This window comes from Crotalus tigris, unplaced genomic scaffold (assembly GCF_016545835.1).
Source record: "Crotalus tigris isolate CLP2741 ecotype Arizona unplaced genomic scaffold, ASM1654583v1 scf7180000019267.1258330, whole genome shotgun sequence".
NCBI lineage: Eukaryota > Metazoa > Chordata > Lepidosauria > Squamata > Viperidae > Crotalus > Crotalus tigris.
In genome coordinates, this window is record NW_024097462.1 from 746,484 (window position 1) to 818,572 (window position 72,089).

Sequence of the window (72,089 nt, forward strand, 5' to 3'; positions counted from 1 at the left end):
TCATCAAATAATCTACAGCAAGATAATTGTTTATAGGACAGTAGGATAATTGTTTATAGCTAAGTTAATGACATGTGGGGATGACCTGGGAGACAGAAAGAAGAGCTTCAGACAAGGCAACAGTCTGATAAATGAAATTCCAGCCCAAAGGAAGAAAAGTGGAGAAAATTACTCAGAAGAGACCCTTCCTACTTTTGGGGAGAGTAAAAATAAGGGATGGAGGAGGTATTTTCCAGCTTGCAAGATTCTGTTAATGCAACCTCACAATAAAAATAGAGCTAGTATTGATTGTTATACTTCTTGCCTGGCCTACCGCAAAGGGGCTAACATTGAGTGCCCTTGTGAAGGATGGATGAAAAGGTAATAGTAATAATAGTAGTAGTAGTAGTAGTAGTAGTAGTAGTAGTAGCAGTAGTAAAGTTGGAAAGGACCTTGAAGGTCATCTAGTCCAACCCCCTGCTCAGGCAGGAAACTCTATACCATTTCGGACAAATGGCTGTCCAGTCTTCTTAAAAACCTCCAGTGTTGGACCATTCACCATTTCTGGAGGCAGGTTGTTCCACTGGTTAATTGTTATAACTGTCTGGAAGTTTCTCCTTAGTTCTAGATTGCTTCTCTCCTTGATTAGTTTCCACCCGTTGCTTCTTGTCCTGCCTTTAGGCGCCTTGGAAAATAGCTTGACACCCTCTTCTTTGAGGCAGCCCCTGAGATATTGGAACACTGCTATCATGTCCTCCCTCGTCCTTCTCTTCATTAAAGTAGACATACCCAATTCCAGCAGCCGTTCCTTATATGCTTTAGCCTCCAGTCCCCTAATCATCTTTGTTGCTCTTCTCTGTACTCTTTCTAGAGTCTAAACATCTTTTTTACAGCTCTCAAGATTTCTTCTCTCTCTCTCTCTCTCTCTCTCTCTCTCTCTCTCTCTCTCTCTCTCTCTCTGTGTGTGTGTGTGTGTGTGTGTACTGTAAAGAAAATAACAGAAACAAAACTATTGCATCTGACATATTAAACCATAAAATAATTTCAATGCAAGTGTGAATACATCAGTCTTCACTTGCTTCCAAAAAGACGATCTCACGTTAATTGCTCCTTGGCAACGCTCTAAAACAGGGGTCTTCAAACTTGGCCCTTTTATGACTTGTGAACTTCAACTCCCAGAATTCCTCAGCCAGGCACACTGGCTGAGGAATTCTGGGAGTTGAAGTCCACAAGTCATAAAAGGGCCAAGTTTGAAGACCCAAGCTCTAAAAGTATTTCAAGCAGGACAAAATTCTGAAAGGAGTTAGAAATTTTCTTACTTCCCACAGGTCAAAATATTTCTCCAAGCTTCTTCATGTGAAGACATTGAATATATACATGCCGGGTAATATGGCCCAAAATGTTATCTAAAATTTTTTGAAAGTTTTCATTGCAGGCTTCTTTTTCAATCATGGTCTCAGTATCCTCTCAGTATTTGTCAATTTTATTTGGAGACATTTTATTTTTGCAAGATGGCATGACTTACCTGGTTATTACCTCAGAACATCCGATGAATGATTAGGGAGTCTTATTAGCATTTTTAAAAAAGAACATATATAGCAAAAACATGTGGAAGAATACAGTGGCATTCTGCTTTTAGAAGTCCCAAACTTCCATAATCTTTATATTTCAGAGACAACTAGCCAAGAAGAGTCCTCATTAAGTTAGAACGTCTATTTACAGAGCAACTAAGCAATTATGAATTAAGTAAAAAACTGGAAAAATGGTTATGAGAGAAAACCTCAGAAATAATAAACTAGCAGGGTAAAGCTGGCAGTGAAACTTCATGGAAAACCATCAGTATTTTTTCTGGCTTCAGCTCTTACCAAATTTTATGCAGTGTGTAGGCTGGGAGGCAAAAACAAAATCTACATCTGAGAACAAAAAATAACTTGGGAAGACACCACAAATCAAGGGAATACAGAATGTACAAGCATGAGGTAATTAAATGCCCAGGAACCACCAGCTCTATGCCTATAATTTCAAATGTAAAAAATTGTCATGGGCAAGGGAATATTTTCACAAGAATTTGCAGATTAGATTATGAAAGAGCTGGTGTAGATACTAGAATAGTTAAGATGTCTGTTGCAGTAGTCACTTCTGAAACATCAAAGAAGAATTCCCCTTTATCCTCTCTCCCCTAAACCACACATTTCCATCTTTTTCAGCCATTTCTCATAGACTTGGTTGCCAACTTTACACACATTCTGATCAAATTTCTCAGAGCTCACTCCTGATTGCAATTTTTAAAAACGTGTTGTCCAGAATAGGATGCAATACTCCAAAGGGTGGTCTGACTAATGCAGAATTATTAATTATTTTGGCGTGAATGGTAAGTTTCTCTGAATGCTCCTTAAGATTGCACCTATCTTCAAAACTCCCAGCTTGATATATCAACAAAAAAATGTTAATGAATCTCAGAAAGAAATTCTTTCTATGTTGAAATCAATCCAAGAAACAATTGTTTTATTTCAGGATGAGACTAAAAATAATGAGATAAAAGAATAATTTTCTAAATTTACAAATTCAGACAATGACTGTAAAGAAGGAACTAATAACTCAGAAAACAGAAGGAAAATTAGAAGAAACAGATCCAAAGATGTGGGACCTAAAGGAAAGAATTAACAGACAGATACAGACAAATGAAAAATTAGATGGTGCAGTGATAACACCAGAAATGGAAAAGATATCATACTTGTCAAGATCTCAGAATACAACAAGAAGAGCTAATCCAAGGATGATAAAGCTGTTAAGAGAAATGCTGAATATTGATAAACATGAAATGAAAACAAAAACTGAAGGAGAAGAATGGAGGCTGTTTAATGACTATAAATGAATTGAGCATTCTTCCAAAAACACTTCAATCAAATTCTTTTCCTCATTCCAAACAATATATACAAAAACAGAGGAAGAATTACTTGATGATTTAAATGTACTGACTTGGAAAGTTATTTGGCAAAGGAAGAAAGCTAGAACAAGACTGAAGAAAATAGAGGTTTTGACCTATTAGATGGGATATTATACCACTAAACAGATATTTGAATATGGCTAAGACAATAGATAACTGTTAGAAATAAAAGTATTATTATAATTAGAAGGATAGGATTTGTAACTAGAATATTATACTTTGTTATGAGGTTGGAAATATGAAAATTCTAAAAGGGTTTGAATAAGGGAAGCTTTTGGTTATCCTAATATCATTTATTATGAGAAAATTATAAGTGATAGAGATATTTTGAACATTGATGGGAAATTATTTTTTTAAAAAAGTGGGAAAAACAGGATATTGATTGAATAAATGGATTTTAAGTGCAAGTGCAATTGAGACTAGAAAAGATATTATAAATTGATACTATTGATATTATGTATAATACCAGAAAAATGTGATGAAGGTGTCTATATTTAATTGTATATGTATTAACAGTAACAAGAATTGTATTTGCCCAATATGGAAAAATGTATACTACCGGAAGAAGAGAGGACCAAGGAAGCACTGGATGGTGTAGTTTTGGACTAGACCAGTGATGGCGAACCTTTTAGAGACCAAGTGCCCAAAGTCAACCCCAAACCCACTTATGCATTGTTGGCTGCTGAGTGGGTGTGGCCCATTGGGTGGGTGTGGCCAATTGGGTGGGCGTGGCTGCAGTGGTAACGGCAGACTGGGTGGGACTAAAAAGTTCAATCAATCAATTCCAACTTTGCAAGATCTTTTTTTTTCCTGCGAGAAGTTGAAATTGACTCATTGATTGAATCTTTTTTTTTTTTTGCACACTGCAGCGGGGGCCTAAAGCAAAAAGGTTTTATAAAACCCAGCTGAAGGCCTAGGACTGGGGCGATGGCACGCATGCCCACAGAAAGGGCTCTGAGTGCCACCTCTGGCACCTGTGCCATAGGTTCACCACCACTGGATTAGACTGAGAAAGTTAATATGTACCACTGAATTAATAATAGACCCAGACAACACATTGCTTATTAAGTACTTACGATTGTAAAATTAGAAAATTAATAAAATACTTATAAAGACAAAAAGATTGCATAAATGTTTTTAGTAACTGTATCACACAGTTGGCTTAGATTCAATCCATTCTCATATGTGCTTAGCAGTAAATCTTTCCCAATACATTAGATTTTTTTAAAACAAAACTGTGCGTAAAAATAATATATTCTCACAAAGCTTGCATTTCTAAATATATTTTATTTAAATGGTCACTTTATCATAAGATATGCATTTTGAAATATGCTTAAGATCAAGGGCTTAGCATAGAGCTCCCAAGATGTTCCAATCCTCAGATTGGTCCAGATGTGCACTTCAGTATAATTGACATAATATATCACTAAATATAATGCTCATACAGTAGATTGTCCAGCACGGAAACCATGTGCTAAATGCCAACAGACTCATAGCGAGATATTCTTTAATGTTACAGTTGAAAATATTTGAAAAAGAAATACAACATGTCTCCTTCAAAATTAAATGACAATTGGCTTTTTGTTTGTTTTAAATATATTGAGCATACTGATAAAATAATATTGATTTATTTCTTTTATTGGGCTTAAAATTCACATTTACATCAACAAAATGGCATTCAGTGAATCTGACATCCCCAAAATGTGTGTAATAATACCACATAGAAAGAAAGTTAATGGCATCTCATGCCTTTGCAGCTCTTCCAGTCACCTTGCAGATGTGCATTTACATATTAAGTATGGGAATATTAATATAAAGATTATTGTGTTCCTACTTTTCTCTCCATGTTCCATGGATATCATTAGAAAATGCTACTTAAAAACATACATGAATTCGAGGATGATTGATTCATCATGGAAAAGTATTAAAGTCACTTCTCTGCTCATGAAGCAGAGCAGATAACATTCAAATTTTCCTTCTTTCTATACAGCTTCGAGGGATAGGAGGTCAGTTGCTTTGATTTAACTTGGAGAGAGAATGAAACCGCTACTGTTTCAGTTATCTGCTTCATTAAGTTTAGACTCTATTTGTGTCTGTTTGCTTTTCTACTTGTGCTTGGAAGTGTGTCTATCTGTGCTCTGTTTCATAAGGTCTGGAGTTTATTTGCCTGCATTTGCTTTCCACTCCCTTTGGACTATGTTTGCTCTGTGCTCTGTTTGATTGAGTCTGGACTTTATGGGTCTGAGCTTCTTCCAGAGGCCTTGTTTGTTTTGCTTTCCAAAGCCTGGGAATGTGGTAGTATGTGGCTTGCTCATTGCCTTGAAGAGTGACTGAGATGCCTTGCGGTAAGTATGAGAGCATTTCTATATACAGCTGACCCTTCGCCTAATTCTTCTATCTTCCTCAGACAGTTTTAATTATCCTTTCTTTCAGATCTATTCAGCCATGCTATCTGAGAACTATGAAGTAGAACCTAATACATGTGGTGGGTACCTGGTCACAGAAGGCTGATCAAGCTATCCAGTAGCAACTGTACCCGATATGGGGAAAAGGGATTTGCCCTAGAAACCTGGGTTTTCAGCAAAGGGAGCCTGAGGAAGAGAGAAACAATTAGACTGCCCATGCACATGCTGAGCAGACTCATCCAGAAGGTTTCCATCTCAGCAAAGTATCATCTGAAATCCAGGAAAGTGAAGAGAGAGAGCTTAAACTATTGCCCAATTTATTGGTGGGTTATCACAGAGCTCATGTCTTTAACGCTGGTACGACACTAACACACTAATGAGAGAAGTTATCCTTTGGCTTTGTGTATGAAATCATGCAGTTTGGAGGTTCTTTGGATTAACTATTACCACTTTGCGAAGGTACTGGTCCAGATAATCTTTTATTCAGCTTCAACTTTTGCTCCAATTGCAGCCATATTAGCAGCAGGAGTCATTGGCTATGATGACTCATACTCTTATTACCTTGATGTTGAACTACTGCAACATGCTCTATATATCCCAGCAATTGGTGTAGAAACTGGTTGCCCATGTGTTGGCAGGAAACCGCCACAATATTAACAAGACACTAGTCCTGTGAGCACTGCATTGTCTCCCAATAGATTCACAAACACAATTTAAAATATTGGTTTTAATCTACGTAGTTTTCTATGACTTGGCTCCAAACAACTTAAGGTGTTGCTTTTAAATGGAATCATTTATCCTGTGCCTTCAACCCAGGAGGACTGACTTATTTCCTTACAGATTTTGATGGATCCCAAGCCTTCCCAGTAGCTAGTCCTGTCCAGTGAAATAACCTTCATCCATTTAAAAAGAAACTAATTTTTTTTCCATTCCACAGGGCCTTTGGATCTTACCAATCTGTTCAGGTTGCCATTACTAAGGATCTTGTTTTACATTATATTTTTGTACTTTTATGGTATTGTTATGATGATTTTATGAAGTTATGGTGTGAGCCTCCCATATCATATATAAATACACAAAATGACTATTCTTCCTCAAATTCTATTCTTGTTTTAAGCACTTCAATCCTTCTGTCTATTATTTAGTTTCCATACAGCAAATAATTATATCTTCATTTATAAACTCTACTACATAGTTCATGGATACAAGTACATGATACCACATGGATACAAATAGAAATACTACTGGACCTTCAAGGCTGTTAGGGTAGTACCTATTGTTAAGAAATTAGTTAATTACTATTAATTATATATATCAGAAAACTTCCCTTAGAAGTTTTGGAATTCATGGAAATAATGTCTGACCCTTGATTCCTCCCCTTGATAACGAAGGTTTTAAAAACATGATTCAGTAGAATCAACTCAAAGACTACGAGATAGAATTTCATGGATTAGATATTTCATTACTGGTGGGAAACTTCTCTGTCCTGAATATGTTGCAAAAGAAATGGCCGCACACATTAATTTGGTTTCAAGTGAAATCAGTGCAATGATTTCTTAGACTCAGGAGAGCTCATCAATCAAGGGCGTTTATCATCAGATTGGGCAAGGTAGCTTTGATTTACCTCCACAAAGTGTATTGGGTTGCCTTGCATCTTCCTCTTAGCTTTTTCTGGCACTTGCAAGAGCTGAGTGAGCTGAGTGAAAATGTTGAAAGAAGCTTATGTGATGCACAGTGACTTCTTCTAGCATTTTCATGCAGGAGAAGACTGAAGATGAGGCTGGAAAGGGCTGAGAAGGAAAGTGAAGCAAATTGATGTAATTGTTCTGTTCATAGAAGCAAGGGCACCATGTTGTTTCATGAAGCAATCATTAAAACTTTGATCCTTGTAAAGAACAAAATTGACATATATAGTCCTAATTAACAATGTTTGAATTCTAATGTATACTCCATTATTTATAATAGAAAGAAAAAGCCTCTCATGAAAGCTTTTTAAATGAATTAAACAATAATACAATAGCTGGTCTTGATAAATGGTCCTAGGGCATTTGTGTTACAAAACTCCCTTCAAATGTACATCTAAAAATGAGCACAAATGAGCATTAAAATGTTCATTTTTAAGGTTGCTACTTTAGGTTGGTACATTATATTAATCAAAGTCTTTTTAATTAGGATCAGTGAGGTTGTAATCCAGATGAATTACATGATTACTTATGATGACCTATAAAGTCCTATATGGCATTGGGCTGGAGGGACTGCCTGACCTCATTCATATCTACCCATCCCATGAGATATGACTAGAGATGGGGTAGCTCTGTGTCTTAATGATGCTGGAGACTGTTTTTGCTCCAGCAGTTCAAATCCTAGCACTATGTGGCAGGATGAACTCCCTTCACTCACCTCAGCTTCTGCCACCTAAGAGTTGGAAAACATTTTATATGCAAGTAGATAAATAGGTACCACTTCAGAGGGAGGAAGATCTAGAGCCTCATGTAGATGGTCAGAAACCTGAAGGCACTGAACTTTCCCAGTTGCAACACCCATTTGCGAGGTGGATTTGATGGAGGAAGAGGGCCATGGATGACACAATCTTTTTTTTCTGTTGCGAAAGCTTTCTGGGTTTTTAACTTAGTAAACTACCCAAAGTAGTGAGTAGTGAGATGGCTGGCTGTATGTATTTATTATACAAATAAACAATGGTCTCTGTAAGAATTTTATTGTTGTAAATTATTTCAAGCCAAATGAAAAAGATGCACCTTTATAAGAAACATTTTTTATTGTTAAGAAATTAGAGAAACTGCCTATGAACTTATTTCAGATGCATTTAACTTATCCCACAAATCTTGCTTTATAAAATGTAGATAATCATGGCAAGAGTCTTCTGCTTTTTCCCAGTTTATTTGATTATTCTATTCTATGCTAACACTGTATTTTCTGGATACAAATCCTTAATATTGCAGAAATCATTTTCTTCTGAAGCAGTTTGGAGGGATTTTTTTATTTTGTTTTTTTGCATAAAACGTAACTCACCCTCCCACTCTTGTCTGGTATCCAACCAAAGGAAGTTGAGGGAGTAAAATTTTGGCAAAATATTACCCAAAATATTCCAGAATTCCTAGGGTAGCCTTGATTAAAGTCATTCCATAGTGTGTGTTAAGACCACACTTGGATGTGAGTGGGAGCAAGTTTAAATCAACGACTATAGGAAAGTTGTTTCAAGTCTAAAAAAAAAAAAAAAAGAGGGCCTTAGTGCTACAGTGTCTACAAAGTGAAAAAAAATATCTTTGCACTAAATGCCACTGAGAACATTTAGTATAATGGAGCAGTATAATTCAGCATAAAGGCCATGGGTTGAATTCACATTTGGATCCCTTCCCTATGCAGGGCCGACACCAACCTAAGGTCGGGACTTCTCTTCCTTTTGTATCCCCATTCCTATCATCTTGGAGTTTGTGTCGGCCTTGGGAAGCTAAGCCAATTAATTATTGGCTTGGCTCCCTGCTCCATAAGAAATGCTGTGGAGGCAGTTTTGCAAAGCTTCCTTTGGAGCTGTGAGGTGGCCAATTGTCCATTGGCAAGAATTCTTTTGGAGAACAAATGATGTTTCTAGCTAAATAAAATCAGCTAGTTCTTAACTAGTCTTTAGTTGACCCTCATGCCAATGATTTCAGTAACAGACAAAAAAAAAAATCACACTCACTGTGTTCTATATAGTAGTCCTTGAATTACGACCATAAGTGAGCCCAAAATTTCTGTTGCTAAATGAGACAGTTGTTAAGTGAGTTTTGCCCTGTCTTGCCACAGTTGTTAAGTGAATCATTGCAGTTGTTAATTTAGTAACACTGTTGTTAAGTGAATCTGGCTTCCCCATTGACTTTGCTTGTCAGAGGGTCACAAAAGGGGATCACATGATTCTGGGACATTGCAACAGTCATAAATATGAGTCAGTGGCCAATCACTTGAATTTTGACCACAGGGCTGCTACAATGGTGAAAATGGTCATTGTTACTTTTTTCAGTGCTATTATAACTTTGAACAGTTACTAAATGAACTGTTGTAAGTTGAGGACTACCTGTATACCTGCAGTGCACATGGGTGATTTGAATAGACAAGGAATAGTTTGTTGAGAAGCAGCCAATATTGTCTAAGGGCTTATCGCAGTTGGGTAATATGAAGGCATTTCTATGGATTTTTGTTCATGTATCCAGAAGGACCATCTGCTGGAACTTCTGGGGAAGCATCTGGATGGAAGAAATCATCTCCATCTTTCATTTGGAGGCACCAATGTGGAGGGGTTTTTTTTCCAGCCAAGAAATATCTTCAAATTAGATTGTTCCAATAGTGGAGTCAAGGTCTGTGAAGCCTTTTTGGCAACACAATGGAGTGAATAAGTGAGTGGATGAACTAATGAATGAAAAATCGGATCCAGCTTGTCAGTTTCTCTACCATGTGACCATCATTACACTTTGGCACAGTTTAGTCATAACATTCAAAGATTGAATAAATGCCTGAGCTAGGAGTGAAGCTGTTTTAAGTTGCTTCTCTCTGCCATGCACACCGGCTTAACTCACCCCCTGATGTCCACACAGGCAGCATAGTGTGCAGTGAGGAAGCCTCCACACATGAGGCTGAATAGTGCTTTTGTGGGCATTTCTTCTTCCCCATCACTAGCCAGAACAACACAAACTATTACACAGTTTCCCTTTAGATTTCAGGCAAGCCTTTTGAAATGTGGGAACTGGAGTGCAACAGCCGTGTCAATATTTGTTTTCCAAATGAGAATTGGTCCCTGCTTGCGGATTTTTAAACAGAACACAAGTGCTGACTAATGGTTTCGTATCTTGTGGTGTACATTTTCATTTCTCTTATAATGCCCTGATCTTGCTTCAATTCTAGGGAACAGGATGACTGGTGGATGGTAAGGTAAGGGAACAAATTACATCCACTGCAATGTGCTGCTTTTTAAAAAAAATGTATTTGTAATGCCCAGAAAGAGCAAGTTACATGAGAATTGCCATGGCAGACCTTTTATTTTAAGCAAATAAATTGGGAATTTCCATTTATTTCCAAGATAATGCAACTGATCCTGTTCCCAGGCCTAGAGCTGAGTTGTGTGCAGGACCTACTTCTTGGTTGTATGAGTGACTTGGGTTGCTATTTTGTGGCTGCCTTTATTTTAATCTTCATAATGATAAAGTTGGAAGGGACCTTGGAGGTCATCGAGTCCAACCCCCTTCTCAGGCAGGAAACCCTATAACATTTCAGACAAATGGCTGTCCAGTCTCTTCTTAAAGACCTCCAGTGTTGGAGCATTCACTGCTTCTGGAGGCAGGTTCTTCCACTGATTAATTGTTCTAACTGTCAGGAAGTTTCTCCTTAGTTCTAGGTTGCTTCTCTCCTTGATTAGTTTCCATCCGTTGCTTCTTCTCCTGCCTTCAGGCGCTTTGGAGAATAGCTTGACTTCCTCTTTTTTGTGGCAGCCCCTGAGATATTCGAACACTGCTATCATGTCACCCCTCGTCCTTCTCTTCGTTAAACTAGACATACCCAATTCCAGCAACCGTTCCTTATATGTTTTAGCCTCCAGTCCCCTAATCATCTTTGTTGCTCTTCTCTGTACTAGAGTCTCAGCATCTTTTTTACATCATGGTGACCAAAACTGGATGCAGTATTCCAAGTGTGGCCTTATCAAGGCTTTGTAAAGTGGTATTAATATTTCATGTGATCTTGATTCTATCCCTCTTCATAATGTTTGTTATTGTTTTTATTCTATTTTAATTCTGTTTGCCACCAAGTCATTCACTGAGATGGGGGGGGGAGGAATATAAGGTGGATGGATAAATAAATAAACTATATGAAAGAGTAGATTCTTTAAGCTAGTCATGGAATCTTTGCAGGATCAAAATGATTATTACTGAAGAATATGGCTCAGATATACACATTTAATAACAGTTGTGCCATTGGATCATCCTGTACTTTCTTAAATAAGTTAGGAACATTTGCTGTTTTAGATGTGTATTAGATCTACATTATACCTAGTAGCTTAAGCTCCCCTTTCCTTTATGAAATTTCTTTTGTGCAAGAAAGGAAGTAATTTGGTCAGTGTTGCATATGCAAGGAGGAAGGAGGACAGTTCCTGATTCCTACTTCTGGAATATTTGACTAGCTGAATGAATTTTAAGCTGGGGTGGCTATTTTTGTACACAACATCTGTGAATCATTTATTTTAGTATGATGTAACAGTATCATCCTAAGGCATGCTCAGTGAGAAGTCCTTCTCTGAGTGACATTTACTCCTGTGTAACAATGTTATATTTATCTAGATAAATAGGTTCTTAAAATATTTGATCACAACTTACCTTCCCATCTTCTATCTTTTGGGGGGGGGCTACTAGAAGTATTACTTATATTAAATGTTCCCAATCCTTCATAGGATAGAAAATGCACTTTATGTAATAAACTGTTTCAATCTGTGGTCTATATAATGATCTGTTTATCCTATGGAGAAAAAAACCTGCAGTTTTCATTGACCTAAAAGGGAGGAAGCAGGATAAATAAGCAAACTTAACATTTGTAAAAATTAAGGAGAAAGGGAGAAAATGTAACTTTTAATGGATAGTTTCTTTTCTTTCTTTTTTAAAAAAATGTCTCCAGTTTCTAAAGATAGGAGTGATATGGTCTTATGAAATTACATGAAGGTAGACAGGCCAAAAAAACAAAACAAAGTGAGAACTATCATGTACTTATGAAGCCATATTAATCCCTGTGTAATATATATAGGGGAATGGGGTAGAAACCAGTACTGACTAGCACCCATACCTTTCTACAGAGAGCAGTTTATGACTTCCCAATGACTGTATTTATTCTGAGCAAAGCTGTCTCTACTACTTAGTCTCCATTTCAAGGTGAGTCCAAGTAGAAAAGTACATTGAATTAACAGACACAGGATTAGAAAGACAAGCTAGTTCTACCAATAGCCAAAGGATGTTTCAGCTGGAAGATTCTGGAAATGCCAGTAAAAGCTAGAGACACAAGTTTCAGATTGTGCTGTTCAGTTTGTGTCTCCTAAATTAGTTGTTGGATTCAGAGATAATAGCTTCAACTAACACTACGGTTTGCATTTTTTTTAAAAAAAAAAGCACCACAAAACTTAAACAGACACCTAAACATATGATGAAGAGGCTTTCTGTATAAAATGATTCTGATTCACCTGATTTTCATTCATTTCAGTTGCTCCTGATATGATTAGTAAAATGCTTCCTCTGTGGTTAGCAAATTGCTCTTTGATCATAAGCCCATCTTATGTCCCTCACACAAACTCACACACTACCACAGGCATAACTGAGATGGTAAACACCCTTATAATCATGCTTTTGTATATTTAAGCAAAGCTTTGTAAGAACCTAGTGCATGGGAGGAGAAAAATAATATGATGCTTGTCTCTTGGCTGTTTTAGAGACTAAGGAGCAGGCAGTTTGGGAGGAAGTGTTGGATAAATTTTCATAGCTTTCAACCCTGCATATAATAAACAATCCTACTGGAAACAACTCACTTTGTAGAGTTCCTTTAAAGGACAATAGCCTTTAAAGTAGTTTAGAAAGAATTTGTTCATCCTAAATCAAAGAATATCTTTGTTGAAAACTGCAATCATGCCAAAGTAGATGTTTTAATACGAGTAGGCATTATGGTTTGGATGGTGGGTTGTTTATGCTTCTATGGAACCATTTACTAAATTCTACAATAGCTGGTAAATATCTGAGGAATGGTTATAGTGCTCATTAATAATTGATTTTGAATACATTTCTGTCACTTGGAGCACTTCTGCTTCCTATAAGTACAAGGAACATCCTGTCTTCCGGTTCTGTAGAAAGTGTTAGTGTAATGAGTTTTCTTCTGAAGGAAATGTTCATGTTGTACTGTTATTTTGGTAACTTCTGTTAGGTCAGCTTTTCCCAGACGGATGTCTTCCAGATGTGTTAGACTTCGATCTCACTATCACTCAGAGATAGATCTGGACAGTATCATCCAGTATTATCATACTATTCTGATGATATTTTAATCCCCTTTAATCCACTGCAACTAAGTCAACCTGCCTCATTAAGAAGAAAAGCTTCCTTGTTTATCCATAACTAGCCATTTTTTCAACTCATGTTTTGCATAAGAAAAAGATGCTGAGGATGGATGACAATTTACTAACTGATGATTCTTGTGACATGCTATTCACAGAGAGTATTTGTCAAAGACATTTTACAGTACAAATGATAAAACTAATGTATGAATGGCATAATTCTATCTGCATAATTTGCAAAGGCAAAGTCCAATTCTAGAGATTCAAAAATCAGCAAAATTTTCCTGCCAAGTTGATGCCTGCCACCATTCCTGTTGCTTGTCCCATTTTTTTTTGTTTCTTTGTTCATCAGAGGCAAAGCAGAGGAGGCAGAAATCTTATTCAATGAGAGCCCATCACAATCAGAGCTGAGGCTGGTTCTTTTCACCCTGGATATGGGGCAATGGCGATCAGCTCTTATTTTGGTCTAATTTCTTCTGTGAGGAGGAATACACACACTTCCCTCCCCCCAACACAGCATTCATTGAACCATCTGCCCAGTCTAGATTACCTGCTACTATTTTTATAGATGAATGAATCAATTAACTGACAAAAAATAGATCAGTCACTTTTTATTCATAAGGCCACCAAGGACATATACAAATAAGGTATTAAAAACTCTGTATCATGACAAGGGATAAAATGGAACAATCCAAAAATGCTACAAATGAAAATATAAAACTAACTAATAATTGCTTGGATATGACAACATTTGCTGATCAGAAATGACTCCTTTCCCCTCTAGAAACAGAATGAGACAGAATTAAGAGGGAGTTCCATAATCAAAGGCTGCCTTGATGCCTAGCAATTAACCTAATTTTGTGCATTTTTGTACTGTGTACAAATTACTAAGAACAGGCATGTTAATTTTCGGGAGTACTGCTATCACTAGGTAAAAATGAGGCAGTTGTCTTAAACAGCAAATTTTGAACAACAAAATGATAGCAAGTCATTATTTATTATTCCGATAAACTGTATTTTTAGAACCAAGGATGGAAAAAGGTGCTTGTGAAATTTTCTGTGCCATGCGCCTAAAATACTGCTGGGTTAGGGGAGCAACAATATAACTTAGCAGCTCTGTCAGCCTTAAACTGTTTCACATTGAACTCAACTGAATGTGGCATCTACCTGTGGGGCCAAGGAGGGTCAAGGAAACAACAGGAACTAAAGAAATAACAGCAACAACAAAAAAAACTTTGTTTCTCCACGCTTGAATCATACTGGTTCAGAATAAATGAATTCAGTAACAAGCCTCTGTGATATATGTTAGATTTATATCTAACATATATCACAGAGGCTTGTTACTGAATTCATTTATTCAGTTATAATTATTATTATTAATATCCCACACCTCTAGAGCTTACCAGAGATGCACACAGAAATTTGTTGAATATCTTTATTGCTCTGTTGTTGTTCTTCCTCTTCTTTTTCTTGTTTTTCAACGATAGGCACAGGAAAAGCAAGTCCCAGATTTTATTTCAGCCTACCAGGTTGTCCAGTGCAACAATATCTGTCTTGACCACAGTGTACCCTTGCATTATTTCCTTTTCCTGCTCTTAGTCCCTTCTCATGTTTCTCCATCAGTTTAGGCCCCTAATAGGGAAAGGATGAGCCCATTGATGTTGGCGCATGGAGGCCTGCTCGTGACATGCCTTTGGGTTGAGTCGCCTAGCAGCAGCCATTCGTGTTATGTGGGCTTTCTTTTTGGGGGGCATTGCCCACCCCTGAAACTGACTTCAGGCATTTTTCACTGCCGGTTCTGCATGAATAGCCACAGGCCTCTTGCCAATTGTCCCCCCAGCTTGAAAGCCAGCCTCAGCCAAAGACCTTTTCAAGTGTGATCCCAAAGTGCCACACAGGCTTTCAGGGCATTGTTGTCAAGATGAGGGCCCTGCACTGGAAAGTGGGGTCAGAAGAGAAAGGACAATGAAGGGTGATGGAGGCTTCATGCAGTCCTCAGATGCCCGGCTGTTTATTAATTTACAAAACTAATGTCACTATCTTTAGAGGAGAGATGGAGTGAAAAAGCTGCCCTTTGAAAAAGGTCACCCTATGATGCTGATTTTTATAGAAAAAAAAAAGAAGGCAAATAGAACTAAAATCTAAAAAATAAAAAAGCAATGAAATCCTGATAAAATATTGAAGGGCTGGATGCTATTCAGAATATAGTAGTTTCGTAAATATTGTTTTCAGTCTCTTTGCAGAATAATTCCACCTTTATGAGAAGTGTTTAATCCAAAACCCAGCTAACTGCTTTGTGTAATTACAATAGATCCTCCCTTGTCCAGGAGGCATATAGTCAGAAGAGTACAGAGTGAAATTTCTCATTGTAGAGGAAATTTGCCAACTGCTGAGCAGAATCTGTTGGTTTATACTTTTTTTTTTTTTTTTAAAAAAAATTCACCCTGGACACATCAGTAACAAATAAAGATGGATTTTAAAAACAGATTTCCCCCCACCCTCAAAAGTTACAGCTATGGAACATGGTGTGTGGACTTTCTGTAATTAACAGAACTCTTACATACTAAGAAAGCAGAGCAAGCAAAAGCCATGTCAATACTGTGGTAAATTTTTGGTTGATGCATTTTTTTTATATTGTGGCCAATCTGATCCCCTCCACAACGATGGACTGCAAAGTCTATCATCCTCAGACAGACTTTAAACTGAGAAAGGCTGAAATGTCTTCTTTCTAAATCTATGTAAAAAGCTGCTTATCAAGGTATCTAGTTTAATTTGCTGCGTGTGTCACAAACCCTTTGCTTTATTGTTTATCCTGATTCTGAACTTTTGCCTTCTTCTCCGGCTGAGATAGGTCCATGGAATTTAAGAACATAAAACCTGAAGGGTCAGGCCAAAACCCATCTGGCCCAGCCTTCTGTATTATGCTGTGGCCAATAGAGGCATCTGGGAATCTGGGAAAGTAGGATATGAAGGCTTTTTCGACTATTGCTCCCTAGCAACTGGTATTTAGGACAGGCTGCCTTTGACTCTGGAGATAGTTTACAGCAATCAAGACTTATAGCTAATGACAACCCAATCCCCAAACATTTGCCCTGTCCTCCTTTGAAAACTATCTAAATTGGAGGCTATCGCCATATCAGGTGGAAGTGAATTATGCAGTTTAATTACTCATGGTGTAAAGAAACACTTCCTTTTATCAGTCCTAAATTTCTGTAGTCCTGAAACCAACATATTTTCTTTGTTTACTCTTTTACCGTCTCCTCCAATTCAAGTATTTAACATGCAATGGGATTTGCCTCAGCTCTCCCACATACCACACAAAATCTCCAGAAGAGATTCATGCCATGTGTAACGATACTAGAAGAGAAGCCATCTATTACATTGGCAGATAATGCTCTGTTAGATTTTCTAGAGGATTATACAATCTTTTGCAGGAGGGGGAAGGTGCAAAACTATTCTCAGTTTTTGCACTGTGCCCCTAAGACATTTCTCCGAAGAAATGAAAAGGGCAAGACCATCACAAAAATAAATGCTCTCCTGTGAAATAATCTCTTCTGTTTCATTAAAAAATATAATTTGATGGCATTTTGGACAAAATATATGCCGGACATTCTTGTCATGTACTGTATGTAATGAACTTATTCTCTAAGTATGAATTATAGCCAAAGGTCACCAATCCCATGAGAGATACATAGATCAGTAAGCTTAGAGGAACCTGCTAGTAGAGTAATTCTAACTCAGCTATTTTTTTTTTAAGGACGAAATACAAAACAGAAACAAACAAAAAAAAACAACCCAAAAGACAAAAACAAAAGGAAAAAAAAAAACAATCACCACTCTACAGCATCAATATAGTAGAAAACATTGCCCATAATATGTATTTTTTTCCTTTACCTTGCTACTTAAAAGTCTGGGCATAATAATAACGTTTTGCTTCTTGTCCAGCTTTCACTCAGTTATGAGTATAATTGTGCCTGGAACTATAAATTCCAAATAAAGGTAGTTTTCAACTTATGACCACAATTGAGCCCAAAATTTCTGTTGCTATGTTAGACAACTGTAAGTAAGTTTTGCTTCATTTTATCACCTTACTTGCCACCGTTGCTAAGTTAATCACTGCAGTTGTAACATGGTTGTTAGGTGAATCTGGCTTCCCCATTGACTTTGCTTGTCAGAAGGTTGCAAAAGATGACTAAACGACACAGCGACACAGCAACCGTCATACATATGAGTCAGTTGCCAAGCATCTGGATTTTGATCACATGACCATTGGGATGATGCGAAAGCTGTAAGTGTAAAAAAGGTCATAAGGCCCCTTTGTCAGTACTGTTGTAATTTCGAACTGTCACTAAACAAATTGTTATAAGTTGAAGATTACCTGTATTAAAGAGTGAATGGTGGAGCCTTTTCCCTGGTGGGTTTCATGTAGGGAATCCTCAGACATCTCTAAGGATGGATGGTAAATTTGTCACATGCCCATTTTTATACTGGAAAAATAAGTTTCAGTCCTTCATAAGATATAGCTGAATCTGAAAAAGCCAAACCTGATGGTTTTCAGAATGTTGTAATGTGGTTCAAAGCTCTGAAAAATATGATGAAAATTGCAAACATTATGAGAAATATCTAGCAAAAAATGTGCATTCTAGAAAAAAAGGGGGTGTATCTAATTGCAGTTTCCAATGAAAAAAAAATTCATGCAAAATATGCCAAGCACCCAAAGTGTGGTCACATAACTGTGAGAGCTGCCACTGTCAGAACTTCAAATCTGGACCAGAAGTACCCCCAAATAGATCCATTGGAATTTTCAGTCATAAGTTGAGAACTACCTATGTTAGACTATTGGATTATATGTCACATGAAATGAGAATTAAATCTTTGGTTCTGTTGATTTTCACCTTTTATCTTACGCTTGTAGAGTCAAGGGCTGCCTGCTTCTCACTGATTTAACTTCTTTATTCAGCATACTTCTATGGAAAATTGCATAATAAGAACTTCTACCAGCATGATATTTTCCCATTTGCTTATATTCACCCCAATCTGCTTTGCAGGATCTTCCAACTCTTCAAAGCAATTGTTATGTGGATGTACAGAAAAGCATAAAGAGGAAGACATCTAATCTGCTTGTGGAAGCTGTTATGTCAAAGAGCAGACACACTTTGACATTCAACCCATTATTGCTAGATAAAGCAGTTCTTGGTTGCATATTTAAAAGTCTATCTCACTGAAGATTTACAGGATTGCATATAGGATTGCAATATGCTCCCAATGCAACTGGATTCTTAATTTCTATAAATGAAAATTATTATTACACAATCAGAACCTTCTCCACAGTAAGTCATTTTGGGAATTCGTTCTGAGAAATGTTGAAGAAACAACTGATATAAATATCCAGTTGAGCGCATGCTATGACTTAGAGGGATATTTGAAGTGTTCTATGAATGTAACTTGGAACTTGTTAAGAATTTTTTGATTGTAGCAAAAATAACTATTGGATTTACTCCAAAGAACATGAGCAGAGAGAAAATGCATTTGTGTGGTTTTATGAATTCTTGTGCAAGAATTTTCAGATGATTTCTTGTAATTACAGTGCCACAATATATTAGCTGTTGTGTTACGTTTTTTTACAATATCAAAGGAAACGTCTTCAATGTTGAAGTATTCCCAAGTAGATATTAGTGAACAAGGACTGCAGATTCTGCTTGGATACTTAAGATTATTTCCTGGATTCAATTCTATTTTTTTTACATTGTTTTGAAATTTAACCTAATATTGAAATCAGGGAATACGTTAATTCTTCTTGTAGTCTACTGCATACATTTTAAACTTACAGAGCTCAAGTATAGAACATCTTACACCCTACTTTTTTTGTTAGAGAATTTAAAAAGTATTGGAAAATGTCAACATTATAATCAACATCGCCATCCATTCTTAATTCTGAAAAAAGCTTTTTCCACAGAGAAAGCTGTATTAATATAAATTCTGACATTTTGTCTGTCCTGCCCAGCCTACCTTGACTGCTAGGGTCCTCCAGGGTCTCATCTTTCCATTTTGAATTAGAGGATAATGAGGATTGAACTTAGGACCTTTTACATCAAAAGGGCATGTTCTGGCATAAAGATATGGACCATGTTCTTTCATGATTAGGAATCTCAACAGGACCAGTGTGTTTGCTGGTCAACCTGATATTCTTCAGCTTGTCAGAGCTAATCTGATCTCCTTGACTTGTTATGAGTAATAAAAATTGAGCTAAAAGTTCTCATGAGAACATGCCTTCTCAAGTTATTTTGGCATGTCTCCTTTTAGGCCCATTTGTAAAGCAAAACAGGAAGTGCAGAAGTATGCTAAAAGAAGCTTGCTAATTCAGAACTGAATAAACTCCATCCCAAAAGGATGAATCTAATGAGAACACAAAGCAATAGTCCTTGCTTTTATTTATAAATTTATTTATAAGTTTATTTTGTTGGAAATTTTTGTCTTTTCTGCTCTGCAGGTATGACAAGCAGATTTTTGGTTCACAAACCTTTTAGCAATGATTAACTCCTAGCAATAGTTCACTAGAGGGTTCCATCTCCCCTTCTGAAACATGCATGAGAAGCAAGGTGGAAAGCATTGCAGAAGAGGGAGGTGGCTTTTGGACTTTCAAGAACTCTGCAGAAGTTATGCTGAAAATGCACGGTTTTGATCATTCCAGTTTTTGGAATGCCTAGATATTGATTTTGAATGTGCTAGATATTGATTTTAAAGAAACAAAGGTCTTTTCCTTTTGCAAGGTGATTACACATTCCCTCCCTGCAGACTTTTATTACCAAAAGCAGTAGAAAAAGGAGGAATACTGATAAATTTGTTGTTATGTCAAAAGGGGGGGAAGAGCCCAGCAGATGCTTAAAGACCAACAGATGAATGGACACCTGAATTACAGGTGGTCCTCCACCTACAGCAGTTCATTTAGCGACTGTTCAGAGTTACAATGGCACTGAAAAAAGTGACTTATGGCCGTTTCTCACACTTACGACATCTCACACTTGCAGCATCCCTACAGTTTCATGATCAAAATTCATGCACTTGGCAACTGACTCATATTTATGACCGTTGCAATGTCCCAGGGTCATGTGATCCCCTTTTGCAAACCTTCTGACAAGCAAAGTCAATGGGGAATCCAGATTCACTTAACAACCGTTACTAAATTAACAATTGCAATGATTCACTTAACAACTGTGGGAAGAAAGGTTGTACAATGGGGCAAAGCTCGCCTAACAAATGTCTCACTTAGCAACAGAGTTTTTGGGCTGAATTGTGGTTGCAAGTCAAGGGCTACCTTATTTTCTGAGGCATATGAGGTAGCTGCTGAAAATGTCTTCTCTTTTACAGAATGTTATGGGGAGCAAAACATACAACTAATTAAGAAGCTTAACTGCCCCACAAAAATTTTCATAATTTAGCTTTGTAGAACTAATACAAATAACACAGGAACATTCGGTACCATTCTGACTGCAGAAAGTTTCAGGTCCCATAAGGAAAACCGGAAAAAGTCTATTCTCACATATGCAAGTGTACTTAAAAAGAATGTTTGGATATTTCAGATTCAGCAGAAGGTTAAATGATGCACAGAGACGTGAGCTAGTCTACCCAATTTTTTTGGGGGGGAGGGGAAATCACTTTCAGAAAAAGGTCTTGACAGAGACCTCTGAAACTGCTAACTCCATGGATACTACTGTTAGTAATAAAAATAGAGCTACGACTTGGAGAAAAAACAAACATCAGTAAGGTCCCAGTAAGCCCTTAATTTTATATATGGTCAAGATAATAATCTCTTTCTATCCTATGCAATTATAACTCAAATGATATTTTTTATTTATTAAATTTGTATTTTACCCATCTCATTGTTGAAGTAACTCTGGGCAGTTTACAAACTAGATAAACAAATATGTGTCATATTCTCAATTTCTGGTACATTATAAATACATCTATGGTCATCTTAGGAGATTTGATTAATCCTTCCATACTTTACTATTGTATCTAGTTTTGTACCCTCTTAAGATGCATGAGCATATGGGTATTTAATATTTTAATCTAAAAAGTACATTTGTAATGGCTCATCCATATCAAAATACCACTTTTACTGAGAGTAGCTATGGCTCTTAGAGCAGAGGTCCCCAATCCCTAGTCCATGGACCAGCCCTGGTCCATGGCATGCCAGAAACCAGTCTGGTGCAAACAAGTAAAGCCCCATTCGTCGGATGCAGGTAGCATGCAAAACCATGCCCCCTCCAGTCCGTGGAAAAACCTCTCTCTACAGAACTGGTTCCTGGTGCCCAAAAGGTTGGGGGCCACTGTCATAGAGCTTCTGACTCAGACATCTGGGCAATCATTTTCTTAACTTGTTATCCAGGTATTGCTAAATAAAAGACAGGATGCCCACTACTTCCAATTAGCAAGTTGCAGGAGGAATCTTAATTGAAGTTCAGCATGTCCTATGAAGTACAACCTTGGGATGTATTAATTTTCACAGAAGTAATTTTCTATCAATAATGATATGCCCTAATTTTGAATAAAGTGTACCTATTCCTAACTCAGCTCTAAATACAGCATCTAGAGTTCTTTTACCTGTACCCAATATAATCCCCAATTGTGTTCTAAAAGTAATACATTGTACATAGGAGTACAATAAGAATTGACAACAATCTAGACCAGCGATCCCTAACCTTTCTGACTTTGTGGACCAATAATGCAGATGGTGGCAGTGGTAGTGGTGGGGAGGGGTTTTATATGTGGGTGCTCCACATGCACAAATGCAGCTTTGCAGGTTTGCACACTCGCTTGCCGCTTGCTTGGCCCAGTGCCCAACAGGCCGCAGCCCAGTACTGGGCCATGGACCGGGGGTTGTGGACCTCTGATCTAGACAACAAGACTTGTCTAATGGCTCTATTGTTGGGGTGGAAGCATTTTTTATGATATTTGTTACTATGACTTTTTTATTTGCAGGTTTTTGTATTTTTGTATTTTCTGCTTTTATCTATTATTGTGCGCTGCCCTGAGTTGCCTTCAGTGAGATGGATAGCTACGGTATACAAGTTTGACAAATAAATAAATAAATATATGTGTTAAGCTCCATATTTCATCCCCATACAAGAAAGCCAATGTAGCTATAGCTTGTACAGCTTGATAATTGATGCTGAGGCTCCAGGTGGCATTGATTCATTAACAGCCAATTCATACACACCATCAATCTTGAGGGAGCCATGGCCCAGATTCAGAAAACAGTACACTCCCAAGTAAGGAAAGGTGATAGCTTGCTCTGTTGGCTCGCCATCTAAAACCTATCTGTGTTTGTTATGTCTTTTTCTAAAAACTGGAACCTTTGACTTAAGCTTATTAATCAGACTATTACCATGACAATAGAAGCCAAACCTACTTAACAAGCAGCACAGTCCAACTTGAGAATATGTTAACAAAATAATGTCATCAGCATAAAGCAAAGTATTAAAGTACATGTTAACTACCTTTAGCATATACACTTCAAGATCTTTCATCAGCCCTGGTATATCTTTGATATATAGACTGATTAATATCAGTGGAAATATGCACCCCTGCCTTTATTTGTAAGTATTAATCCAACTTGTTATAGCTCTTTTGGTGCCAAACTACACTCTCAGACATGTGTTTGTATAGAAGCTTTGATCAGTACAAGTAATGTGGGCTACATTTTGAGGCTGGTCAATTTTCTCCGTAAAATTCCTCTGCTGTACCAAAATCTATAAAAGCAGGGAACAATTGTTTCCCATTGTTAATACACTGTACTTTCCGGTGTATAAGATGACTTTCGCAAGCGTTAAAATTGGCGCCGAAGTCATGGGTCGTCTTATACGCCAAGTCGTCTTATACGCCGGAAATAATGGTAGTTTCCGGCATATAAGACGACTTTCTAGGCATGTGACTTGGCACCAAAGTCGGGGGTCATCTGAAACACCAGGTTGCCTATATGCCGAAATATATGGTATTTAGGAATTAGTTGATTCAGAGCAAAACAACTGATGATGATAGAATGACCCTGCCTTCTGCCACACTGCCCTTCTGCTAGAATGCAATTTTCTATCACCCAACTCACAATTCTGTGGAGAAACCTGACATATATTTTAGTCACAATATATATTAAACTAATAGGCCTATCCACGTAGTCCTCAACTTATGACCATAATTGAGCCCAACATTGCTGTTGTTAGGTGAAACATTTGTTAAGTGAGTTTTGCCCTATTTTACAACTTTTTCTTGTCACAGTTGTTAAGTGAATCCCTGAAGTTGTTAAGTCAGTAACATGGTTGTTAAAGAAATTTGGCTTCTCCGTTGGCTAAATCAGTGGTTCTTAACCTGGGCGATATTGCCCCCAGGGGGCGATTTCATTTTTCAGGGGGGTAATGGAACAAAAAGGGGCGACGCGGGGGCGAAGGAACGAAAAGGGGGAGATATGGGGGCGATAGAGCAAGAAGTTTTGGGGACACTTTTGAGACTTTTTCGTACAGTGAATCACTGTATATCTGATGAAAGGGGGAGCGCTTCTTTCAAAATATCACATGCTGAGTGGCTCTGTAAAACATTTTGTATTGTACTTTTTTAGCATGCACTCCAGTTCGATATATTTTCTTTGTGTCTTTTTAATCCTTTTTACAGTGTGCGTGACTATATATACTTTCCTTGAATCTTAATTTAGTTTCAGAGTTTTCGTCTTGAAATTCTTAGTTCCTGCATTGCGGTTTGTTCTTATGCCCTTTTTATATTTCTTTCTGCATCTTAAATTTCACTTCTAATTCAATCATTAAATGTTACTCTTTTTCTTTTTGGGCATTTCACTTTCTTGCAATTGAATTTTGTTTTTAGTGGTCATTACATTTAAGTGTCTTGAATAGATAAGATAATAATGAAATATATGTATCACGAAGTTTGGGAATAAAGTGATGGGTGGCACCAAACTTTTTTCACACAGTTGAGATATGGGAAAAAGACTGGAAATAAATTATTTGCATCTATATGTCCTGATGACAATTTTAAAGAAAACAAAAAAAGTGTTTGGATAAATTGAAGAATTATTTCCTATGTTGTGATTGAGAAGGTTATGTTGGGGGAGGGGGGTGATGACAACTTCCTCATTGGCTCAAGGGGGTAATTTGTTCAAAAAGGTTAAGAACCACTGTGCTAAACCACCTGGTTTTAACCTGCCTCGCTCTGTCTGGTCAAAATTGAAGAGACTTAGGTGTGTTACTGGAAGAAGTTCCTCTGCTCTGTATCAGTGAGGGATGAAAAGATACTGTTCTGTCCCAGCCTACGTGAGTCCTTGTTAAACTCACAAGGAGAAACCCCTTTTCCAACAAGCAGGCTGGAACCGCAGGAAAAAACCAATCCCCTTTTATTATTTACAGACCTGAGTAAAATATCCAAGGGCAAGCAAAACACAGTTCACTGAAACTTGATTCCTTAACACAAATGGTTGCCTTCAGCAACCAGCAACCAGCACCTCCCACACCTTCCCTTTTATTATGTAGCCAAGGCGTGGCTTCCTAATGCCTTCTGCTTTGCCTTTGGAGCTGTCCTATTGCATTCCTCTATCCAACTCTCTTTGCCTGCCGGCATTTACGTGCATCCTGGATATCTTCCAGCTGTGAGTTATCACTATCCAACTCAGACTCCCAGCACAGCTGTGTCTCAGCCTGAGCGCGAGTAGAGGGGCCAGGCTCCTCGTCAGACTGTAAGCCTTCCTCTGATTCTGATGTCCCTCTAGGCCAGTGGTCCTCAACCTTTTTAATGCCGCGACCCCCAACCGGTCATAAGTCGAGGACTACTCAACTGGTGCAGCACCGTTTGCAGAATGGGAATTTTGGCGGGCTCAGCAGGGCAGAGACAGCCTGGACAATTCCTATTGGCTTTTGAAAGCCAATAGAATTAGACTCTATTCAAGAGAGTCTATTCTATTGGCTTTCAAAAGCCAATAGAATAAAAGGGAGTAGCACAGCTAAGGAAAAGGGGGAAAAAATGGCAGACTGCGTTGTTTGGCGACCCCCATGAAATGGTCGTTAGACCCCAAATGGGGTCCCGACCCACAGGTTGAGAACCACTGCTCTAGGCCCCTCCTCCTCCTTCTCTGATTCCCCAGACTCAGCTGCCAGGTCCACTGGCTGACGAGGAATCACAACAGATACCTCTTGTTGTGCTTATGGTACTGATATGCAAACTGTTAAACATATTGTGCAAGACTGTTCACTTTCTCTGGTTCTTTAGAAGGTCTTCATGAAGCAACTCCAGAGGCGATCACCTGGATAGCTGAATTGGACATCCATACCCGAGTAGAAGTTCTGTACAAAATTATGTGGGTTGTGTGCATATGTTTACTTCTTTTCTCTAATGTTCTCATCATGCACTAAATAATAATAAATAATAACTACAATTACACTCTTCCATCCAACTGGGATGCAACAGGTGTTATTTACAATATGCCTCTCAATCATAGATCCATCAAGATTTCACCCATTACACTTCCTGTGATGGAGACCACTGAGAATAGGCTAAATAGGAAATGGATGATGCTGTCCCAATGTACAAAAATGTTATCAACACATTTAAAGATAAAATAATGTTAGAGCGAATGCAGCAGCCAAGTTCCACAAAGCATGTCAAAGACCATACGCCAAAAGGCAGAAAAACAGTGAAATATTCAGGGATTTCTTGCAAACATTAATCGGAGATCTATAGCTCTGGTAGCTAAAATGAATAGAAGCTTTCAGGATCTGTGATGATTTTAACATCACCATCAGTCCACTATTACAGGTGCATTTTTGTTAACCTCAGATGAATTTTTTTCAAAAATATTCATATAATATTGTAAAAACACAAACTATAGTTGTTATAACTATATTACAGTCTGTATCTTAGTAATGACAGGTGTAGTAGGTTAGTGTTAGGGACTGATTAATCCTACCTATGATCTTATATTGTTAGTCAATTATCTTGGGCTGTATATGTTGAACTAGATGATCTTTCCAGTTCCATGATTTTATGTGGTGGAACCTGCTCCTGATATATACATTTCTTGATTGATCAGTAGAAACATCTGCTAATGCTTTTTTGAGGGCTTTGATTATTAAGGGAAACATGCTCGAAGTATAAAACCAATTATGTGAAACTGCATTCAGGTACTTGTTTTTCCATGGCATTCCTATAAATTGTATAAAAAAAATTCAGTACTGTTGTAGATGTGAGAAAATTAAATACACCTGAATTAAAGATTTATATATACATGAATGCATGCATGCATACATGCATACATATTCATACGTACATACATACATACAGTACATACATACATACATACATTTGAAAGAGACATAGTATTTAGCACCCAGCTGCTTTGGGGGAGGGGCTGAAAAATTCTTTGCATTTGGCCCGAAATCAGAGCTACTGGCTTAGTATACTTGAAAATCCTTCTGCTGTCCCAACCATTCAAGTTCTTTCTGTAAGACATTTGAGACCCTGATTTCCCCCTTCCCTTTACTTTTTTTAAAAAAGTCTCTGGAATGTAGATATTTTGGTTAATTTTCTCCAGCTGTCACAGAGTCTCATATGAAATTGAGAATATTCTAAAGAAGAAGGGGGGAAATGTAAATAATAGAAGATTACCGTTACATAATCGCTGTTAAAAAGGGGGGAGGAGTACATACTGTGTGTGTATGTGTGTTATGTTTTGTTTTGTTTTGTTTTTGTTGGTTAAAAATTTTAAAAAAAATAAAAAAAGAAAGAAATTGACCTCATGGAATGACCACTTCCCAAGCCCTTGATTTAAGTGTGTTTTTTTAAGCTTTCATCACATCATCCCCACTGCTGTCTGAGACCGTAAATTAATCTATGTATATGTGTTTGTATATTTATTTCATGAAGCTTACTTTTAAGCACATTTATTAGTGTATGTGTGTGTGTATCATATTAACAGAATAACAGAGTTGGAAGGGACCTTGAATGTCTTCTAGTCCAACCTGCTGCTCAGACAGGAAACCCTATACCATTTCAGACAAATGGCTGTCCAATCTCTGAAATGGTCCGTGAATCAATATTAATTCATCTGATTTAAATATCTGTATCTAGATCTAGAAATATCTAGTTCTAGATATATTTGATATATGTTTTACATATTGATATAATGATAGCTGTCTTCTAATACTTGAGGGGCAGTCAACAGGGTTGACTTATTCCCCAAAGCACCACAGGACAAGACAAGAAGCAATGGGTGGAAACTCATTAAAGAGACATCCACCCTGGGACTAAGGAGAAATTTCCTGACAGTGAGAACAATTAACCAATGGAACAGCTTGCCTGGTGTTGTGAGTGCTCCATACCTGGAGTTTTTCAAGAAAATATTGGACATTCATTTGTCCAGGATGGTATAGGACACCAGAGCTCCAGAGCCGCATGTGGCTCTTCGAGCCTTCTCCTGCAGCTTCCAGCCTACTCTGCCATTTGCAGAGAGAGAGAGACAGAGAGAAGCACTTGCACTTCTCTCTCTCTCTCTCTCTCTCTCTCTCTCTCTCTCTCTCTCTCTCTCTCTCTCTCTCTCTCTAAAAAAGAGTGGCCTCACTGACAAGCTTATTGGGTGGGGCTCCTCCCTTTGCTGCTTCTCTGCAGGAAGCAGGAAGAGCCAGCCCAATAAGAACGTGTGTCAGCTTGTTGGAGAAGAGCCTGAAGCCAGCTTGAAAATCAGAGAGAGGGAGAGAGGGGAGAGAGGGGGGGGAGAGAAAGAGAGATAGGGAGAGGGAGAGGAAAAAGAGAGAGAGAGAAAAAGAGAGAGGGGGAAAAAGAGAGAGAGGGGGAGAGGAAAGAGAGAAAGAGAAAGAAAGAGAGAGAAAGGGAGAGAGAGAGAACTCATGCACAGCAGCCTCTGTATTTTTTAATTAAACTCTTCAATCAAGCTCCCCATCCCTTGCGTGTGTGTGCGCATGCGCGCGGGTGCACACACAAGTTTTGCAGCTTTCAGTGTTTTCTTTTCTCTGGGAAATGGGTCCAAGTGGTTCTTTAAGTGTTTAAGGTTGCAGACCCCTGGTATAGGAAATCCTGCCTTGGGCAGGGATTGGACTGGAAGACCACCAAGGTCCCTTCTATGATTCTAAATGATCTCTTCTCAATGTTCTATAAAACCAATAGTACTGTAGATGTTGCCACTAGAAAATGACCATTGAAAATATTTTGGATTTTGCCAGCATTAATCAGACTCAATGACTCTTTTTTTTCTGACTCCTCCCCAGATTTCCTACAACCACTTCGCCAAGTTGCAACTGCTGAAAAACAGCAGCAGTTTTCCACCATTTGGAGGTGAGAAAAAATGAAACTGTAACATTGTCTTATAATAAACAGATAAAAACAAGCAAAGACAAAAATATCCCTCAACTTTTCCCAACTTGAAAATCCATAACAAGAAACTAAACCCAGAATTATGACAGGCCTTGGCCTGTACTATTCTTAAATTCTCTATGATTAAATATCTTCAAAAAGTAGACATGATGAAAGCATCAGTACTTGGCATATTCACACAGTTTCTGATCTAGAATTAAAATTTGCCCTGATCCTTGACTCAGTTTTTTTGATGAATGCAGAACTATGCAGACTCCATTAAATGATAAATGATGACTGTATTACCACCCACTAGGGGGAGCCATTTAAAGCAGGACTTTGGACATTCTAGGAAATGTAATGGTGATGTCAAGTCATTCATTACTCATTAAAGTCCTGCCAGTCTTAAAAGAAGGAAGTTTTCCATTTCTGAATGGCTGCTCTTGAAGAAAGCTGGAAAGGAAATAAGGCAATGAATTTACATCTAAACTTGTAAAACCCAAATGAAACCTATTTTAAAAAATAATGAAGATCCTTGGGTTTTCTCTTAGTGCTGTCCTACTATATTATGGATACATAAAATTCCAAAGAGTTGGTGTTCAGCATTTTCCTTCAGTACGTATATATGTTAGGCATGGTTACATTGAAATGTGTTTGTGTTTCAAAGCAATAAATATAATATAAGAGCACACCCTAATTGGCCTCTAGCGTCTGCAATATTTATTCAGAATAATAGTTATTAATAATAGGTGTAATAAAAAAATAAAAAGTAATTCCTTTGGAATGAGTGCTCTCCAAACATTATTATTAGGAATTCTTTTGCTTTACCTTTTAAGGAAAGTAGCAGCTTCCAACATGTCAGGTTTCTAAATCACCTGATAGTTTGAAAAGAGGTATTTGAGTAATTTCTCAAAGCTACAAGGTGAATACTTTACTGGCTCTATTGTTTTAGAGCCTGAGCTCTGTAAAAAAAAACATCTGGCATGTAAATTAAAAACATTTCCCTTTCTATTTAATTGGATTCCATTTTGCTGCAGAGTTGAATAGTGACAATTCTTGTGAAAAATGACAGGATTCAGGGATTTCTATCCAGCTTGCTCACAAGATTGCCAAGTTTATCAATAGCAACATGCCCAAGGTAGTCAGACTCAGGCATGGATTTGCATAATTAGACCAGAGAACCCAAAAAGGAAAATAAGGCTGGATGCATTCATCTGTAGAATCAGCCTAGCCTTGTTCTGTTGGTTAGTGCTGATGGAAGATCAGTTGTCAGGGATGGGGGAATGAATTGGTTGAGAGATATGGGCAAACACATTGAAACAGCAAGAGCCCATTGAATTAATGCCATTTACTCAAAGTATTAGGTAAGATAGTGCACCAGAAATAATAATGGTGAGCTAATAGCGATGTATGAACTTAGCTATTATGGTTTGCAGTCATAACTTATATCAACCCATCCAATTGTGCCTTATTCAAACAAACCGTAATGAAGCAAACATAGAACTATGTTATGAATCAAACATTCTGAAAATTATGTCATGGATTGATACATAGTGAATTCCTCTTTTGTTTTTAAAAAGAACTACGTATAAATGGAAGAGAAATCATGGATATAGGAGCATACATGGGAGGGGGGTCAGAAAAAGGTCCAGTTGGTGACCCGAAAACTGCAGCCAAAGTCTTGTCCCCTTTTTTATCTGTGATATGTGCAGTACCATTCAAAAAAAGAGTGAGGCTTCAATTGCACAGCTATGGCTGCCATCTTGATTTTGTTTACCTCTCCTATGGACACCCATGCACAAATGAAGTTGACCCACTTTGATAGATACTCCTTCCAAAATGTACTTGATGAGGACTCTAGAGAAGGTTCACAACCAAACAAAGAAGCCATAATCAAATTTACCACTCCTACTCTTCTGGTTTTGCAGTTCCCCTTCCATTACTGTAACGCACTCTACATGGGGCTACCCTTGAAGGGCGTTCAGAGGCTGCAGTTGGTTCAGAACGCAGCCGCGAGAGCGATTGTGGGCGCGCCAAGGTACGCGCACGTGTCACCTATCCTCCGCGAGCTGCACTGGCTTCCTGTGGGTCTCCGGACGCAATTCAAGGTGTTGGTTATCACCTTCAAAGCCCTTCATGGCATAGGGCCAGGTTACTTACAGGACCGCATTCTGCCGCACAGCTCCCAGAGACCAGTGAGGTCCCATAGATTGGACCTCCTTCAGGTCCCGTCGGCCAGACAATGTCGGCTGGCGGGCCCTCGGGGAAGGGCCTTTTCTGTGGTGGCTCCGACCTGGTGGAATCAACTTCCCCCCGAGGTTCGAACTACTCCCACCCTGCTGGCCTTTAAGAAAGCCGTTAAAACTCTCCTGTTCCGGCAGGCCTGGGGCTGATGTCCCCGGGGGGCCGGGATATGATCGGACTCCCGGTATGACTGGATTATTTTATTGTTTTACGACTGTTTTTAACTTTGTACGCCGCCCTGAGTCCTTTGGGATTGGGCGGCATATAAATATTTGTAAATAAATAAATAAATAAATTTTTTTTTAAAAAAATCACATGGCTGTAAATATCACTTTCTTTCCATAGAATGATCATTTTTGGAAATACAATAAAGGCCATACATTTATAATTCCAAAGAGAGATACATTAACAAACCATTGAAAAATAGGAATAATAGCACAATAAAAAATAAACAGGATGTTATTTACTTGAAAGACTCTCAGTTAACAAGCAGGATTATGGCGTTGAGTTGAGCAGAAGTGTTTCATTAAAAAATTAGGAATGCTTATTCTCTTATGGATTTAGGTGAACACATGTCCTGTTTCCTGAACAGGTTTGAGATCTCTATAGTAAAAATATCCATTTTTCCCTTCCCAAGAATCATTGAGTTATAATATTACATCTCATATATTAAACAGTTTGCAATTATTAAATAAACTTACTCTAGGCCAAATGAGTATCCGGCTGGTGTTCTATCCAGTGGTGGGATTCAAATAATTTAACAACTGGTTCTGTTCGCCATCATCACTGGCGCGACACACCTCGCATATTCATCATCACCCCATTGTCATCATCACCAGTGTGACACGCGTCGCATTGACATCATTGCTGCTGTGATATGCGTCACATTGACATCATCACTGGCACAATATATGTCGCATTGACGTCATCATCGGCATGACACATCTCGCGGCAGTGACATCACCAGCACAATGTGCCTTGTAGATTTATAGTAACCAATTTGCCGAACTTAATAAACCAGCTGGTGCGAACCAACTGAATCCCACCACTGGTTCTATCTGATGGGTCACTAGAGGAATAAGATAACCCTTTGGATTCTTTCTATCTTTTTGTACCTCTGCTTATATGTTTCTTTATCTACTGAAATGGGTAGTTCAGGAACCAGAAGGCAGTTTCCATTAGAAGATAGTTAGTATTAGACCAGTGTTTCTCAATTTAACGGTTTTAAGATGTGTCGACTTCAACTCCTGGAATTTTCAAGCTAACATGCTTAGGTCTTTGCTTTGCATGCCAAATGGGGAAATTGAGGAGTTGAAGTTCACACATTTTAAAATGGCTCGGGTTTGAAAAAACACTGGGTTCAACCATCTGTAAATAGATTACCTGCTGAACAATAGGGGCACGTAATCATCATATGTATCAGTGAGAGTGTGAAAGTGATTATTATTATAATAATAGAGTTGGAAGGGACCTTGGAGGTCTTCTAGTCCAATCCCCTGTTCAGGCAGGAAACCCTATACCATTTCAGACAAATGACTGTCCAGTGTGTTCTTAAAAATTTCTAGTGTTGGAGCATTCACAACTTCTGGAGGCAGGTTGTTCCACTGATTAATTGTTCTAATTGTCAGGAAATTTCTCCTTAGTTGTAGGTTGCTTTTTTTCTTTGATTAGTTTCCATCCATTGCTTCTTTTTGTCCTGCTTTAGACAGATAGCATTTATTGTCATTTTTTTCAGGTGCTTTGGAGAATAGGTTGACACCCTCTTCTTTGTGGCAATCCCTGAGATATTGAAACACTGCTATCATGTCACCCCTACTCCTTCTCTTCATTAAACTAGATATACCCAATTCCAGCAATCTTTATATGTTTCAGGCTCCAGTCCCCTAATCATCTTTGTTGCCCTTGTCTGTCCTCCTTCTAGAGTCTCAACTTCTTTTGTACATCATAGTGAGCAAAACTGGATGCAGTAGTCCAAGTGTGGCCTTACCAAGACATTATAAAATGGTATTAAAACTTCATGTGATCTTGATGCTATCCCTTTGTTAATGCAGCCTAGTACTGTGTTGGCTTTTTTGGTAGTGCAGCACACTGGCTCATATTTAAGTGATTGTCCACTAGGACTCTGAGATCCCTCTCACACTTACTATTATTGAGCAAAGTACCACCTACACTGTACCTGTGCATTTGGTTTTTCTTGCCTAAATGTAGAACCTTACTTTTTTCGCCATTGAATTTCATTTGTTAGATAGCGCCCAATGTTCAGATCTGTCAAGATCTTTCTGTATCTTAAGCTTATCTTCTGGAGTGTTGGCTATTCCTGCCAGCTGGGGGATCATCTACAAATTTGATGAGTTCTCCATCTATCCCCTCATGCAAATCTTTAATGAAGATGTTGAAGAGCACTGGGCCCAGAACAGAGCCCTAGGATACCCCACTCCACACTTTCCTCCATGTAGATGCAGTTCCATTGAGGACCACATGCTGAATACAGCCAGTCAGCCAGCTACGAATCCATATGGTGGTGGTAACCCACATTTTTCTATATTATCAAGTAGTAGGTTGTAATCTACTTTATCAAATGCCTAACTGAGGTCCAAGTAAATTATATCCACAGCATTTCTTTGGTCCACTAATTTTGTTACCTGGTCAAAGAATGCAACAAGATTTGTCTGGCATGATCTGTTTTTGACAAACTCATGTTGGCTTTTGGTAATAACTTTGTTTGCCTCTAGTTGTTTACTGATTTGTTGCTTGATTATCTTTTCCAGAATCTTCCCAGGCATTGAAGTCAGGCTGATAGGTCTGCAGTTTCCTGGATCCATTCTGCTTTCTCCCTGTTGCTTGTCACCTTCTTGCCATTTTCTATCACTAATGAACCAATGATTTCCTTAACTTTTTTCTTGTTTTTTACATGTTGAAAAAAAACTTTATTATTTTTGACTTTTGTCGCAAGCCTTAGTTCATTTTGAGCCTTAGCTTTCGTCACTTCATCTTTGCAGGCTTGGGCTATTTACTAATATTCTGCCTTAGTTATGATGCTTCTTTCCACTTTTTAAATTTGTCCTTTTTGTCTTTCAATTTATCAGAGAGTTCTTTATACAGCCATTCTGATTTCTTTTGAGAGCTGTTATTTTTCTTCTTCATTGGTATTGTGCTAGACTGGGCTTTTATAATCTCACTTTTCAAAATTTCCCAAGCTTCTTGAATTGTTTTCCCCTTGAGGATTCTCATTCATGGAATCCTTCCTAATCTCTTTCTAAGTTTATTGAAATTAGCTCTCTTAAAGTCCAAGACTCTAGTTTGACTATGTTCTATTGCTTGTGTTTGCATAATGTTGAGTACCAATATTGCATGATCACTCCCCCACAAGGTTCCTGTAGCTTCAACACCTTCTATCATTTCATCTCTGTTAGTGAGAATTAAGTCCAATATGGCTGATCTTCCAGTTCTCTTCTCTACTTTATGGGAGACAAAGTCTAGATCCTTGAGGGAAGGAACCGAGAATAAAATAATAGCAGATAGCCATTCTTATTTATTAAAGGCAATTTCCAGATCTAAAACTGTGCTAAATTGTAGCAGTGTTCTACCAGGAAAACGAACCTTGTCCCTGCTAAACAAAACCAATTGAAGCACCTCTGATTTTGGGGGGTATTCCTGTTAAAGAAGATTGGAAATGCTTGGAATAGTCCATTTTTCACAAGAACCAGTTTCATGCTCTTCCTTTTCGAGAATCTGCTCTCTATTTTTGATTTCCTTTGATGAGGGAATATCCATGCTTTTTTTTTCCAATCTAGAAATGGGTCTAATAGGAAGGTTTATTGTTAGATAAATCTGGCCGTTAATCCCCTCATCATGGTTAATAAGAAAAGAAAGAGATTTTCCCTCAGACATATGAAATAATTTGTAATTAGTAAAATGTGGCTACTTTATATTGCATGAAATAATTATTGTGGATGATCTGCAAGATATATCACCACGTGTTTAAATGCTGGTATTGTATGGACATAATTTGCTATGTAAAAGGAACATTTTCCTTCCAGCCAGCTGTTCACCATCTCTGTGAGGCTAGGAGCGTTGTTTCATCTATAAAATATTATTTGGTTTATTGTAGAAGAAGAAGGGAACAAAAAGGAACTGTATAGGGCTAGGTCTTTTTCCATGTATATAAAATCCTTTCAGCTCAGTTTTAGGTGACAAACTGCACAGCTGAACAGCCCTCCATTTACCAGCTTGCATATATGAAAGATGTGTAATGCTGACTGAACTTCCCCCTCCTCATCCAATCCCTAAAGGAGGACCACCCTGTCTGCAGAATCTCCAAGGCAAATCATGGAGCGGTTTGATCAGAAACTGCCTTTGTTGGCAGAAATACACGATGTTGCATTAACCAAAACAGCCAGAAAAATTAAAATGAAACCCTTTTTTTTATGGTGGCTGCTTTTTATTTAAATATTCATTTTATTTGTGTAAACGGATCTCATTTGGTCTTTACATACCAACATCAGAGAGCTATCTGTAAGCCTTGTTTACATTTAGCAGTGGAAATTGTTTCAAGCTTTTTGCAGAGCCTTTAGAAACAATGTACACTGGGCAGAGAACATGTTCGATTCTCCCACTGCATCTTCCCCTTCTAAATATTAGACTATCAAAGATAACTATTCAGGAGACAGAATGGACCATATCTTTGATTGAAGTTTTAATCCTAATACGTCCTTCCTTGGACACCACAACCATTGGAACAATGCATCAAACATTATAGTTGTTGTTTTTTTATTTACAAGATCATTAACATTCGAAAGCATGGAACAGCAGACATGCAGAAATTTTGTCAATAATATGGTTGATAAAAGGGGAAACATTTGGCTAGAAATTATGTAAATTTTACCTGTGACGTTTTCTATCAATATAATATGGGTCATTTACTGAGTGCTACTTCCTTTCCAAAAAAGAAGCTCCAGAAAAAAATAATTGTAGAGTGAAATGACATGGCACACATCTCCATAACATAAAATCTTTTCCTGTTAGAACTTTGGTCTAGATCAGCGAACAACATTTCTCGCTTTCTTTTAACCTATGTGAAGCTGTCTTTCCCCAACCTCTTTTGTTTCATAAAGACCATTGTTTCATAAAGACCATTCCAGTACAGATGACAGGTCAAAGGGCATATTATTCAGCAGCTCCATGATTGGATCTCGATTTCATTTTTGCAATAAAGAATTTCTCATACATGTGCATGTGGGAGGATGTAAGTAGGAGGGAAAAAATAACATCCAATCCCTGGGAATTTTGGTTGGAAAAAAATTGAAGTAGGAAGCAAGAAAAAGAATCTTCCCTAAGATTCAGAAGACTACTTTAATTGGAGTCCACAAGTCAATGCTTGACAAATGGGCACAACAATGGATTAATTTGGTTAATTTATTTCTAATTCATGTTTTTTTATATAAAACAATGTGTGATATAAAAATGCTCCAGTCTTTTCTCTGTAGAGAAAAAGTTGGCAATAGAGAGCATCAAATGGGTGATAAGTAGGTAAATGAACTCTTGATGACTGTTCCTGAACAGAGAGTGAGATACCTGAGTTTATTGCAAAGACCTCTACTTGTGTTTGTGCATTGTTAAAAGGTTCATTACTGCTAAGTGTTGCTTAGTATATACTGCAGTAAACACATACAGCTCCCACATTAGACATTACCTTTTCCAAACAGATCACTTGTCTAATGGATCATGTGGTTGTATTTGCATTAAATCTATAACAATCATAGCAGATTGGACTTTTGAAAATCTGGTACCCTTAGCTTTAAGGGTGATACCCAAGATCAAGTGTCGGTGGCCACATCATAGACCAGTGGTGGTAAACCTATGGCACGCATGCCAGAGGCGGCACTCAGAGCCCTCTCTATGGGCATGTGCAGCAGTGCCCCAGCCCCGCCTTCCCCTGCAGATCCCTCCTCACAGCAGCCCTCCCCGGAGGAGAGTCACCCTTGAACGCGGCCCGTGTGGAGCAGCACAGCCAAGATCATGGCAACCAGGCAGCAGAGACAAGACTCTGCCCTCATGGCCCATCATGCTGCGAGGCATGGGCAGAGGGTGTGGCCAACATGGTGCTGCTGGGCCACCTGGGCAATCTACTATGGTGGGCCATGGAGGCGGTGGGTGGCCCTGTGGGTGGGGTGGGGGCAAAGTGGGGGGTGGGGAGGAACGGTTTTGGAGCACTCGGTCTCTAAAAGGTTCACCATCACTGTCATAGACTTAAATCAGTTAAGCCCTACAAAATACCAGTTAGACTGCAGAGCTATGGAAACTGTTGTAAGATTTTGGCAACTGACTCCAGTAGATGTTTCTCACTTCAAAGTAAACATGGACTGGGGGGGGGGAGAGTTATGCTAGTTTAGGAGCAGAATGAAAGGATGTGAAGATACCAGATTTTCTTTGGATTTCTGGTTTATCATCTTCCAGTCTTCCCTTCCCTTCACCTCCCCATCCCTCTCCTCTCTCCAATCCTACCAACCCTTGCCTGACACTCCTGACATTGAAGTCTCTCTGCTTTTTTGAACCATGAACCTTATGAATCAGAGAGAACCCACCCTAGGCTTTGGCTTGTCTAAAAGGACTGACAGTTCCTCTTCAGTATTAATTAAACAAGTAAAAACTGGTTACTTTAGTTAGGAGATATGTGTGGAAAGTACAAATACATATTGCTGGGTGTGTATGCCTAAGGAATGTAGGTTACCCGTGGTTGGACTTTCTTTCTTCAGAAATATAACACAGATATGATATCCAATAATGGTGAATTCTATCATTTTCCTTAGTTCAGGCTATCTTGCGGGTCTTGGTTAGATTTTGCATTTGTCTTTGGTCATACTGAATCCACAGATTTCTATGATCCCACGTATGAATAATCAGGAAGTAATGTTTTTGTCTTTAAAAATAAAGATCCAGGTTTGCAGGATAGAAATCTTCAATAAATAAAGTACAAAAAAAAAAAAAAGGTAGTGCTACAGCTTTGGAGAAGTGTTTCCGTGCTTTGCTATCTAGACCTCAACATTCAACACAAAATTTGGCAGGGTCCATGTGTAATATTGCCCCCAAACTGGAGAATATTCATTGTAATGTTTTTTTTTAAAAAGGGGGGAAGGCCTCCAAGGACTTTAGCTTTGTGCTTGGAATAGATACGCTGAGAAGAAATATTGAAAAATGGATTATTGTTGCAGGAAGTCTTGCTGAAGTTAATAGGTAAGGCCTGTTTTACTAAACGTTTTGAATTCCTTGAGAATGACGGCTAGCATATGGATAGGAGTGACTGGAATGGCATTGGTACCATAAATGGAATTAGGCAAGTATATATTATATAAATTGTTTTTGGAAATAGCACTAATTCTATTTATATTACTAAAATCTCTGCTTTACACATTTAAACAGATGTTTAAATTTGGATGTATGCTAACCATAATCACTCTGCATCGTAAGTTTTGTGGTCTTCAAAACTCATAAAACATTATGGCATTAGTTAAACCCTGTGTGAATGCTTGTCTGAATAATGACAGAGAGAACTGAAAGTGGCAACACACCTCCTTGGTTCAACACTTTTAAATATCAGAATGGCATTCTTTAGCCATTCATAGTAGAAAAGGTACTGGTTGCATCAATTGGGTGGGAGCTCAGCTCCACTGCTATGCTTAATAACAGAGAAAAGTTGTTGGAGAAAGGACGGGTAAAAGAAAAAGCTAATGGAACATGGAAAAAGACACCCTCCAGCCTAAACACTGTAGAAAGCGAAAGAAGACTTAATTAGGAAACTGGAAGGCAAAGAACAAGAACTCATCCTAAGTGAATTGGAGTGTGATGAGCATAAAGAAAACTCTTTTTACAACATGTTCTTTGACTCCCACTGAGTGCTTGTTTCTTAGACTTCCTTGCCTAATAATGTTAGCATTTAAATGGACCAAGGAAGCTTTGATGTTAACACCTCATTGAGGTATAGAGTTCATACGTTGGCTACTCCTATTCTTTGGCTGGAAACAGTTTTCTGCATGGCTAGCTTAACAGGACAACAGAACCTGAATTTGTATAGGAATTGGAAAGGCTATCCCATAAAGAAAAGGGCTACAAACTTCATTTATTTTTACAGAAACCTGCCCTTAATAGAACAGAGCAAATGTCTAAGAAGAGCCTCAGACTAAACAATTAGCAGCTCCTGTTAGAGGCAAACTCCATTCACAGAAGCAGTGGTTTTCAGAGCTGACAAAAATCTTGTCAACAATTGTTGTGGTGATAACATGCTAGGGAAAATTGGAGAAAAATATCCCATCTATTTGGGTTCACTATATAAATTGCAGTAAATCCCATGTGCCATGACTCTAATTACTTACTGTTTAAAGGTAAGAAAAATCAGAGGTCTGGGAAATGTTGGATGAGAAAGTAAGAAGAAAGAGAAATGTGTGAGCTTGACTATGAACAGAGATATAATTACACAGAAGAGAATCTCATTGATTTGCCCACATAAGAAGGCATGTATCACTCTATTTCAGATCCAAATCTAAGCACTATAGGTTAATCTAGGATGACTGATGTTTCCAACTGGCAAATTTGAATGTGCATATATTGAAATTATGTCCTCCACAAAGTTTTACTTCCAGTGAGTAATTCAGGTGCTTAACATGTTGGATGGCCAAATTCCTCATGGAAATCGGATTAATCTTTTTTGTAGGAAGCTTAATACATTAACACACACATACATATTCATACACATACGTATTTATTAGAATTTTACACTGCCACAATATTATGACTCTCAGCCATTTATCAAAAATGAAATGTCCAAGATATGATAATATGACAGGAAATACGAACTGAACTATAAGAGTACATTTATCATTGATTTAAAGCAGTGGTTCTCAACCTTTTTAATGCCGCGACCCCCAACCGGTTGTAAGTCAAAGACTACACAACCGGTTGTAAGTCGAGGGCTACTCAATTGGTGCAGCACCATTTGCAGAATGGGACTTTTGGTGGGCTCAGCAGGGCAGAGACAGCCTGGACATTCCTATTGACTTTTGAAAGCCAGTAGAATTAGACTCTATTTCAAAAGCCAATAGAATAAAAGGGAGTAGCACAGCTAAAGAAAAGGGGAAAAAAAATGGCGGACTGCATTGTTTGGTGACCCCTGTGAAATGGTCATTCGACCCCAAATGGGGTCCCGACCCACAGGTTGAGAACCACTGATTTAAAGCAATGTACTCATTTTTATGGTACTATCCTAATTATTTAAAACGTGCTGCAGAAGGGCTCCATTTAGAACAGCTTCTAGAAGACCAACAGAGTCAGGGTAAGCTTGGCCTTCCATGGAAAACTTTTCCACAAGACAGTGGCCATAGTGGAGAAGCATCTACTACTAGCCTCCAATTTCATCTACTACTCAATTTCATGACTAGTGGGGAATGACCAACGAAGTTTTGCGAGTTGTTTGTGCTGGATAGATCATATTAGAGTCTGCTGGAGTTGGATAGCTAATAAATTAAATACATACACACACTGTATAAATATACATACATATTGGTTAAAGGAAGTGGTCCAGGAGATCCTTGGCACTAAATCCTATATGGCTTTATAAGTTAAAGCCACCACTTTAAATCACACCTGGAATTTACAGACAGTTAATGAGGACCTGCACACAGCTGTAATATATCCTGATGTCTGGCATTATTTAGCATGCAGCCTGTTGCATTTTGTACTAATTGTAATTGATGTAAAGATTAGCTTTTCTTTTTAATGTTTAAAGACTAAAAACAATAATAAATTACAGATCTAATATCAGAAGTATGGCTTTCTTGACCAATTTTAGCCATTTCAAATATTATTTATTTTTAAATTTGAGAGGTTATTCAGTGATCTGTGACATACAGAGAGAGTGAAAGTTCTGATGTTCTTAGCATAGAGTGTTCTATTGTACAGGATTTTTAAATAGCACTTTGGTTCAGTTCAAATGCAAAGAGGACATTTAATTCTTCTTTCCTTCAACCAGACCTGTGAAAAATCTCTCCTATGAAAGATAGTTCTAGTTTCAAAGAAAGAATATGCTTCAGGTTAATGGAAGTATATTCCCTCTTTACAGTTGTACAGCTGTTTCCTTTATTCCATGTCCATACACATCTGCTTGTCACACATTCAGATATGCACTTTGTATGTTTCAGTCAAAGATACATTTAATATCTTATCTGGTCCTAAGCAAGTTTTGTTGACGTAGTAAACAAAGAACTATTTTGTGACTCAGGAAGAACAATACAACTTATTAGGAATCAGAGATGCAATTGATATGACTTGGACTGCAATCCTTATTCTGGTAAGAGAGAACATTGAGGGAAATTGGAGTTCATACTTGAGGATACATGAGTCTTATTTTCCTATATCTGTTGATCAAATCTCGTAAAATGTGTTGCAAAAGTAATGCCAGTACTGACTTTGTGGATTTGTGTAAATCAAAGAAAATGTGGTTGTATTATTAAGCAAGGGGAGGTAGGTATTATTTAATTGAGAAGAAAGTAGATCTTAGATATTCCCTGGTAACTATAGAGGATCACTATATACTCTTTTGCTTCATTTTTTCCAGGTTTTCCACGGTTCCCAGCAACCATTTTCTGAGATGCTTCCATATTTTTAGAATGCTATGGCTCATTATAAGTGCCAGCGACATTTTCTTTGCCTGTGCTAAGGATGAATAAATTTTGGCAATCTAGAAATTATAATTAAGCTCCCAGAATTACTAATTTGTGTCTAGGCAAGCGTAAAACAGATGAAAATTAGACTTCTATAACAATTAAAAAGAAAAAACCCTACTCTTTGATAATGTATCTTCTTAGTTATTTAAAAATATGTCAATTTTTTTCAATGTTTGTTTCCTTCTGCCCTAGTTGATGTTTGACTCTGATGTTGTGACTGATTCAATGTTTTATTACTTTTTATGTTATGTTACATTCTGTATTAAAATATTCCTATAATTTTCCATTGTTAGTTGCCTCAAAAGTTTTTCCAATTGACTAAAATTTTTCTCTGGCAGGAAGAGAGGAGGCAGAGGCATCTGGAGGGTTGGTGGGGGGGAGTAGGCAAATGACAAAAGTAGCATTGTGTTGTTGTGACACAAGCTTGTCCCTTTTATACATGTACCTTGATGTGGCACAAATGTATGAATAGAACAGAGCTTGTGTCACAACAATGCAACATTGCTTTCATCATTTTGATGGAAGCCTCTGATCTCTGGATGCCTCTGAGAGAAGAAAGGAACCAGCCAACCAAGTTGGTAGAACAAAGCAAAAAAAAAATCACTTTAGTATGGGGATTTCATAGTTTTTGCTGAAGAAATGATGGTAATGGTTCATAGATAAAGAGGAATAAGGTAAATGTGCTATAAAGGTGTCAATAACATAGATTGTATGAGAACATGTGCAGGAAATTCTCAAACAACTTCACGTTATTAATACTTTTATTGTACATTTGCCTTATACTTTTTCCATTGATCGTATACCAATTTTTCCCAAGCCAAGATCCTTCAGATACATGGCCTATCATTCCCACACATCTGGAGAGGATTGAGTTGGGAGTCAACTGCTTTATATAAATAATGAAAACTGCCTATTGTCCCATTAGATCAGCTGCCTGTGGTTGCCAGCTGTTCTGAAGGATGTTAAGCAACTGCTACTGCTACCATTTTCTTTTTAGTTCTCTTCTCTATCCATGTACCTTATGCTAACCGCAAAGGAAGACTGCACTGTAATTACAAATAATTCTTACATGTCTGATCCGATTAATATGAATGGCTTAAAAACATGAATATCCCAAAGCCATTTAAACCGTGGGTTCCATTTATAAGGTCAAAATGGGAATGAACAACTGTTAAAATATCCTTCTCAAGTGCTGCCTTAGTTTCCTTCCCCTGAGCTTGGGCCTCCCTTGTGAAACTTCATTTATTAGCAGCACAATTGCCAGCCCCGTCCTTTTAGCTTCACTCACTTTTCATTATGCCACAAGGCCTTTCTAAATTCCTGGCCGTTCTAGTGGATGTAAAATGTTTTCTTGTTCCCTGGGATACAGAAAGAGAATTAAAGTTATTTCCCTTCAGCACCTTTGTGATCGCCAGAAAAAAAAATTATCCCTGCTAATCTTGTCTTCAAACTAGCCTGATTCATCTTAGCTCATTTCCTCTGCAAAACATCTCCTTTGGCTTGTATTCCACAAGTATTCACCTGCTGCCTAGGTATGAAATGTACCTTTCATTCTTTCCATGGTTCACCCTTTTGGTATTATTTATACTTACCTATTTAAAATAGAAAAAAGTATAGATCTTATCCTACCCATTTCTGTGGGTAGTTTCTATGGGTAGACAATTAAAAAAAAAAATCTCAAGGACACATTTTTATTTATAACAAGCAACAGTTAAAATCTTCTTGTGAAAGGCGATATAATAACTTGTTATTATATGGTCCTGTCCTTTCCGATTCCTTCTATTTTTTAACATGATCTTGAACATAACTCTGTCCCCAATTGAATTATTTGATGACATCACAAATAGCAGAAGGCTTCAAGTAGCAGACCCGGTTCCTGGGATAGGCTCTTATGATGGAAAACCAGAGAAGATTCTCCTAATGGAGATTCATCTTGGGAAAAACTGCCAAGGAACGTAAACCCTGTGCAAAAATCAGATCCAATCAATATGTAACAGACTCGTGATTTTTGCCCGAACCAGTTAGGTAACTCTTATTTATTTACTTTTTCATATACGTTTTGAGTGATCAGGACACTCTGCAAAAAGTTAAAATATTTAAAGATACAAGAAGGCATTAGCAAAATTGTGAGCATGGAAAGCTAAAATCGATTGCAGAAATCCAGAATAAAAGTTTTTTCAGAGGCCAACAGCCAAGGCTTATCCCATCCCTGAAAATACATTAAAGTAAAGGTCCAATTTAGCTCTCTTTGCTAAAGGCTCCAATACAGGATGTCACACAGAGAAAGTTACAAAGACTTCACAAGTCTGTGAAGGCCAAAAGCCTCATCATGAGTTATTCATTTAAAGTTAGCAATATCCATGTCCAATCAATGAGTAGGATCATGGTTCTGACTATAGTGTCCCTGATATGTTGTGCATCCTGCCCAGCTTCATCTACAAAATCTGTCCTGGCTTGATATCTGCAAGTGAGAAAAAAATCTTCGCGCCACTACCAACTTGGATCTTATTTTTGATTCGGAGTATTTGAAATAATAGTTTTAGACTGCCTTCTAATCCCCCGCCCTGTAATTTCTATCCTTTTACACTTCTCAGCAGCTAGAGACTTGAAAAACTATTCATATCAGGACAAATTAAATAATTCAAAAAACTATTTTCATTTTTAGCACATGGAAACTGGGATCACCAAAGGTACTGTCGGAAAATAGGAAAAGGGGAAAAAAAAGACTTTTGAGGAGAAAAATCATTCCAGGAAAATTGCCTGGCAATGAAATGTGCTTAACAATGGTATAAAAGATTCTTGTAAATTGGTCTCTGATTTATCTTCTAGTCTCTCACTTAGTTTATTGGGGGGGGGGAGTTTGTAGAGAATTATTCGATATTATGTTTTCAAAAATAATTTATTTTTAAAATATGATTGATTTGGATGGATAGGCAGCCTTAGCTTTGTTTAATTTGTATGTCAATAACAGAGAAAATTTGTGGCTGATTCCTTCTCCTCACCTTAACAAATGTTCTTTCTGCAAAGCAGAAGCCATAAGAAAAAGTCTTATTTAGTGCACATCAGTAATTTTTGATGAATGTCTCTTGAAGATAAGAATAATGAGGGGCCAAATCAGATAAAACTCTGTAGGGACATTACACACATGGCTTCAGTGTAACAACTTAATAGGAATGCAGGTTCAGCATTTGGCTAAAGTCTAGCCAGGTAAACTTTGTTGGTTCTGAGATTTTTTTAAAAACAAAACAAAACAAGCAAGGGCTTTAGAAAAGCTGTCTTTGAAAAGAGACTGTCAAGAAGAGGATTGGCTACCACTGTCAAACATGCCAGACTCTGCTTTTCTTCTGATGCTGCCTTTCATCTTCCACCTGTTGAAGGCCATTGTTTTCAAACCAAATTATCAGTTTTTAATATCAGTACCAACCTGTGTGCTTTTGTGATACTTCCAGCTTAGGTAAAATTAGTGATATTAGAAATAGTTTAGCAGAACACTTAATAGGACCGTGCACAATATGGAATTTTTTTTCAGAAGAAGGACTTAGGAATTCATGCAGACCAGCTCTTTAAAAGCAGCAGTATGGCTGCTTAGAAACTATAAAAAGACATGGCTGCTTTCATTAAATGCAGAGAAATGCTGGGTTTAAGTTTACTCAAGGTTTCAAGCAATTTCTCTAAATAAGCTATCATCTATAACAGTGGTTCTCAACCTGTGGGTCGGGACCCCATTTGGGGTCGAATGACCATTTCACGGGGGTCACCAAACCATGCTGTCTGCCATTTTTTTCCCTTTTCCCTAGCTGTCCTACTCCCTCTTATTGGTGGCCACTTGGGGGTCACCACAACATGGGGAACTGTATTATGGGGTCACGGCATTAGAAAGGTTGAGAATCACTGATCTATAATCTAGCACTGTTTTAATTTCTTCTTCCGAAGATTTTGGAGAGCACAGTAATGAATAGCTAGACCTTGTGGCCAGTGGTGGGATTCAGTCAGTTCGCACCACTTCAGCAGAACCAGTAGATAATTTTTTGTTGCCCAGGACCAAAATGGACTTCCAGAAGTGGCATCGACACAGAGAACCGGTTGTTCGCATATTTGAATCCCACCATTGCTTATGGCTCTCTTCCAAAGTAACAGGTGATAAATACCAAGATTTTATACATCTTGAAGCTGCCTTGGATGATGTCAGGAAAAGAAATAAAATTTACCAGTATACCCAGGGACAAATTAAGTCAGTCTCCTGCCTTAGGCTAGGAACAAGCTGACTATTGTGTCACAGAAACACAAAAAAAATTTATATAGATTATAAGAAACACATTCAAACACATATAGAAAAGTAAGTTTGGCAAAAAAAGAAAAGAGAAAGAGAAAAGAAGATAAAGAAAAATTTAAAAACAGAAATATATTTTCATTTTCCTTCACATACAAAAAGTTCATAAGTGGTTTCCAATCGTTAATGAATGTCAGTGATAACTTTCTCTAATCAAAGAAGTCAATTTGTCCATCACAGCAAGTTCTGTCAATTTCATCAACCATTCCTCCGGGATGGGTAATGCCAAAACTTTCCATTTTTGTCCATAATAATCTTGCTTCACTAATCGTATATTGAAATAATCTTCTATGGATATTTTCTATTTATCCATCAATCTTAAAAATAAAAATTATGGCTTTAATTGGATATTAATCTTTTAAATCCTCTGCATTAATCTATGTATTTGAATCCAATTTTTTTAGCTTTTTTACCTGTCCATCAAGCATGATAAAATGTCTCTTCATGAGATTTACATTTCCAACATACTCTGAAACATCTTTATACATTCTAGATAACTTCTCTGGAGTCATGTACTAACAATATATCATTTTTAATGTTCTCTAAGATGATAATATTATTTAAATGTCAACCCTTATAACCATGTATTTTCCTATTGAGCCATACATAGATTATAATCAAAGTTCTTAGCCCACTTTATCATACATTCTTTAACCTACTTTTCTTCTGTTTCACATTTCAGCAAAAGGCTATACATTTTAGCAATTACATATTCATCATTGGTACACAATTGTACTTCGAATTCTGTCTTACTGTACACCATACCATGATAAAGAGCAGTGGTTAGAATATAGTATCGCAGGCTAATTCTACCAACTGCCAGCAGTTGAATCCTGGCTGCCTCAACCTTCCATCCTTCTGAGGTCGGTAAAACAAAGAACCCAAATTGGGGGGGGGCGATATGCTGAAACTGCAAACCGCTCAGAGAACACTGTAAAGCACTATGAAGCATCATATATGCCTAAATGCTATTGCTATTGCTATACCATAAGTCTTTTTATACATTTTGAATCTTTTTGATAACTGTGTCTTCACTACACAAATAAAAAATTGCAAAATGTTTTATTATTATTACATCTGGCAAAATTAAAAAACTTGTCTGTACAGTAACATTCAGGGAAGCTTCATAAATCCTCCAAGGCCCAAAACTCAACCCTCTGCTCCCTAAAATAAAACATATTCCACCCCTAGTGTTGGTTTCAACAGAGAGAAATACCGTAAATGCCGGCGTACAAGGCGACCCGGCGTATAAGACGACCCCCGTCTTTATAGCCGGGCCGCATTCCTAGAATGTCGTCTTATACGCCAGAAACTACCAGTATTTCCGGCGTATAAGACGACTTGGCGTATAAGACGACCCCCGTCTTTGGCGCCGATTTCAGCGCTCGTGGAAGTCGTCTTATACGCCGGCATTTACGGTAAGCAAGAAATGAGAGGGAAGACACCCCCCTCTACAAGCTGTTTTTCTTTTTTCACCGTGAGAAGAAGGCTTTGGATAAAACAATTTCTTTGCCTTCGTTTCAGTGTCTATCAATGGGATGCATTAGAATATCTATCTCCTTCATCTTAACATTAATATGTGACTGTTTCACTGAGAAGAGATAGTGACTTAGTCAAAACCATCCATTAAATTCATTTCATCTGAAGTCAAAGCTGAGTTATTCAACTTCAAGCAATTAATCAGTGGAACCGCTTGCCTTCAGAAGTTGTGGGTGCTTCATCACTGGAGGCTTTCAAGAAGAGACTGGACACTTGTCTGAAATGGTATAGGGTTTCCTGCTTGAACAGGGGGTTGGACTAAATGACCTTCCAAGGTCCCTTCCACCTCTATTCTATATCTATCTAAGCATTAGTCAATATTCTTCATTGGATCAAATCAACCTTCACTGATTTTTTTTTAAAAAAATGTCATTTAAGATTAAACTAGTAGAGCAGTGGTTCTCAACCTTTTTAATGCCGCAACCCCCAACTGGTTGTAAGTCGAGGACTACTCAACCGGTCGTAAGTTGAGGACTACTCAACTGGTGCAGCACCGTTTGCAGAATGGGACTTTTGGCAGGCTCAACAGGGCAGAGACAGCGTGGACAATTCCTATTGGCTTTTGAAAGCCAATAGAATTAGACTCTATTCAAGAGAGTCTATTCTATTGGCTTTCAAAAGCCAATAGAATAAAAGGGAGTAGCACAGCTAAGGAAAAGGGGGAAAAAATGGCGGACTGCGTTGTTTGGCGACCCCCGTGAAATGGTCGTTCGACCCCAAATGGGGTCCCGACCCACAGGTTGAGAACCACTGTAGTAGAGAATCCAGTCTGCTATTTTTTGTTACATTTCTCTGACTTCCCATGGTGTGCTAAATGTAATTTTAAAGGGTATAGAGTAAATTTACATTACTTACATAATGCCATTCATGTTTACCTTTTGGTCTAAGTGGATCTTGCAAGAAATGACTTGTTCTGGCCTTAGAGTCCTGGTTTGTGTGTGTGGGGGGGTGTTGTGTATTGTGCATATGATTGTGTGTATGTACAAGCAGTTCTGTTTCAGAATCAGACATTTCCAAGAAAGCATTCTCACTCTTTGAGAAGGGAAGGGTGGGGGAGAAGCAAGCTAAGACCATGTTTGTTTTATGGCCTCCCTTTTTTTTTGTAAAGCAAGCTGGTTAAAACAACAGGATTTAATTTCCAGATTGCCAGGGCAGCTGAAGACGAATGTGGGGTACTCTTTTCTTTTTATCTTTCCATTCCCTCCCTCCTCCCTCCCTTCAAGTCCCTGTAGGTGTTTCTCTTTGCCACTGTGCTGTTCAACTTACTGGCCTAAAATATTGCAGGTGATTTATAGAACTTGATGGGTATTGTATGGCTGATGATTCATGGAAGTTCATTAAATACCAAAGAGGTGCCTGCTTACTGTCTGTGTGCACTGCACATGAGAACTTTAGCACTCCCCCTTTGCAAATTGCCCCCATTAAAGTCCCAGACAAAGGTCCTCTCAGTAGCTTACATATTTTCCCACATGTGAAGGAGCAATTGGAAACTTCCTCTTGATAACTAAAAACTTTTGAATGAGAATTTATGAGAAGGGTCTTTTGGCCTCACTGCCTCAGGGTTGAAACAGATCCCAGGGTGTACAAGCGCTCCTTTGATGCAGGGAGCTGCACTGGGTAACAGTTTTGAACAGGATCAAAAAGAGTAACGCAGGGACAATGTGTTGTAGGAGCCCTTCCCCTGTCTCAAGGAGTCAAGTCTATTTTTTTCCCCCCAAAGCTGAAAATATAAAAATCCACATTTTGACTCTAATATCAAGCTGTATTTTCTTTTTAAATGTAGTCAAATCTAAGATTTTTCTAAGTAGCAGGAGGTATTACAACTTCCTTTTCTTTAGGGTCCTGACTTTGAAGTTATAATTGCTTTTTGTGGGGGCAGAGAGAGCAAGAGCTCCTTCAATATGTACTTAAAGAAAGTAAATTAAAGTCTGATGGACCTAATCCTCACAAGTTACTGTATGGACCCCTTTTGAGAAAAGATTTTTAAAAGATTATTTTTTTTTCCCAGGGGTTTCCTGTTTGAAAATTACCCAAGGATCAGAATGAGAATGGAAATCCTTGTTCATAAAAGTTTGAAATAGAAGTGTGAACAGTATACTGCAAGCCTGTCCAGTTTTGCTGATGATTCTCTCCCTCTTTCTCTCCTTTTGAAGAAGAAAAATTACTTTCCATTTTATCAGTATGTGAGAAAATATGTACCAAGAAGACATTTTATCTTCTCAGTTACAATTAGGAATTAGGAAATTTAGGGGGGGGAGTTACAATTATTGCAAATTCAGAATAAAAAAAATCTTTATACATGCCCTTCTCTTCATTTTCTTACTTTCAAGCAGAATGGGAGGATTCTGGAATGTTCAATGTTGTGTGTTTTGTTACAACTCCTATGGGGAGTAGCCCATTCCGTCTTAGTCCTCCTCTTCAGTCCTTGCACCTGCACTAAAATCACTTTTTCTCCATGCAACTCTTATTTTGCTGCTGGCAGGAGAAAAAAGACAGTGGATGAATTACTGCAAAGTCATAGTTTGAGTCTTCTTCATGAAATTTCTGTTCTGGAAAAACCAAGTTTTTTTTTTCTTTTTCTATTAAATTAAGTGTGATGTAAAATAATTAAAATAACCATTCTTTCTCCCCCCCCAAAAAGGGAGAAAAATATGTGGCTAGAATTCTCGTGTGGTGTTCTAGTACTTTCGTTAGTTCTATGAAGGTCACGGTCTGCATGAAAGTATAGATTCATTCATTGTCCTGTTGACTTTCGGATGAGCATAAGACTCCCTGGCTTCCATAGCTAAACTAAATCTCAAGGCAAGACATCCTGTGGGCCAGGAAGCCTGAGAGATGCAGTATAATGGAAAGATGTCTAACTGAAAAGAAAGGCAACAACATCTATCAATGACAATATTAGACTAATTCCCCAAAGACGATCAGCAGATATTTGATATTGCATTTTTACTAGTGATGATTTATGTTACTTTCTTACATTTGTTAACCCATCAGATGACTTGTTTTACTTTTTCTTTCGATTTTCCTATTTAGAGTAAGTTTAATCCAGTAAGTTTGCTGATCTTGTTGAACTTTTGTTTCCTGTTTTTTCCCACTGAGTTTCACATTCTGATAGGATAAGCCATAGATTGTGGAAACTGAAATGGCCCGTATGTATTTAAATTGGTTCTGATTTATTTAGCTACAATACCACTACTATGTAACAAATGCTTGCTTACTTTGACATGAATAGTAATTTATCCAAAAAGAGATCTTACCACAATTATAAATATTTCTTTCTTCCTGGCATTCAGGAATCGTTTCACTGAATACTCATGATGGTTTTACTTTCTATAAAGTCAACGTAAATACTACAGTGTACTCAATATATTTTTTCCTTCTCTGTGGTTTGGTGTTATTTTTGTTCCTTCTGATGCTCTGATTATTCTGCTGATGCCTCTCTGTGATTCACATTCTTGCCTTTTGAATTGATTTTGTTAAATCTGAAGTGGTTGGATGTGATTTTTTTAAATTTGCTTTTATAATATGGTTATGAGCGAGCTGATTATCGTGAATAATGATAGAGACATTTATTCAGTTCACACTGATGTGACTTCTTAGATCTACACATGATTTAGAATGCATCTTTCTACTACACTTATCTTTACAGATTTGGAGATGCATTTTTTAAGAAATGTTATCAAAAATTTAATGATGAAATTAATGCAGAAATAAGCAGGATTTCCCCCAATTTTCTCTGGCCTTTCACAGGACTCCCTTATGATTATGTTCAACTAAAGGAAGAAATGTGTATATGGAGAATAAGGCATTAGTCACAATAGAGTGGCCAAGTACTCCTAAGTGTGTGTACGAGAAGAGGGAGGGGAAACAAGCTGAGCAGAAAGGGGCCCTAAATCAGCCAGAAAGCTGATTTTGAGAGAATAGATGTCCACTCAAGATGCAATGTGAGATGACTGGTAGATCAGTCCCCCAATTCCCCTCATGAACCAGATGCCTCCATGTTTTTCCATGCAACTGCTTTCTGCTCTCTGGATAGTTTCTGCCCAGGCCTTGGTGCTGCTCTAGCATTCATCTGTATGCCTGTGTTCTGTTGGCAAGACAGCCTGTGCAGTCTTTTGTCAGGTGAGCCTCATAGATCAGCAGCCTCTAGAACAGTGTTTCTCAACCTCAATAACTTTAAAATCCCAGATTTCTCCAGACAAGAGCCCTGGCTAGGGAATCCTGGGAATTGAAATACATGCATCTTAAAGTCACTGAGGCTAAGAAAAATTGTCCTAGAGTCATCTTCCTGCAGGTTATTCTATATTCTGTCCCAAAATAACTCCTCTGATCTTTTTACTATTGGCTTTGAGTCCAATTCCACAGTACTTCTGCCTATCTGTCAGCTCCTGATCCTGTAATTTCCATGGCACTCTGCTCCTTTCATAAACCAGCAAACCAGCTTTGTGACGCTTTCCTCCCCATTCATAGCTGTTTGTGATTCCAGAGGATGTTTTCACCCACTGGAGTTAGCTGGTGTATTTGGTTGTCTTGTAATGTTATTCTTGATATTAGGAATGGTCAGAGTGACCCCTGCTTCACCATCTTGGAGATCTCCACAATAAAGAAAAAAAATGCTAGCTCCATATAAAACCTCTATCCTCAGGTTATTTGCTCCTGTCAAATTATTACGACCATATGCAGGGCATAAAACCTAGAAATTAGTAACATTGTTCCCATTCTTGCAGTCATCCCATGGTTTTAATGAAGATGACATGATCTCACAGAGCTTTCATTTTGGGTTGGACCAGGAATAGATACTTACTTCTGCGCAGTAGCAACACATTCCTGTAATGTTATTAGACAGATTATTTTTTTCAAGGAGTAGAGAATCAGTTATACATTAAATCTGTTACTGTGAGTTTCACTCATTTTCACTACCCTAAGTCATAACTCCATTCCTTAGTTTTCATAAAAAGGGCTTGAACCCATGGGCACAGTTCATGCTTATTGTGTATCTTACTGTGAAAAATAGTATACAACTGTGAGTTGAAATGACTTGTCTCCAGAAGTTGTGGATGCTCCAACATTGGAGGTTTTAAAGAAGAGATTGGACAACAATTTGTCTGAAATGGTATAGGGTTTTGTGCTTGAGCAGGGTTTTGGATTGGAACAGTGGTTCTCAATCTTTTTAATGCCGCGACCCCCAATCGGTCGTAAGTCGAGTACTACTCAATCGGTCATAAGTCAAAGACTACTCAACTGGTGCAGCACCATTTGCAGAATGGGACTTTTGGCGGGCTCAGCAGGGCAGAGACAGCCTGGACAATTCCTATTGGCTTTTGAAAGCCAATAGAATTAGACTCTATTCAAGAGAGTCTATTCTATTGGCTTTCAAAAGCCAATAGAATAAAAGGGAGTAGCACAGCTAAGGAAAAGGGGGGAAAATGGCGGACTGTGTTGTTTGGCGACCCTGTGAAATGGTCGTTTGACCCCAAATGGGGTCCCGACCCACAGGTTGAGAACCACTGGTTTAGAAGAACTTCAAGATCCCTTCCAACTGTGTTATTCTGTTAATACACGTATCCCTACACCTAGTTTTCTGAATAATGCACTGAAACATGGCTCATATCATTTAATACTTGATTACTGAGACATAGATGCCATGTCTTTTTTAGGTATGCACTGCAAGCTAGGATTTGTGCAAAAATGCAGGACATGTTAGCACAAACTAAACAGATGTTAAAACTTTTTGTTGATATTGGACACAGAGAAAAGTGATTTATCGAAGTAACACATGTAAGGCCCATAGATTTTGGCCGGCCCCTCCATGCTGTTACATCAGCTAATAAGAATAAGTCTTTTACAGCATTATTGACAGCTTACAAAAGAGGGGCTGTGCCTATGGAATAAGCTGTCCGGAATGAAATTATTTGTTTTGATTCTGACTGGTACTTTACAATTTTAATTAGGTAACTACTATTTTGAGGCTTCTTGAAGTTATCTAACAAGAAGAATTTTGACAAGTATGATCTATGAATTTCTTTTTAAAAATATTTGTGTTTTGTTCCTTTTCCAAGAGGCATTCTTGGCAAATGCGTTTTCATATGAAAAATGTAAACTAATTAATATTAGCAGATATTATTCTTACAAAGATGATAATATACATTTTAGGAGAAGAATCACTGCTATTTAGCCTGGCTGATTATTCTGCATTGGAACTGGGCCCCTTTTTTCATACAGAGAAGATTTCTGATCCAGTAGAGCTCTAGTAGACTCAGAAGGGAGGCAGTCTTCGCTGATTCTTCTTAGTAATTATAGATGGATCTGAAAATCTCCTCTAGAACTTTGGAGCTGTTTGGAATAAAATGATCAGAAGGCTGAAGAACAAGAAAGAATCAGTGAGAATTCAGCAGGAATCTGTACAAGTTGTGGTCTTCTAGGTAGGAACACATTTTGGCTCCAACTTGTAGTTTTTAATCTATTCCTTTATTTCTGCTGGAAATCATAATGGGTTTCACATCTCAAGGTACATAAAAGATGTAAGTGCTATATTGAGGTTTTTAGTCCATCTAAACTCTTGGACTTCACAGAAAAAGTATTTGAGAAGCCTTGGCTTCTGTTACTTGACTGCTTTCTGTTTTTGTTACTTGGTTGCTTGGCTGGTTTTTTTCCAAAGATTGGCTGACAGAAAATAATCTAGGATTCTACACATATAAATTGCATTGATATGATTTATTCTAGGATATTTTTTATTGAATATTGATTATTGTCCCTGTTTGAATTTTTTCTCAATTCATTTTTATTTGATTTCAAACTGCTCTCTAGTTTAACATTGTTATATATTTGTTGATTTGATTTATACCTCATGTTTCTGCTCAAGTGAATAGAGAAAAAATGGCTAAAAGTTTCTTAAATTAAAATTAATTTAATTGGTACTTAATGAGCACAGAATTTCACAAATTTTCATTGCCTGATGAAATCATACATGTGACAACACTGTAGCTTCTAGCAGATTATTATTAAATTTATTTGCCACCTATCTTGACACATGGAGCTAATCTAGAAGGCTATATCTACAGACTATGGTTTCCTCACCATGGGAATAGTTTGCATTTTATGGGATAGATATATATGGAAGCTATGTTGCTTCAGATAATCAAATCTATACTGAAACCTTAAAAATCTTGGACTGTAAACAGCAATTGTCTATGACATCAAATCTCAATTGGATTTATTTTCTTGATAGAAATTTGAAAATCTTTGGGCCATAAAATGAAATGGTTTTTAATCATTTCTGTGCTACCTTTTCTTCTATTTGGTTCACATCATGCCAGTCAAATCAGCTCACTTTTGTTTAGACAAAGCCAACTAATCCCTCAGGCATTTATATAAAATATATCAGAATGTACATTTATACATTAGTAAAATTCTGGACATCTACATGTAAATCAGACTTCTCATTTTGGGCTGTAACTTAGTCAGTTTGGCCTTTGGTTACAAATCATTGGTTATAAGGGTCCCTGACAAAGAATCACTTTATAGTAAATTAAATATTATATTCATGGAGTTAAATGAGTGCAATCTGAAATGGTATCTTTGTTCATACAGCATACTAATGCTGATCCACAATAGCCTTGCTATTTAGAACATTTGAGTGACTCAGTAAGATTGTGTGCTTCATTGTTTTCTCTTAGCTACCTGCTTATTTTTAAAACCCAGTTTTGATTTTAATGAATATTTCCATATATTTAAATCAACACAAGTATAAATTGCAGCGATACATCAAACGTTTCTATAATTTTCTCTTTGTTTCTCTAAAGGAATCTAAGACTGCAGTGAAGAACATAGGAAGGGATGCTTTTTTCTTTGTCTCATTCATTAAAAAACTCTGAGCTTTGTTAAATGTGAGCCTAGTAGATGCGGAACAAGGGTAGGGCAGGGAGAAGACCTTAGATTGCTGGGGGCAGAATGTCAAGACTTATGGGCTCTTCCACTTGAATGAAGTCGAGAAAATGGATTGTTATCGTGGCTGCTCTTTTCACAGCCAGCTTCAGGGCATAGTGGACCATGAAAATGAACCTTCTGTCTGGTAAATTGATGCACTGCCTCCATGACAGCAGCGAATTTGGGGTGCAAGGTCTTTGCTTCTTCCAGCTGCAAGCTTGGATTATTTCACATTCCATACAACCTGACGCTGGGGTATTTTTTTATTTTTTTTTTGAGGATAAGACATATTTTATTGAAAATCCTCTTGAAACCCAGCAAAGTCAGTTTCAAAAGTTTAAAGATGCTGAAGGTCACAGCAATCCTTTTGAAGCTTCCAAATTCTCTGCTTCTGAATGAGATATTCCATGTGCTTTGCTTTCACTATTTTTTTTTCTGAAATGAAGTGAATGCATGGGGGGGGAGGAGAGTCCTCCGCACACATCCCATCCAACAATAATGATGCTGTACGTCTTATTCCTACCTATTTAAAAGAGAAGGGAAGTAATCTATTACAGGCAGTACTGTCATCAGTGGACAAGGATTGTTCCCAAATGGTGTAAACAGATGAATGAAGCTGAGTAGTTACCATCATTATGATATCGCATATAGCCCCTTTGAAAATTCTGGTGAATTATGTTTACTTCATTTGAAGAATGCCCCAGTCCTATTGGAAGGAGGTTGGAAATAGCAGCAGGCGGTTGCGTACTCTGAATGCTGAAAAATGCAAATTCCCCACGATGAATGGGGTAACCTAGCCATGCAACTCAGTTGTTTAAAGGAAATACTTTTCTGTTACAATTTCAACTCAGCATCAATGCCGCTGACCAGAATACCAAATGGTAAATGTAAAGAGGTCCCTCCATTAGACTTTAAATCGTTACCAAGAGTAAGAATGTGTGAGAAGTAAATATTCCTGTGGATAGATCACAAGGTTGATAACGTTTTCCATATGGTAAGTTGCCCACTTATATTACTACAGGCAGTACCAGTGAAAAGACATTACACTTCACAGAAATAATTTGACTGCGCTATTTTGACACCATGGTATGGATTCTTATCGGCTAGTAGTATAATGACGACAGGCAGTTGCTTCCATATGCTTTGTGCAATTCCTCTATTTTCATAGAGTTTGGAGAATGCGGGCTCAAATGTCGCCATCTTCACCATCCTCTTACCTTTATCAGCTATTTTTCATTTCATCTTTTCTCTTAAGGGATAAATTCCTTTAAGGGATACCACTGGAAATTTTGCAGACTGCCTTGAGGGCAGGTCTTCTGCTTTTCAATGTATAGATATTTCAGCATGCAGGGGGTTCCTAAGATGATCTGGGTGGTTGGAGAAGACGAATGGATTGGTGGCTTTGAACTACATGTTTGGATGCTAAAATGATCTCACGGCTCAATCACTGGATTAGGAAATGACTGCCTTAATAGGAAATGCGAAGAACAAGAATAATAAAGGGGCTGTGCTTAGCAAGTACAGGGAAGGTCCTTTAGGCATAGAAAGATACTGGATAATGAATGAACATAACATAGTATTGACAACTCTAAATAAAAGAGCCCATATTGTAAATTAAGATGAGGAGGAGCTGTTATCCAGTAATGCAAATTGCAGCCCGGTGAATAAAGCAGATTAAGAATTCAGGAAAGGATATGTTGGGTCTCATTATAAAGAGGCCAGATTTGCCTGTCCTTTTCCTACACCACTTAACTAGGCACATACATTCAAATGCTATTGAGATACAGGGGTGGGAAAGGAGAGGGAGGGAGGGAGGGAGGGAGGGAGGGAGGGGAGGGAGGGAAGCAGAGAGGGAGGGAGAGAGGGAGGGAGGACAAAAGACTTTCCTTGACAAAAGGGGAAGGATACATAATGTAGAGGATGTAACATTATTATATTGGATTTCATACTGAGTAAAGCATTTGTATTGACATTTTCAGCTTTGCATATCTTAAAATTAGAATATATATGAAGTTCATTATTTTTGGATCCCACCCAATTCCACAAACACAACCTAGTGCTGAAACTGAAAACAATTTTTAAAATAATCACATTATCAAAACGTCACAGCTTTCTCAAATGTAGAAGCCAACTCAATTAGAAAACAGGCTGCAATGCTATGAAATCAGGCACACACACACAAAAAAAAGAATTGGAATGACATTGTTTTAGGGGGAAAAATGAAGTTTCACTTAGCTGATGAATTATTTATTTGGAAAATTCCCCTTATTTGCATCATATGATCAGACTTCATTTCTGGAATGATAGATCAGTTTACTTATACAAAACTTCATATAATTATTTTTATGGAATTTGTTATTCATTGGATTCATATCCAAACTTTCCTCCAGAAGCACATCTCTCTCTCTCTCTCTCTCTCTCTCTCTCTCTCTCTCTCTCTCTCTCTCTCTCTCTCTCTCTCTCTCTGTGTGTGTGTGTGTGTGTGTGTGTGTTTGGTTTTGGAACTACGATCAATATTTTTTAAAAACAAAACATCAATTTCATATAATTGTACTAAATTTAATTAAAATTCAGTTTAGTAAAATGTGAATACCTGATTACTCCCAGATATTTAGATAATTAACAATCCCTCTCTTCTACTAGACATTATAGGTTGGTGTCTGTTTTAGGAAAGACTTTAAGGGATTCCCCCCTCCATGAATTGGGTGCCTACATTCTACTGATTTCTTTTATTACTTATTGATAGTATAGACCTTTTACTACCAGTAAATTTAAAGCCATTTACCGTAATTATAAAACAAACTATATCCCATTGAAATCTAAGTGACTCTCAGGGGTTTACAAGAAATGAAAAACTTTAAAACATTCATTGTACACAGAAATAAAAACAAGTGCAAGCGTCAAATTCCAAATGAAAAGAAATATGAGAAATAAAAGAGAAAAAGACAGTCAAGGCTAGCCCGCTAGCATGTTCCCCAGTACAGTGGTTTTCAGCCCCCCCCCCCCATCCCATTCCCCAATGCTATCTGGAAGGGAAATAGTCAGGGAGATTTTTTCTAGAGAATCAGTGCTGTTCTTGACATCATCCAACACAATATATCTCTGTCCAACTGATGTATTAACTTAAGGCTGGTGTACATAATCTTCTGGGCCATCAGCAACAATAATGGATTTAGGAACCCTATTCCTTGAGAAATGCTGCAATCCTCTACTCCAGGGGTGTCAAACTCAATTTCATTGAGGGCCACATCAGCATTGCGGTTGCCCTTGGGGGGGCTGGATGGGTGTGGCCAGGATGGGTGTGGCCTACTGGGTGGGCATAGATGGAGTGAGTGTGGCCTATTGGGTGGGCATGGCCAGCTCTATATCATTCATATCAAGAGTGCCTGTGGGGGCCTGGGCAGGAGTGGGACATATCTGAGGGTCTCTGGCAGAAGGGGGTCAGACCGGGGCAAGCGCCAAAGCATTGTCCATTTCTTCATTCCTCACAAAGGGTGACACCTCCCCAGCATGCACCCAGGGGGTGGGGCCAACATGGCAGAGGCTGGTTCCTCACTGTTTCTAGACGGCCTTGTGGAGCTAAGACTGAATGCGTTACAGCATAGATGGCCACCACAAAATTGTACATTGGCTCCCGGCCAGCCTGGGCCAGGGTCAAGGCAGTGGGAGCCGTTCCCTCACTGTTTCCAGGATGGCTTTGTGGGCCACATGAAACCACTTCACAGGCCACATCCGGCCCCCAGGCCTTGTGTTTGACATGTCTGCTCTACTCTAATTCCCACACTCAACTACTGAGCAATTCCCAGGTTCAGAAGTAATTCACTTGCACACTTCCGTCTTACATGATTAAGGTTCAATTATTTGTCTCGTCCAATCATCCCTGTACTCAAATGCACCTCTCCTGATACAGACATAACAGGAAACACACCTGGATATCAGCAGTATATTGGTGACAATTTGTCCTAAATCTTATATTGATCCCATCCAATATTTTCTTATAAATATTAAATTGAACTGAAAACAGGACTGCCATGGGTTCAGACTACAGTTTCCAGAACATCCTGCACTCTCCTTTAATAACTATGTTTGGCTGCTCAAGAAAATACAATATGCTAATATGTTAAACTGATGGCGTTCTCCCATAGACATTTTTGAGCTGTACATAGGACTGACAAAATCTGTGGTCATTGCAGGATGGTGCATAGAAAGATAAAGAAGCAAACCACATGCTAAATACATTCACACATTTGCCTTTCTCTCTCTCTCTCTCTCTCTCTCTCTCTCTCTCCTATAAAGATAATTTGAGAAACTTGCTCCAGCTGGTGAATACTTCAAACTATTTTGCATTTCTAAACTCCATTGGATTGAATGATGCTGACCATGTTTAAGCACACCTTTATGCGATAATATCTTGCACTCCTTATATCACTCAAAAAGCTGAAATATACCGGTTACAAAATTGTCCCCCTTATTATTATTATTATTATTATTATTATTATTATTATTATTATTATTATTATTATTATTATTATTATTATTATTATTATTATATCACACATCTACAATTGCATGTGTGAACAGCTGCATTCCTTTTCCCCTGCATTTCTTAAAAACAAAATCTGCCTGTCCCCCCACCATTTCCCCCCCACCATTCCTTTTAAACAAAGCTAACCATTCCTGTCCCCATCTGAGTTAAATACCAGGGTATCCGTTTCGGCAGGCATCTAAGCTCAATCTAATCAAGCTGTGTCACAATTCTGTCAAGGCAGGTTGCTCTCTCTTTGGCCTTGAATAATTGGAAGAATGTTGGCACTTGCGCTTGGGCTATGAGAACATGACCTGGGTTGATATTTAATCTCTTCCAGTGCTAGGCTGCACAAGGTCTGGAGCCTAAGTCAGGCCTCAGGATCAGCATGTTCGACATCAGCAGTACTCATTTTACTCTGAAATAGATTCCATTTGAGGCATCACTCCACTCTCCCAGGAGCAGATATGCACCCTGGAAAGGGTTAGATTGTTGTTCTTTAAACTTTTTGCTTTGCCAGCCTAATTGTTACAAGGTGCTGCAAAATACCTCTGAAAGGCAAAAGGTTAGAGGAGTTCAAGAACTTAAAACTTCTGTAATGTTGAAGTTTTTCAAAAACTTGACAAGAAGAAATGGAAAGTATCTTTCCTCTCCCTCTTTGGGCCAGCTTTCTGAATAACTTGTTTATACACTTGGCTGCAGGCACTATGGAAAACAACCCTGAATGGACACTTATGAAAACCACCATTACCAGACAGCTGGAAACCAAGATTCAGAAGTACCACATTATTATAATCATCAGTAATTGGTTCAACTAGCTGGATCTGATTTCTGATTATGGCAGCAGTTTCATATAATATAATATAATATAATATAATATAATATAATATAATATAATATAATATAATATAATATAGGTGGCGCAGCAGTTAGAGTGCAGTACTGCAGGCCACTTTAGCTGACTGTGTTCAGCAGGTCAGCGGTTCAAATCTCACCGGCTCAAGGTTGACTCAGCCTTCCATCCTTCCGGGGTAGGTAAAATGAGGACCCAGATTGTTGGGGGCAATGTAAAATATATATATATACATTGCTTACTGGTGTACACAGCTTAGAGAGTGCTTGCACTTAAAGCGGTATATAAGTCTCATAAATAAATAAATAAATAAATATAATATAATATAATATAATATATAACAACAACAACAATAACAATAACAATAATAATAAAGTTGGAAGGGACCTTGGAGGTCATCGAGTCCAACCCCCTGCTCAGGCAGGAAACCCTATACCATTTCAGACAAATGGCTGTCCAGTCTCTTCTTGAAAATTTCCAGTGTTGGAGCATTCACAGATTCTGGAGGCAGCTTGTTCCACTGACAGTTCTGACTGTCAGGAAATTTCTCCTTAGTTCTAGGTTGCTTCTCTTCTTGATTAGTTTCCATCTGCTGCTTCTTGTCCTGCCCTCAGGCGCTTTGGAGAATAGCTTGACTCCCTCTTCTTTGTGGCAGCCCCTGAGATATTGGAATACTGCTATCATGTCCCCCCTCGTCCTTCTCTTCATTAAACTAGACATATCCAATTCCAGCAACCGTTCCTCATATGTTTTAGCCTCCAGTCCCCTAATCATCTTTGTTGCTCTTCTCTGTACTCTTTCTTGAGTCTCAGCATCTTTTTTACATTGTGGTGACCAAAACTGGATGCAGTATTCCAAGTGTGGCTTTACCAAGGTATTGTAAAGTGATATGAATACTTCACGTGATCTTGATTCTATCCCTCTGTTAATGCAGCCTAGCACTGTGTTGGCCTTTTTGGCAGTTGCAGCACACTGCTGGCTCATATTTAAGTGATTGTCCACTAGGACTCCGAGATCCCTCTACTATTGAGCAAGGTACCCCCTATACTATACCTGTACATTTGGTTCCCCTTGCCCAAATGCAGAACCTTACTTTTTTCACCACTGAATTTCATTTTGTTAGATAGGTGCAAACCACAGAAAGTAACATTATTCGGCTTCAGTACCAACTTCTGAGAAGTTCCCTAAATGAAATAGAAAGTGTGTAGAAAAGACTTGCTTTCTGAATTTGAAGTTTTCATAGGGAAATGATTCCTGTCATGAATCCGTTGCTGTTAAATTAGTATGCTGATTTTAAGTGATGGTGTAATATTTTGGAATTTTGAGAAATAATTGTATTAGCAAAGTGCAAATCATTCTTAATAGTTATTATAACTGAGCTGTACAATTATAGCAATAACACACAATAACAATGATAAAAATGAAGTGAATCCTGACTTTAGGCAAAGATAACTATACTAAAATATAACTTCATAGAAATTTACTTCCCCTATGGCTGTACCTATTTGGCTTCAATAACAAGGCCAGGGAATGGTTCTCCCATCACAGATGCAATATGGGATAACTTAAGGAAACCAGTTGATGGTTTCCCTTTCTTTTATTTCTTCTTCCAGCCAGTGGCAGGAAAAACAGCTCATTCTTAGAAATAGCCCACTTGACAAGTCAGAGGGATTTGCTGTTTGATTGATTGCTTGATGCTTCTTCCCATTTTGCCCCCCCCACCCCTCCTCTGAACCTACAACCTGTAATTTGGTGTAACAGGTGTGCAGGGGGATGAAGATCTTCAATGAGCAAGCTGTGTCCTTAACTAGCATTGCAATGCATAAGATGATGCTTGCCTGCACATCTGAAGTAGCCTATGGTGTAAGCAAAATGGTGTGCCCCACCCCTGTAATAAAAACAATGGGGAAAAAAATGGAGTCAGTCAAAACTCCTTAGCAAAATAGTGGCCAACCAGTAATTTTCTGCTTGGTGATACAACTAAACCTGTATTTAAAATACAGGGGGTCTGATGTTCTTTCAAAAGCCCTGGCCAGAATTTTTCCTCAGCCAGGTGCCAAATCTCACCTGCAGCCCAAACCAAAATGACCCTTGAAGGCAATGCCCCTATTGGTCAATTTAGGCTCATGACAGCCTAAATTGACCAATAGGATTTGGGCAGATTGCATATCATTGATGTAGTCCATACAAATATCACTTTGGGGGAAAAGGAATAATATAATTAAGGATGATGTTTACCCATCTTCATGTGGGTGGAGGATGAATCGAAAGCAATATTTTTAAACCATGGCACACTAAAATAGTTTCCAGAAAATGTTTGTGCTGTGGCTAAGTAGTGCTCTGGCTAAAGCCATATTGTAATAATATTTATTAGTAATTAAAAAGTAACAGTACTAGAAATAGTACTGTTGGCTTATTTATTGCTTTACTGGATTCCTCCTGTTCTCTTTCATCTTCTTACATTCAGAACCAGCATTGAGCATTCATATAGATTTTTGAAATATGGGGAAATAAACCCAATTCTTTTTCTCTCAAGGCACATGTAAGCCATTCTGACTTTCAGGAGAAATGGAAATACCACCCAGGTCTATCAGTTATTCCTCCTGAGTAATCTGAAGTCACAGCATGTTTGGGTTGTTCCATTCATAGGCCAGACAGATTTCAGGGTAATCAGAAGCCTGCGGAGGGGGGCTGGAAAGGGAGGAACAGCTAAGGGTCCCCAAACTCCAGAGAAGAATTATAACTTTCTTCTTTGTTGTGATCAAGGGAAATTGCCTGGAATGTTTAATTCATCAGGTTTTAAAGAGTCTCTTACAAGATGATGCACTGATTCCAAATTCTGTATTTGATTTTGGCTACGTTTTTATTGTCCTTGCATAAATCTACATTTATACATAAGCATATATAAAGGTAGCAAGAAGAATAAAAGGCTCACAGTCTCATTATTTTTGAGAGCTGTTTGTGGGAACTTGGACTCTTCTCTTCTCATGCTTAAACACAGGTTCTGATTTCTGGGTATCCATATTCCATGGTAAATTCATGGCATGTCTACACTTGCATTTATTTTATATTTCATTGTCAAGATATGTCAGGGAAAAAAGAATTTTAGAAAGATAATCACATCTTTTTCTTCACTGAATTTAATCTCCAGAGATCCCTAGGGAATATAATTATTAAAAGCACACTTATAGGGGTCTACCTCAAATGGATGAATGCAATTATTGATGAAGAAAATTCAAATAACATTGATTTCTAATGAATTAGACCACCTCTATTTCTGAAACTAATCTTTTGTAAATTACTGGGAAAATTTTCCAAATAAAATGTGTTAAACTGAATGGGTTTACAATTAAGACAGTGATGCCTGCCTTTTCAGATAATAAAGATGTGTGGTTTATTGCTATTACATAAATCCATTGCAAAAGTAATGATTGATTAATCTGATGCAGGCAACACGAAATTCCAAGTTTTATGGAATTTTGCCCCTGAACCCATTGTATGAAAATACTGAAAGCACCAGCAGTGAATACTCCAGGCCCCCAAAGATGTATGTGGCTGTCCTATTTTATAAACTGTTGTTGTAACCCATTTTCAGTTTATCGTGTATATATATAAAAGCCACTGAATATCCTAACGAAGGCCACAGGTGCATGCCACATGCAGCATATTAAAAAGCCCTAGATCTCCCCTCCTTTTACATTTCTTTAATGGTGGAGATTCAAAAGAACAAGTGATTTGCACTTCTGAAAAAGCCCCTTTAAAATAAAATGCAAATTGGCTCTTAGAATCAGACTGATTTACTGCCGCGAGAGCTGTGGTTACAATGCAAAGGCTTGCCACAATAAAGCACTTAGCCTGGAAGGTGCCACTGCCCTTTTTGTCTTCTCGCTTCTTCTACAGACTGCTGCTCTTCTGGAATTTGTCACTACGGTTAAAGATGCCCCACCGCTTGTTACATGCCTGAGTGATAGTTCATTTGCTCTTAATCTTTAATAACAAGGTGGCTATTGTGCCCAGAGCATCCAGAGCATCCCAATCTGAGCAAAGGCCATTTCCGCATTAAATGAAGGGTCATCGTGATAAGTAGAACTCTCTGCACCATATTTCACCACTCCTGCATTATCACCCTGATCAGGTTTTCTCCACTGTAGCATCCTTTAGTCAAGCCCCAAAGCCTTTTCTTCTGTCTACCAACCCATTCTAGAGATCTGAACAATAACAGAAGCTTTGTTGTGGAGTGCAGTCCTAAGAGATTAATCAGGTACATTACTGATTAACCCAACCTGCTTTGGAATGTCAAACACTTCCTTTTTTTTTTTTTAAGCTTATGGCATGAAGTAACAAAGTGTTTGTCCCTTTCAGATGAACTCCCCCCCCCCAAATTTCCACTTAGGTTGTTATTGAAGGCCAACACCTGCTTTTAAGTCAATATGGGGGTCAGCTGTTCTCTCATGATTCATTTTCATGTAGCCTACACTGTAGCAAAAGCACTGATTATATGCAAATCAAAGATCAAGTGCATTTCCCTCTCCTCCTCCTCCTCCTCCTCCTCCTCCTCCTCCTCCCCCTCCTCTTCTTCCTCCTCCTCCTCCTCCTCCTCCTCCTGTGCTGTGGGAAATTTCACTGTGGTGCTTATGTGAGCATCTAGCCCAAGTCAGGAAATAAGGGTAACCTTTGGAAGTTTCTAAAATGTATTCAAAACACATGGGGATCCATTTACAAAAGTAGCAAAGGGATGAGCTGGCAATACTTGCTGAGTCCAATAGAAAAATGAATAGAACAATTTAGCAGACTGTATTTCTTTCTTAATAATCTGAAAGAAGATTAGAATAATCTAATTTCTTTAGATTATTCTAAAGAAATGCAGACAAACGTGCGCTAGAAATAAGGACCATGGTAGCCCCATTCAGGGTTTATTTCTGCTTCTTTAAAGCAGAAGAAGATTGTGAAAAAGAGTGGGGGGGGAGGAGATGGTAAGTGGCATATATTCCATCAACACTTTCTTCACTCTTCACCTACTGAGAATATACACATAGTGGAAACCACTTGAGCATTTTAGAATCTGGTAAACCTTGTAACTTCTGTGGAGCCTCCATAGACACAAAGACTCCCTGCAGAGTTACTTTGTGCAAAATATTCTTCAGAATGTAGGGTTTTATTTGTTATCTCTGCCCCAGTCTGCTCACAACCTACACTATGATTTGCTAACGATGGGAAAAACAATGAGATTAAACTAAGCACTGGTCAATTTTAGCCAAATCACTAGGTGAGATCAATCCACTGTGTTCTCCAAACTACAAATATGCAAAAGACTTTTCTCTTTCTTCTATTTTTGCATAATCCAGAGGAAACTAACAAACAAAGACCCTCTCAGAAGTGAGTTGGCTTTTAATTTGAGCAGTAGGTAATCAGTGAAAAAGAGTATTCTGAAGAGAAGGTAATTTGTCTTGTGTTGGCAGTTGGAGATGGATGTGGTTGGGGGTTATCTGTAGTATCAGTTCATTCAGAGATGAACCCAGCTCTATGCTTCCAGCCTTGAAATCTGAATCAATGATATCTGTACTAAATTCTCTATTTAGTATTTATGCAAAAGATCTTAGTAATTTAAGAATTTACAGCTAGAAAAGGGCTTTCCATGTTCATTTATACAAAATTATGATTAAGGGAATTCCGGAGATGATAAAGCAGAAAACAAAACAGCATCAAGTTTCTGAATTTCAGAGAACTTTTCTTTCTTTCTGATTTCTGAGTAATAATCTTGTAAAACTTCTCCCTCCCTATTCACCCTAACTCTGATCCTCCTCAGATCTCATCTGAAGTAGGTATTAAAAATATGCACAATAAGTATTTATTTCTATTTAATATATTTAAGTTTGACTTCAGTGGAAGTTTTCTGCCTGTCCAAAGATAAACAACTTGGGGAAAACATTTTGCCATGCAGCATGGAGCAGAACTATGGAATAGAGGGGAATAGTTGTGTTTACAATCCTGAGCTTGTTCAGAAGCCTCTATGATTGAATTTTACATACACACATACATATATACATACATACATAGAGTTAAATCTTACATACCTTAGTCCTCAGATGATATACTTACTGTTTCATGTTTATTATAATGTGTAGTATTTAGGATTCCTACTCCTAATTGGATTGGGATGATTTATATTACTCATCTTTACATTTGTATAGAAATAAATAAATAAATAAATAGAAAGGTGATTTAAAATACATAATCAGGGTAAAAGGAAAAAGCAACATTATAGAAACCTTAGAGCTGATATCCTAAATAGACTTGCTTACCCTTAAATAATTCTGGACTAAGAGATATGGGATTTACTCTGCAATTCATATGTACATAGCCACCCATTTAGGATTTGCCTTATTCACAGTCAAACCTGGATCCATCTAAGTGTCAAGTCTCTAACATGTCATAATGGTTCTCCATGATCTAAATTGGTATTTCCCAGAATTATTGGAGAAATCAGATTAGCTCTAATACTTTATGTATTGAGGAAAACCCAGGTTTGCTAGTAATTCTTTATAGTTATACAAATGGTACATTGTGACTATATAATGTCAAGTGTTAGTAGACTTCTGTATGATTATTAAAATGTTAAACTCTCCTGAATGATATTATGTGGCTCTTACATAAAGACCAGTACTTCATTTTCTACTCTTTTTCAGTAGAAGCAGCTGCCTACAATATACAAATGCAAATATGATAGCCGTAGAAAAATAAAGCACTATTTTGTTTCATATTGAATGAGACAGATCATTCAGTCCTGGTCACAGTCTGATATTACTTTGAATGCAGCTATCAATGAAAATATGTTAAAACATTTTATGCATACAGAATAGACCTTCCAAGCTCCCAAAGAATCAAAACCAATAGTGCAGAATCATAGCCTAATTTTTTTGCTTCAAGTTATCTTAAGAGAGGGGTAAAAAGAGAACAGCAATAAGATATTTTGTGGAATAGTGTTTATTTATTTAATTCTATTGTTTTTTTTCTCCAAAGAGCTCATAGCTTCTTAATTCCCTGTTAATTATCCTAGCAAACTTTCAGCAATTGAGAGCTCAGTGATAACCATTGTGCTTAAGCAAGATTTGAATACAAATCTTCCTAGTCTCATTAAGCCCATTTATCTCACTCCCTAGGAAAAAATTATGACAAGTGATGGGTTATCTCTCTTGTAACATACAGTGGGAAAGTTGTAACCAGCATTCTATCAGATGTGGCAAGGATTACTGATAGCCAGTGGCTAGATTCCTCAGTTTAGCTCTTCAAAATGGCTTACGCCAGTTTTAGTGGAGTGGGCAAAAGAATTCCCATGTGCTCCCAAAATATATCAAATAAGAAACAGAGTTTGAGAATGATGCGGAACTTCTGTCACATGTCTATAGTTAGGCAACATCTTCATTTCTTTGTTTAATTAATTTAAAGCAGCTTTATTCTATTCTGTAGATAGAAAAGGGTATCCAGTGGCTTACAAAGGCAAGAAAAGAATCTTTCTGTCCTTCGTTTTATAAGCTAAAAGACAACATCAGAAGAAAAGAGGTTGAGAGAATGGAGAGGCAAACTCGTGTAATGGTTAGCTCATTCTGATTATGAATGAGTACATGCTGGTTTCTCCCTGACTGTAATATTTCTGGGAAGCAAGGGAAAAATATTAAAAGAAGGTATTCTCTAGAACTTTTTACATTTCCTACAAGAATGATCCAGCAGAAGTCAGCTGTTATTTCAAAGTTTTTGATCCTGTGAACATTGTTTTCCCATAGCAAAGTACCTTTTCCTAGAACAGTGGTTCTCAACCTGTGGGTCAGGACCCCATTTGGGGTCGAACGACCATTTTATGGGGGTCGCCAAACAATGCAGTCCACCATTTTTCCCCCTTTTCCTTAGCTGTGCTACTCCCTTTTATTCTATTGGCTTTTGAAAGCCAATAGAATAGACTCTCTTGAATAGAGAGTCCCCGACTTACGACCGGTTGAGTGGTCCTCGACTTACGACTGGTTGGGGGTTGCAGCATTAAAAAGGTTGAGAACCACTGTCCTAGAATCATGATGGGTTTTGTGAATGATATTCAGTTTCTTGGGAGGAGATTCAAACCACCATTTCCTATCTTTTATTTTGTATTAAAGCCACAAGAAAAGTCAGGCCCACTGTTTTCTGCAGATATCACTGTTTTTAGCATTTTAGGCAACTACTCTGATATAAAATTCAGTTTGATCCTGCAAGATGCTAAAGTCTGAACTTGGGACTTTAAGCTACAGATCTTTCAAAATCATGACTTCAGTCATCCCTAGATTGAAGCAAAGGAATTCTCCTTTCAGTTGCTACACTTTTTTTTTAATGATAGAAAGGATATGGAGAATAACTCCATGAACTAATTTCTTATTTAAAGAATGTGGTTTTTATAAATAGGCTAAATCTTCTGAAGAACTGCATTCCATATTTACTAAAATATTTCCTGATATTTCCCTTTCATTTCTTTTGTAGCCCCTAGAAGGTTATAATTATAAAAGATGTAAGAACTTTTGATCTTTGGTAAAGATCCATAAGAACCCTATGAGCAAAACCTGTAAGAATAAGTAGAAGCAAAAGTGGGAAATACATGTTAAACTGAAAATAATTCTACTTACAGAGAAATAAATTTTGGGGCTGAATGGTAAATCACAAAATATATGACTTTTTTGTCCTTTGCAAATTAGACCAACACTTTCAAAGTGTGACATGAACCAGTTTCCCAATAAAAAGGATAAAAAGGGCACAAATAGGCCTAAAATCTGCACTTCTAAATTATTCATTGGTCTAAAGAACCGCACTAAGATTTTATCAACCCTGATGTAATGTTCATAAATATCAATAATGCTGATGTGATGTGTTTAGGTTGTGTGGGATTTTATAAACTTGATTTTCCAGGCCAGCAGAATCACCAGTTGCTACCAATATTCCAACTTGCATGCTTTATTGATGTAACATGTCTCTCTTGCAACTTTGACTGTATTCTATTTCAGTACAGCTGCCAGCAAATTTTTGTCATTGTCCCCATATTCCTCAAACAACAAATAGACACCAGGTGATTAAGCTCTGCAAACAAACAGGGTTTTCCCAGCAACAAATCAACACCTCTCTGTGTCTGGTATTTGTGGAATTTGATAAGCCACCCACTCTGCCCCCTCCCCATCCTTGTTATGTCTCTCCTCAGCCTTCTTCATCTTTTATCCTTCCCTTCACCCAGTCTCCAAAGGAAAGCATTCATAGTTAATTAACTGCTGAAATAGTGCAAGGAGCTGGGTTGAAGAGGAATGGAGCTTTGCGTCTGAATTTAAAAGAGTTTGAAAGCTCTTGAAGTTTAAAAACAAAACACCCAGAAGTGGCAAAGGGAAGCATGAAAGGTAAACAAAGAAAAGGCTGGAGGGAAGCGCTTTTCACATATTTCCATTCTTGACCAGTTAAATGAAAGATTGAATGATTTCTAGTGCCTTTTCTTCCAGCAATACATGATTTACTCTTTGTAATGGGACAGTGGGTTCATCACATCCTGCACAGAAAGCGCTTCTAAAGAAGCATTGTTGAGAACCTTATATGCACATGTTTTATTTGTCACATATATGTTTCGTCTTTCCTCCGAGAGACTCACTCAATGTACCACTGCCTTCTTCCTTTCCCATGTTCTCTTCTAATAATCCTGGGAAGGAGGCTAGGATGAGAGATGAGTCTCATGAAACCATTGTGAAATCCAACAGTCTACTCATATACAGGAGGAGAAAGGATGAGTGCATTAGCCCCATCCTTTGCATTTGTCTTCCATATGTACAGATTAACTATGTTCACATCTTTCAGTAGATCTGAATCTCTCTTCTGTCCATCACTGGTATAAAGTATAAACAATCAAGCTGAACAGTGAGAACATCAGCATATTGATGACACTTCATTCCAGATCTCCCGATTACATCCCTTAACAGCTTCAGATAAATACTGAACAGCATTTAGAGGTCAAACAGTAAATCATGTTTACTTTGATGTATAGTTATTCTATTGTGGATAATCTGGCACAATAGTAGCCTTCTCCCTTACTTGGCCTGATTGAGTTGAAGAGAGCTAAATCTCTTCAACTCAATCATAGTCCCAATTATGTCCCGTGTAGGTTCCCTTATCTTATATCCTTTGTATCCCTTCTCTTAAGGCAAGATTCGGGAATCTGTGCTTACAGCTTCCATCCATTGCCAAAAACTCCAGTTTCTAGTTATATAGGAAGTGGAAAACCTAGCCTTTTTAAATCTAAAGTAAGATGGAAAAATAATTAAATGGGAATCAAAAATAAATCTCTAAGTACCCTCACAAGGCTTATTTTAGATCAGATCAAATATAAACTGATAATATAATGGAAACTGTTTAAAGGGAAAGAGCCGTTCATTCTCATTACTTGCTTTCTGCATGATATGAATATCAACGGTAACTTTCCTTGAAAATTATGAGATTTCGTCTATTTTACAAAAATACAAGATAACAAGCAACACAGACTGATATCTCCAAACTGAAACTTTGTACATTTGATCCATATTTCCGACCCCTACTCAGACCTATGGAAATTTATTTCCCCTGCATGAATGTAAAATGTTTCATTTCTGGTTATGATACAAGCTTTTGTCATAACAAGACAAACACTCTTACATTTGCTAAGTGAATTTATCTCATAATTTTTAGCTATTTCATTTGGAGACCATCAAGTACTAATCAATGCTATAAACTTCCCCCATGTTCTTGAATTTATAAATTCTATTACTTCTCTACTTTTATTTAGGGCATCTTACTTATAAAGCAATGGAATAGGGTTTCCTGCCTGAGCAGGAGGTTGGACTACAAGACCTCCAAAGTCCCTTTTAACTCTTGTTATTCTGTTATTCTCTTCTATTGGTATTTTTTAAAGTTTTGTAACCTGTAAATGTTAGATAAACAGTGGCGAAGTTTAAAAACTGCTTCAACTTGCTATCCAGTATTGATGGGTAATAGTGAGACTTCTTTTCTCCATTCTTATGGTCCTAAATCTCTAAAATAGAGTTGATTTGGATACTTTTTAAAACAGAGAACACTCCCCTATCAGTACTTCAAATACAGTAAGAAGACATTGCTTACTAAAGGAGGACTGAAGGTCAGACTAGACATCAGTGAATTTGTGGATGAGTTAG

General features: G+C 37.8%; 1 long non-coding RNA gene across 1 annotated transcript; it reads left to right on the forward strand.

Moving 5' to 3' along the window:
* Positions 1-5,156: 5,156 nt before the first annotated feature.
* On the forward strand, positions 5,157-41,902 carry LOC120316168. Its single transcript, XR_005558876.1, has 3 exons — positions 5,157-5,271; positions 28,678-28,744; positions 41,613-41,902. It is a non-coding gene; the product is annotated as an uncharacterized LOC120316168 (long non-coding RNA).
* The last annotated feature ends 30,187 nt before the right edge of the window (positions 41,903-72,089 follow it).